At 46.7% G+C, this 72,089-nt stretch overlaps 1 protein-coding gene across 1 annotated transcript; it reads right to left on the minus strand.

The window, feature by feature from the left end:
- Window positions 1-44,002: 44,002 nt before the first annotated feature.
- Window positions 44,003-49,510, minus strand: LOC8052929 (uncharacterized protein K02A2.6-like). Its single transcript, XM_040221714.1, has 3 exons — window positions 49,340-49,510; window positions 48,196-49,233; window positions 44,003-44,497 (listed from the first exon to the last, which is right to left on the minus strand). Exons 1-3 carry the CDS (start codon window positions 49,508-49,510, stop codon window positions 44,084-44,086), a joined length of 1,623 nt encoding a protein of 540 aa, XP_040077648.1. The 3' UTR covers window positions 44,003-44,083.
- Window positions 49,511-72,089: the final 22,579 nt, after the last annotated feature.

The following is a 72,089-nucleotide window of genomic DNA, read 5'->3' on the forward strand; positions in this document are numbered from 1 at the left end:
GTAAAAATGGAGCGTGAGGGCAAACTTGCGCACATCATCTGTACATGCGTTTTTGTTGCGCCTGACTCTTTTTAAGACGAGGTTGCGCATTGTGTTGGTGAATGCATTGTCAAGTATGTCAACTGCTGGCTTAGGAAGTCGTTTCCTCAGTTCACGGAGCAGCGTGTTCAGCTTCCTAATCCTGGCCGTCTTCCGATTGATCTTCTTCTTTGCCTGTTTCAACAGTTTCCTCGCCTTCTGCAGCTTTTGCCTACTCGTGGCCAGGACCCTGTGCAGTCGTGGTGACACAGCTGCGTACGAGTGGTCACCGAAGGAAGTGTTGCGTCGCTTGAACACAGCTTCAGGGGGAGTCTCTGACGTCGTAGCCTGAGAGGGGGAAGTAACCAGCTTTACATTGCTTCCAGAACCAGCAGCAGCTTGGGCCTCTCCTGGGGTTGGCTGATCAGTCGTCGATCCAGGCTGCCTCGCTGGAGGGTGAGACCTGTCAGCAGAACAACGAGCGGTGACATTCAAGACTGCCTGTATTCCACAAGACTGTGTGCCAGGGCATGCATTCTTGGCAGGTTATACTGTGCAGTGTGATATGTGACCACACCTTTTATGCGTTGGCCAGAACTGGCACTGACCCACAAAAAGGGGGTGCTGGGAGTTCTGGCTTATGAATAGGGTTCCATGTTTTGGGTGTTTTTTAATTTGTGAGTATTACCTGGCTCAGTGAGCAAAAGAAGAGCCGTGATCAAAGGGTGCAGCCAAAAGCTGTAACCAAAAGTTGCGTCCAAATGCCGTGACCAATGCGACGCAATCTAAGGAAAAAGAAAATAAGAGAAAAACAAACAGCTGTGCTCACGTTATCATTTTCGTCATGTGACTTAATTAGTAATCACGTGATCGAACAAAAAATAAACCTAGAAATAAATTATCCCCTGCCCGGTTTCGAACCTAGGCTCTCATGATCGCAAAACTAGTGTGCTATTCATTGGGTCAACCTTGCTCATTGACGTCAATATAACTCTGCCAAAGGTAATGCTCACGCATTCTCACATCATAAAAGAAAGCTGAGGTGCTCTCGTAGTTTTATTTTTTTTTAAAATGGGGGTGATTTTTTGGTGCTTATTTGTTCTCTCGAATTTTGAGCTTATCAGTGTCTTTTTTTGATATCGACTAAAACTCGGAGTGTCACGGTACTTATGTGGTAAAAGCAAATGCATATCTGTGGCGTTTCTAGGAGACACAACATGATATGCACTACTCATTGCTAAATGGAGCACATAAAAACAATTTCCAAAGAAAAAGAGCAGCCTCGCAGACAGTTCAGTGCGGTCGGTGTTGTGGTTCAACAAAAGTACAGACGTTTATCAAGGTTCCCTGCCGTGGAAAGTGCAATTTCTCTTCAAAGCAAGCTCAATTCGGGTTCTTTCGGTTTTTGCAGATTTCAAGAAAAATCGTTTGGAGGTCATATTTTTATGTATATCAGTGTATACTGAAAACACGTAACCCACTTATGATTGAATGATTGTAAAAAGCATGCAGCATGCCATGGAGTTATTATAATGGTGGTGGTTGAAAGTGTTGCAAAGAACCTGAATGTTTTACTCGAACCTATCAACTTGATCCCAAAGATGCCACTTTTCTAGTGATTCGTTGACCACCACTTTCAGATACAAGAGACACACCTTTGCAAGTTGTGCAACTAGTCGCCCGAAGTATCTGAAAACTGGAGCTTGTTACTTCCCCCTCTCAGGCTACGACGTCAGAGACTCCCCCTGAAGCTGTGTTCAAGCGACGACACTTCCTTCGGTGACCACTCGTACGCAGCTGTGTCACCACGACTGCACAGGGTCCTGGCCACGAGTAGGCAAAAGCTGCAGAAGGCGAGGAAACTGTTGAAACAGGCAAAGAAGAAGATCAATCGGAAGACGGCCAGGATTAGGAAGCTGAACACGCTGCTCCGTGAACTGAGGAAACGACTTCCTAAGCCAGCAGTTGACATACTTGACAATGCATTCACCAACACAATGCGCAACCTCGTCTTAAAAAGAGTCAGGCGCAACAAAAACGCATGTACAGATGATGTGCGCAAGTTTGCCCTCACGCTCCATTTTTACTCGGCAAAGGCATACAGCTTTCTGCGAAAGCACGTCAAGCTACCACACCCAAGCACTCAGCGGAAATGGGCAGCGGTGGTTGATGCAGGACCAGGATGCACGACCAGCGACGCCGGGGCTACAGCGGCTCGGCAACTCGCTGGACCTGCGGGAGTTACGTGAGCAAAGGCGACACGACCTGCAAATGGGTGCACAAGAGCATCCCGAAGCTTGCTTCCAGAGAGGGTGCGACGTCGTCAAGGAAGTGACTAGCTGGGGAACTACCTGCGCAAGAAGGATGGAATTTTGCTTTCTGGCACTCCTCGACGGCCCCCAGGGACCGACAAGACTGCCAGTGCGACCACATCTCTAGGAATCGGGGTGCGACACCGGTCTCCTTGGAGTGCACATGTGCGTCAGAAGAGCTTGGAGCTCTGCTCAGCCTCGTCTTGCGTGCACCAAGGAGGCTGCTAGCTTTGCGTCCCTCCAGTACGCTGCTGGACGACCGACGTGAGCCGCCTCTTGTATGTACCGAGCGACGCCAGGGCTGCAGTGGCTCGGCAACTCACTGAACCTGCGGGAGTAACGTGAGGAAAGGCGACACGACCTGCGAATGGGTGCACAAGGGCGGAGGGGTCCCGCAAAGCTTGCTTTATGAAAGAGTGAAACATAGTCTTCAAGTGCATGCCTAGCTCAGGAACTACCTGCGCAACGGGAATGGAATTCCACTCTCCGAGTGTAATAAAGTGACTTGCGCACTGAACGTGACCCTATTCACTACTATTATCAGGCGCTGTGTCTAAAGATAGGTCTGACGTACCTAGGATGCAAAATCTAAAGATACGTCAGACGTACCCAGGACGCGGAGTCTGCGTCGGGTGTCCTAGCGTGGGCAGTCGGACTGCGGCCGGACGCTCCCGCTGGTGTATTTACAGCAGTCCGAAAGCGTTCCACGCTTGCGTCTTATCGACCTTGCATAAGTGGCTGGCAGCCGCTTGGCCTGGCTGCCGTGTGATACACGGGCGTGTGCCTGTCGTGTGTAAGAACGCGTGGAGTGCCAAGAAAATCAAACATTGTGTCTAACAAACTACTGATTTCAAATTCCCCGACTTTTTCAAGTTTTTCCCTGACTATTTTGATCAAATTCCTTGAGTTTTTGAGTCGAAGGATGACATTTCGGCAATGTCATTTAGCATGGCCGTGCCGACGAGCAACCGCCATGCCGCTTTCACTAGTCGTCTTCCCTTATTTAGCCCACTTTTTGAATGATTCCCCGACTTTCCCAGATGATCCGAAATTCCCTGGGAATTCAAGGCTTTCCAGGTTGGCAGACACCTTTTGAAATTTAGGCACACGTTTGCGGGGTTTAGTGATCGGGAAGCTGCTCGAGAACAACATAACTATAAGAGAAGCTGGTACAGTACTGCTTACACGACTGTGGCCCCTTCACAGAAGGCACCCGGCAGGCGGCCGGGAGCCGCCGTCCGCCCGGAGTGACCGCCGTCGGTCTTTTTCACGTCACTACGGATCACATAGTGAAGTGGTCCGTAGTTAGCTCAGCACTGAGCAGTTCGGAGATTTTAACACTTCACTCGCTGCTTCAAATGCGAATCTTGACGGTCGAGCTAAGAAAATTGCCCGGGCACGTCCGCCGTACCGTTAGAACTCCGCGTTCTGGTTACGTCCTACATACCTTTAGACTCCGCGTTCCGGATGGGTTCGACGTATCCTTCGACTCGGCGATTATGGAGGAGCTCCCGTGGTTAACGATTGCGGATATTTTAATTAAACTCGAACGACCGAGCGATGTCCGAGGTGGTGATCCGAGCCCGTACGAGAAGCACGGGACCGAATCTGGCTTACTCTGAATTAAGTAAAAAAGAAAAGCCTCATTCCCTCGTACTTCACGTTATTCCTACGCGGGAGAGCACACAAAACCCTCAACACTGAATTCCGCTCACGAAATCCACACACTCCGATCAACGCCCACAACGCTTCCGACACGCACTGGGCGCTGCCATCTTATCGTTGACGCCAGAGATTTGGTCTGGTTACGTCATAGATTTGGCCTGGTCACGTGTCTAGTGGTCAAAATTGTAAACATGGCGGCGGCCAATCGGGGGTCACTTTTGCCTGATGAACGGTATACTAGTTTATCACTCTAAGGCCCTCTACCTCGTTGAGTTATTTATTTTTTTATTTAAGGAAAGTTCCTAGTTGAAGAGGATAATTTGTTTTAATATTTGCTCAAAAATAATAAAACTTTAGCTATATATCAAATTGGGCCTGGCTTCTGTCGTTTTGTGTTCAAAGGCAAAAGGAGCTGTATAGCAAGTGTTTATTGTGTCGACACCTAGGTACATTCATTTTTTTGTAACGAGCATAATGCAGTAGTTCATTGCTCTCCCGATGAAGTCCAGAGTGCCAACATCTAGCCAAAAGGCTGTAAAAATTTTTTTAAATTCATTAAAAAAAACGTCGAAAAGCGTTATTTTTAGAGTTCCTTTAAAAGTTAACAATTATTTTTTTTTAAATGTAACCAAGATACTGCATTTTCAGAAAATAGATATCGAAACTCAACGTTTCCTCAAGACGTTTCATAAAAAAATGTCATTACGATCGTAAGCTTCTAAATACCAAAAGTTGATTGCAGAAACTGTGCAAACAATCCAAACTTGCAGAGCGGAAAAAGTGCATCTGAGAGTTTAGGCGATGTACTCTCTACAAATATCGTCCTCAATTTCATAAAATGCGGTCAGAACATAAATAGAGCGTTCAGAAGTCATTCAGAGAGTCAATAAACCCGTCTCACACTGTAAGCTGTGACTTTTTTGGTATCGTCCGCAGTTACATGACACCCGGTCAGAACGTAAGTAGAATGTTCAGGAAACATTCAGAGTCGATAAAATCGTCTCACGTTGTATGTTGTGAGTTTTCTGGCCCCTCTTGCATTATGTGCCGTCGTCCATCACCTATTATTAGCTGTTCCTCCCACGTCGGCATTTCGGTCTTCGTTAGATTGTGGTTGGCAGTTTTTTAGGCAGCGGCATAAACTTCTCTTGCAAGTGAAGGTATTGTGGTGAATTGGTGCTATCAGGCTGATAATCGCGCAGAAGCGCAGAAGTTGACGGCATTCAAGTTGACGGCAAAACTCGCGCGAGCTCTTGCTGTCGTCGCTTAGCTTTGCGCTCGTACTTCTCCATCTGTTTCGGCAACGTTTCGAAGAAAACTTCAAAAGAAAGATCCTCCTCGGGGCGGCACTGGCTCTTCTCAGTGTGTTTTGAGGTAGGATAAAAATATCTTACGTTTCTCAGCCGGGGCCCGGACTCGTATAGTAACATGTATTTGAGACAAAGCGGGAGAGATATCGCACAGCTCGCAAGTATCATCAGCGCACCGATGACGCACATCACCGAACTCGCACAGCCATAGTCCCGTGTTATGTACTTGTTTTCGAAGGACGCGATTTTCCCCGTATACGCGAACAAACGTGAAGGAAGCATCGATTGCGTCGGAACAGTCGATCGTGGTTTGGCTTAGCTGGCCGCGGTAAAGGTTCCTCCGCCGGGGTTCCCTGACTGTGTTTGCGCCGTTTAAAACGTGCACTTACTTTATTAGTTCAAAACGCGAAAATTGTGCTTTTACAGCGGAGCTGTTAAGGGCCAGGTTCCCCAGGATCGTGTCCGGTATGTCGACACAAACCTGCCTAGACAGCTACCGCCATCTATAAGCGACGGCGGCAAGCACACGACCAGTATGGTTTCCGCCGTCGCTCGTAGATGGCGCCAACCTTTCCAGCTACAATAGAAGAATGGATAGTTGGGCGCATCTGTGGGAATTCATCGTAGGAAGCAGCGCGAAAAATAGACGACTACGAAGAAGCACACAGTGTATCGAGTACAGCTCCGCTGGTCTTCCTTCTTCACGAGAGTGCAAAGGCTGAACGATTTTTTAGAGGTGTCTATAGCCAATGAAATCAAATATAAGTAGAAAGTGCTGCTGCCTTGAGCGACAGCCTCTCGAAGATGGCGGATATATTCGCGTTAGCTTACGATTTTTCGACCACCGCGAGTCAGTAAAGTAAGTATTTTCACCCTAACTTTGTCTGCAAATATTGTTTTGATTTGTTTACTCGTAAGAGTAGAATGTCTGACGATAATAAATATTTTTTTTAAAAATTAACAATTTCCAGAATAAACTTGATTTTTTCGACCCGCATATTCCAGCGCGGTCAAAGCCTAAAAAACAAACAACCGCGTTCACACCGATTAAAAGTGTAAAGTCAGGGCGTACCCTCTGCGCTTGCCTGCATCAGCCTGTGGATGAGCACGCATAGAAAGACAGCGAACGACGTGACGTTGATATTTGGGCTCGTATTGATTGATACCGTGAACTCGTAGTGTTGGCTGAGGCCTGACTTGCGATGAAACGAAGTCCTCGTCCCCCTGACGCTTTCAGTGTTCTTATGAGGCTTTCCGGCACGCAGTAAGCGAGCACACAAAGCATGCATGTCGCGCAGCCAGGCTAGCACGCGCCACACACACTGACAGTTCATCTAACGCCGGAGTTTCGAATGCAGCTACCTCGCATAAACCTTTCCAGAAACATATGTGGCACCCCCCACCGTCTGCTTGACGCACTGTGGTGTTCCGATGCGCGGTACGTGAGGTTATCCAGGATTCGAAAAGGAAGGTAACGTTGGTTTCACTTTTTATGTGTTTGTGTGTGATTTTTGACGCAGAGACGCAGAGAAGACAGAAGGGAAGCAATACAAATAATGTGATAAACTCATTTTCTGTTTTCGTTGTAGTTTTCGTGGGCTCTGAGCTCCTAAGAATAAGAAAATATAAGCCGTGTCGCTTCCAGGATATACGAAGCGTCCCAGTTGGCGCGAGCGCACATCAGACACACTCCCACAATTTCCCTCGGCGCGAGGTCTCCTGCAGGGAGCGTCCGGAAAAGCTGACGCCTACTCAGCGACGGGCGCCTAGAGTGCTGAGAACTCAGGTGTGCCTATGCCACTCTTACGACGCTTCAATGTGGGTAAGGGGGGCGGAGGGCGGGGAAGGTGGAGGAAGGGGGCGGTCAGCGCTCAAGGAAAAGGGGGGTAGAGGGTGTTTACTACAAGAGCGCTCTCTTTGAGGAGTTCGATCTGGTGCCGCGCGCACTGAATAGCCTTCTCTGTGCGGGCCCGAGTATCGCCGGACTCTTGGATCCCCCTTTCCCTCTCTCCAATTAACCTACTTCGTGCTCAAACAGATCGGTCTCTGACGGGGACTAAGTTGGAAAGTCTCCGGCTTTGTGAACAGATTAAGGGTTCGCGCGATCGAGAGTCCTCGTTAAATTCGAAACCCAAGGTTAATTCCGGTTTGTACTCGGGTTAGCGAAGAGGTCAGTTTGGGTGGGCCAATGAATGGGCTTTGGTTTGGGGTGGTTTGTTTGATGAAGTCAATGGTTGACATTGTGTTTGTGTGTCTGTGTGGTTTATATGTACATCCGCCGGCAATATGAAGGTGAACACCTTACTTGGTTTCTTTCCTGTTGTACGGCTTCCTATAACTATATTTACTCTCAACGTCTCAAATGGTACGTGGCTTGGGGTCTAAACTTCGCGCTCTAGCCCTCTTGTGGAACAGAGCTTGTTGCCAAACTTGCGGGAGCGTCAAAAACAAGAAGAGGGCTGTTCACCTTCATATCGCTCACGGGTGTAGAAAGCAAAAGCGAAGCAAACTGAACGTTGGGAGTGTTTATACAGCGAGAGATTTTACTATACCTTGAAGCTTTCGCGGTGCTAATTCTAGGGCTGAGCAATTTAGCCAGCACAGTATGATTTATAACCTGAGGTCTTTAATGCGCATTACGAAGCAAGCATCACACGTCCTCCTACGAGTAGTGTGTACCCTCTCTAAAAGCCGACAGTGCGGGGACTGAGGCATCCTTCTCCGAGTCCTTCAGTTCGAAACTTTAATTCTGTATTGTAGATGAAAGATAACGCTAGGTTGGAAATGAATTTATAAAAACAACAAAATCTAACCTTTTATGCAACAAAAAAAAAAACGAACAGACAGCCTTCTGAATTTTAGTGCCATCTAGCGACTCAAACACCAGCTTAAACTTAGACGCGCGAATGACGGTAAAAAAAAAGATAAAATAATAAGTATGTCGTTGGGAAATGTGACTTTCTTACATCAACGGCGAACGGAAATCTGTTCCTTTGTGCAATGTTTTCAATTGTTTTTAGTATCGAACGCAAGGAGAAAACTATACCGGTCTGTACGATGGCCCAGGCCGATTACGGTTCTCGATCATATTCACCCCACTGTGGACCGATTGTATGAAAATGACCTGGTTGATTGGACGCGAGTACAAAATGAGCCCTTATACGCAGCGCTTGTACTCATTTACTGCATGCGTTGCATCGTGCTAACTATGCGCCGAGAAAGAGAGGGACGTCAGAACGTCGAGCTCCGATTGGAAGGATTAGGGGGAGACCTAAAGCTAGCTGCCTTTGTCTGCACGCGTGCTCCTTCGGCGCTCACGAAGCGCCGAAGAGTTACCGAAGGGGAAGCTCGCGTTGAACAAGGGAAACTACTTTCTGCCGTTTCCATTCTGTCAGAATGAAAATAACATAGACATGCTTCGCGTAGCCTGCCTTGGTGCATGTTCTCGATTTCTTACATCATCGGTCAACAGAAGACCGCCATTAGTATGTCAAAAAATGAAAGCCGTTTACAACTTCCTGTAACGCCGAATTGGAGCGCAGCTCTTGAGGAGGAGGAGGGAAGGGTACTGAGGGGGAGGGTATACCCGTCCTCCCTCCTCCTCCCTCGGGTCTTGTCGACGGCGCCGTATAGCTTCAGCTTCGGCAGCATACACCGCAGGATCTTGGCGCCGGCGGCACTGAGCCTCTGCTCGGGCAGTGCGTTTAGCAGGGCTCTGGTTCGAAGCCGGCCGAGGGTTGTTATAAATCCTTTCCGTTCAAGTGGACTATAAAACGCGTTATAAAACCAGGACTGTACTTGTTTTGCGTGTAGGTTATGTTGATGTTACCGTTGTGACTGGCTGGTTACTCAGATGCGTTACGACGTTTGAAAGTTAGGTGCAAGCATTGGTGAGAAGAGAGTCAAAAGCTGCTTCGCGTGCTCTCGGAGCCCGTCAAGCTGCTATGAGCAGCTTTTTGTTCGAGCGACCCTTCCAGCGTACATCTGGAAAGATACGCATTTTAACTTGGTGTTGAGAAAAATTGTTTTTTCGAGACTTTTTGAAGAATTACATTGTTGTGTTTTTACATATGATAACATCCCCACCATACACGAACACTCACTACATGTGAGATGGAATGTGGGTAGGTTCCTTCGTTTTATGTTTTCGTGTTTTACAAAATGAGGGGTTACATTTTTTTTTTAATTCCTATAGGGGGCATTCACTGGACGCCATATTTGAGGGCGATGTTTAGGGCGCATGCTCAGAACGAGCTTACATTAATAGCCTGCTAAGAGCGGCAATCTTGATGGTGCGAAATGCGCGTTGCAAAAGAACTGTGGAAGCTCGCCGTCAGCACGCGCTCAGCAACCACGCACACAGATATGGCCGCCAGTGAATGTTCCCTATACAAGGAACTGACGTTACGTTTCCGTGTCAACCCCAGAATTCTGATTTTTTTCTGTGTCTGTTGTGTGTTCCAATTTTATCGAGTAAAGTCCACAAACGGTTAAAATAGAACCTTTTGAAATACAATACATGTGACTCAATCCGAGTATCCACCGAACTCTGACATGGCCTTCGTGTCCAAGTGGCCTAGCACAACTCGTCTTTTATGTCTACACATATATTTGGTGTATACGAAGAAAAGCAGTCTACCCGTTGCCAAATGCTCCCACTAAATAATACTAATTGTTGTAGCGCAGCGTCACTAGCTGATACCCGATCAGCCTTGTCATCGTCAGCCTTGTCATCGGCACAGCAGCTGCGCCGCTAGGGCATACTGTATATAAGGGCTCACGGTGCGTGCAATAAAGGTTGTTGAACTCGCTACTTGCGTACGAGCCACATGGTGTCAGAAGCGCTTTATCGCCCGAGCGCCGCGGATCAATGAAGCAGCCACCGAGCGACGGAAAGTAGGCGACAGCCACACCACCCGGACGATGGCGTCTCCGCAGCAGGCCATCGTGCTGCCCTGTACAACGCTGCTGCAGCCCCCAAAACCCCTGGACACGACGGGAGACCTGTGGCGGAACTGGACAACTTGGAAATGTGAGTTTCAACTGTTTTCTACGGCCACCCTGCTCAGCCATCAACCGAAAGAAGTCCAGGCGGCGACCTTGTTAATGATAATCGGGGAAGATGCAAGGAAATCGTTCAGTATATTTACGTTTGTAAACCAAGAGGAAAGGCAAGACGTGACGACTATCATTGAGAAGTTTGATAGCTTCTACAAGCCGGCTACAAACCTAACTTACAACGAGTTTGTGTTTGGTACGAGGGACCAGAAAGAAGGGGAGCCTTTCAATGAATGGTTGACTGACATTCGTATTTTGGCAAACAACTGCGAGTTTGGGGATATTGAAGAACGTCTACTTAGTAGTAGAATCATTCTGGGCATTCGGGACAAGAAACTTCAGCAAAAGCTCATATCCGACAACCCGTCCTACACCAAAGCGGTGGAAAGATGCAGAGCCTGGGAACAGGGCGAAGAACGATGCAATACAATACAAAGCGGAGCAAAGGAACGCGAAAAAGAAGTCAACTTAGTTCAAGAAATCGGATCATCGTGCCAAAACTGTGGGTTTACGAAGCACAGAACTAAGGTTTGCCCCGCAGCAGGAAAGAAATGCAACAAGTGCGGAAGCCTTAATCACTTCGCTAAAGTTTGCAAGTGAGGGCGGAAAAGGGCCCCCGTACAGCAAGTACATGAGGTTGTGGCTAGCGATGACGAGACATACTTCTTGGAAGCGCTAACTGTCGGTGCTGTATCTCGCGAGGATTTATGGACGGCTACGGTGACACTAGAAGGCGTTCCCGTTCATTGCAAAATAGATACCGGAGCCAATGGACCTTTTCCATATACCGACGGCACCAGGCGGTGGCTGCGCGAACTAAAAAATCGAGGAAGTGACCTGCGCTACCAATCAATAATGGGAGCTACGTTACCAGTTGCTTCGCTCTCTGAGCAGCGTCGCGTGCCCAATGCAACGAGGTAGGCCTAGCGCGACTTTAAAGAAGGAAATCCGTAGCGTCCACCCAAACGTCGTGTTTTTCTTTCCGTCCACTTTCTTTTTTTTGTGTAACGCAATTATATATATGCTGCAATTACGTATTCTACTCGTTGATTTACAGCCTCATTTTGAATTTCCTCGATTTTTTCGTGCCGACTTCCACCGCTTGGCATCGGGCGCTCGCGCGTGCGCAGAACGCTTCTCGGAAAAGGTCCATTGTTGTGTCATCTCCAGGGCCGCACTAGGCCAAGTTACGACGAAGCCAACAGTAAAGTGCGACGTCACCCTAAACACGTTCTTCGGTCATGCAGAAAAGGCACCAGAAAGAATTTGCCTCGATATACGCAATCAAGACAAAAAATGTCACGCTGGGTTTTTTGTTGTACGCCAAGAGGTTCCAGTCACCTTGAGTGGCAGTGTAGCAGAACGCCTCGGACTGATTACTCGCGTTGCAGGTGTGAGCACCGCAGAGCTATACGGTGCAGCACGACCTTTTGAAGCAGTTTTTCAAGGGCTCGGCCAGCTGAGGGGTGTGGTCTACGATATGAAGCTACAACCAGGATCCAAGGGCACCGTCAAGGCAGCAAGACGAATACCTGTGGCTCTCCAGGATAGAGTCAAGGCAGAATTGGACCGCATGGAAGCGGATCAAGTCGTCACGAAGGTAAACGAACCAACAGAATGGTCGAGTCACATGGTGGTCGTCGTAAAGAAAGATAAGGTCAGAATTTGCTTAGACCCATCTGATCTTAACAAACGTCTATTACGCGAACATTATCCCATGCCGACGCTAGAAGATGTAGCTCCACATCTGCACGGCGCCAAGTTTTTTTCGACATTGGATGCGTCATCGGGCTTTTGGCAAATAAAGTTGTCTGAGGCAAGTTCGCACATTTGTACCATGAGCACCCCTTATGGCAGATACAGGTTTCTGCGCATGCCGTTCGGAATTTCCACAGCCCCAGAAGTATTCCAGCGCGCAATGCACGGTGTCCTAGAAGGCCTAAAGAACGTAGCAGTCGTCATGGACGACATTTTAGTTTGGGGAACCACGATACAAGAACATGACGCGAACCTAAAAAACTTACTGGAACGCTGCGAGAGACACGATCTCAAGTTGAACCTAAAAAAGTGTCATTTTCTGCAGGACCAAGTACGGTACCTAGGTCACATTTTGACGACTGAAGGTCTGAGCCTAGACCCAGAACGAGTCGAGGACATTGTTGCTGTTCCGGAGCCCAGAGACCGTAAGGAATTACAAATATTTCTTGGCATGACGAACTTTGTCGCAAGATTCATACCAAATATGTCTGCCCTCTCAGCACCATTACGCGAGCTGTTGAAAAAAGATATCGCTTGGGTTTGGACTGAGCGCCAACAAAGCAGTTTTAAAACGCTCAGAGAGTCGCTTATCAAGGCGCCGGTACTTGCGTATTTTGAGCAAGGTAAACCAGTCACGTTGTCAGTGGACGCAAGCCAAACCGGCGTCGGGGCGGTGATTATTCAGAACGGACATCCTATCGCCTACTCATCACGCTCCCTCACCGAGACTCAGCAAAAATACGCATAGATTGAAAAAGAGGCACTCGCTATAGTACACGGATGCAGCAAGTTTAAAGATTATATTTTAGGGCACTCATCTGTGACTGTAGAGTCGGATCATAAGCCACTGGAAGCAATATTCAGGAAACCCCTCTGTGACTGCCCGCTCCGCCTACAAAGGATGAGGCTAGTGCTTCAGCGATACCCCATTACCGTGCAGTACAAGCCAGGGAAGGAACTTTTTCTAGCGGACGCGTTGTCAAGGTTCCCAACCAAAACTATGCTAAAAGACGAAAGCGGCCAGTTTCAAGTCAACATTGTTTCTACGCTATCAGTTTCAGATGCACGGCTCCACGACATCCTCCAGGCGACAGAAAACGACGCGGCATTGATCCAGCTCCGAGAGTATGCATCAGCATCCTGGCCAGCTGAGAAACGAGACGTCCCGGAGGAACTTCGAACGTACTGGAACTACAGAGACGAGATGCACGTGGAAGATGGGCTGGTCTTCAGGAGTAACAAAGTGGTAATTCCAAAAGCCAAGAGGACGGAGATTTTGAAACTTTTGCATGCCGCACACGGGGGTGAAGCAAAAATGAAGATGCGCGCCAGAGAAGTGATGTATTGGCCGACCATGTCATGCGACATTGAAGCTCTTGCAAAGTCATGTGGGGTCTGCACGAAGCATAAGCCCAGAAACGCAAGATTACCATTACTGAGCCATGAACTACCCAACCTACCATGGCAGCTGGTGGGGCTAGACTTGTTCTACCACAACAATCGGACTTTTTTGATAATTGTGTACTTCTACTCTTTCTTTTTCGAGATCAAGGAACTGCGACAGTCCACGGCATCTTCAGTGGTCTCCGCCTGTGCAGAAGTCTTCGCTACTCATGGGATACCAGCCAAGTTGTGCAGTGACAATAGGCCCCCTTTCAATAGTTACAACTTCAAGGACTTTGTAAAGTAAGTTTCGAATCATTCACGTCACGTCAAGCTTTCACCACCCTCGCTCCAACGGAATGGCTGAGCGAGCCGTACAAGAGGCAAAGAAACTGCTAACGAGGTGCTCCTACAATACCCTCGACTTCTGCAGCGCCCTCCTGGAATGGCGCAACAGCCCAAGGGATAACCTGCTCAAGTCACCAGTACAGAGGCTAATGGGTCGTCAGACACGCACACTGCTTCCGGTTCCCGACTGCTGCCTGGAACCAGCCATCGTACCGCCCAAAGAGGTGCACAAACGACTACAAGAGATCCGCAGCAAGCAGCGGACCTTCTACAACAGAACAAAGGCCCTTCCGGAACTACAAGATGGTCAGCAAGTGTCTGCATTTGACACCATTTCACACACGTGGTCTCCGGCAGTCGTCATGAGGCTTGTGGGGCCTCCGCGCTCCTTTGTGATCGAAACTGATGACGGACGTGTGCTACGCAGAACGAGAGAGCACCTGCGCGTGTTGCCGCCTCGGCAACAGCAACTTGTCACCACTGCGGCTGCTGAATCCACTGGCCGCCAGGTGAGGGAAGAACCCTCAACGGGAGCCCCACCATCACAAGACCCTTGGACCCAGGAGCTCAGGAGGAGTTCAAGACAACGGCGGAGCCCCGTCAGATACCCAAGACCAGAACTTTAAGCGTGATACTGCAAGCGTACTATTTTCTATTCCTTAATTTTTTGTATATTGTTTTTCTCTTGGTTAATTTTGTTTTGTTTGAAAGAGGGAAGATGTAGCGCAGCGTCACTAGCTGATACCAGATCAGCCTTGTCATCGTCAGCCTTGTCATCGGCACAGCAGCTGCGCCGCTAGGGCATACTGTATATAAGGGCTCATGGTGCGTGCAATAAACGTTGTTGAACTCGCTACTTGCGTACGAGCCACAATTGTGAGTGTGTGTGTGTTTTGTGTGTATGGCTATACAACCCGAGGTTTATCTGCCTCATGCCTGGCAACTTGTTTCTCAACTGTAGATGAGCAATTTAGCCGGTGCAATACAATCGCTACCCTGGGAGTCTTTAAAGGGATGCTGAACCGATATTTGAAATCTCATAATTATTGCCCGAGCGGGCTTCACGGGATGGTACTCTACCTAAAAACGATATTCAATCAGACGGATGGTGCCAGGATTATTGTATTTCTTTGAATTAAGAGCGAATCCTCGGCCGGAAGCCGCCGGCGCGAGCGAGTCCTTCTGAGAGCAGGCGTAGCGGAACTGACGTGCGCATCCTCGGCGCCCCCAGCGCCCCTGGTGCCTCCGCGCATTCTCCTCGTTCGTTGGTGCTCGCCTTGATTCTTCGCTCCGCGGCTGTTCTCAAAGCGGCTGGTACTAGTACAACGCGGGCAGAGCCCGCGTGGTACTAACAATAACAAACACCACCCGGCTTAGCGCCTGGCTTGGCTTGGCTCCGTCTGTCTTTTGAGGCGAATGAGAATGCGCACGTCACGAAGCGAGCTTTCCACGACGCTCACCAGGGGGTCGCGTAAAATTGTATTTTTCGTGTTAGTTCAATTTTATACATCTTCTCGCTCAAAACAACGCCATTTAGAGGTAAAGGACATGCTATGTATGCCATTGCGACCAAAATTTTCCACCCAAAATTTCGGTTCAGCATACCTTTAACGTGCATCACGCAGTAGGGTCGAAACGGGCATGGGTGTGGATTTAAATAATACTATTCACACAGATAAGAGTTCCTGTGCTGTCACATCCCCACCCCCTCCTTTCCAGCCCTTTCCACCTGCTTACTCAGTTTTTCAATATTTCGGAGATAGAGACTTCCATATCCCACCTGGCGCAAGCAGGTCCCCAGAGTGAGCAAGTTTCCACATACTGTAAAAGTCGCGTCCGTCGACAGCGCCAAAGTCCGCGTCAAACAAAGATGGATAGCCTACCTGTCTTTCGTCTCAGCAGCAGAACTCTTTTTCTTTTTGTTACCGGATACCACAAAGAGCAAGGAGTCTTTACGCTGTCGCGGTCTTCGCTTATATCCCAAGGATGAAAAAGCTGCGTCCTTTCATTTTTCTTTTTTTCTTTTTTTATTTACAGGCAAGGTCTTTTTCGATCCTGTCAGATACAGGATTGGCAACATGCATGACATGCTCAGGGGTATCAAAAGCTGTCGCGGATGTCAAGGGAGAGCGCAAAAGCTCAAAACCTACCCGCCGCAACGGTCTCCTCCCGGTACTTTCCAGCGTTCGTCGATCTTAGTCAGTGTTCTCCAAAGTTTTGCGGCAGCGTTTTGTGCTTGTTGAAAAAAATAGTTTCATAGGCAGTGACGTGCTTGCGATCGACAGGTAGGTACAGTCACACACCTATCGTGTTCAGTCTTCTTCACGACGAATTGGCAGACACTGAAATCTCGCAACGCAATTTTCTCGATTTTTTTTTTTTCGTGCGTAACCGCATATAGCAAAACACGTTTATTTATTTATTTTATATACCCTCAGTGCCAAAGGCATTCAAAATGGGAGCGGGTACAATGTCTTTAGTATAGGTAAACAAATACAGCGATTATTAGTACAGCAAAAAGGGTCACTGTTATACATTAATAGCTACAGCGTTCATGAACTGCTGGAGACCCTCGATTTTTGCTGTTGGGGTGGGAAGGCCATTCCACTCCACTGGTGTGCGATGAACGAATTACTGAAAAAGCATTAGTTCAACGCAATAAAATCCCGGCTTTATGAACATGATATAATCGAGATGAGATGTATTGGGGGGGGGGGGGGGTAAAATAAGTGGGGCGCGCCAGAAAGGATAAAGAAACAGTTTGTGAAATGGGCAGAGACGAGAAGTTTTGCGACGAGATGCTGGAGATGGCAGAACAAGGTTAGCTTTCATTGTACTCATGCTTGCAGTTCTATTATAGTTAGACAATACAAAACGAACAGAAGTATAGAAGAGTAGTAAGCTGGGCGAGTTGGTAAACGTGTCTTCACTTAAAATACCAGAGTTGTGAGTGCGCGCCTGTCTGTGTTCTGTGTTTCTTCCTCGTTTGTCCTCGTCTCTTTGTGCACGATTTTGAACCATGTTTGAACAGAATTATTTTGAACTATTTCAAGGGAGTGTACCAAGCTTTCATTGCTGGGATCCCAAACTGAAACAGCATATTCGAGTTTAGAGCGAATTAGGACCTTGTATAGCAGGAGCTTTAGGGATGAAGGTCCTTTTGCAAAGTTACGTCGAAGATATCCCAACGTGCGGTTAGCATTAATAATAACGTACGAGGTGCGAACGCTCCAAGTAAGGTCAGATAAAATGTGAACACCAAAGTATTTATAAGAAGATACGCCGTCTAAAGGCACATTATTATAAAAATTTGCTATTTTTTTTTTTTAATGAAAGGTGTTTACATCACCCTGTAGCGCCGAATTAGAGCGCAGCTCTTAAGGAGGAGGAGGGAAGGGTTCTGAAGGGAGGGCATAGACCTTTCCAGCGGCAGTCTCGAACGAAGCGATTTACAGCGCGCGTCCCTGGTTTTGAGAGGGTACGTCAGTGTTGCCCGACTGCGCTGGGCTGTGGGTCTTCTAGTCAGTGGGCTGCGACAGCCTGCGTAGGCGCGCTCCGGACGTTGGTGGAGGCTACATTGCCGCGTTCTATTTTTTTTTTATTTTGTGTTCTATGGCGAATAGAATTTCTCGGGGTTTTTAAGAAAGCATTGCACTATTTTTGGGAACAAAAACAAAGAAATTAAAGCTGTTTTGGTGAGTCTGTACGCCACAGAATAAATACAACTGGAATGTTGGTTTCATATTATGTTGATCTTTTTACGGCACCACACACTCAGCCGTGACAATCTTCAAAGGCCTTACGTCGAAAATATTTGACTACACAGGATATCCGAACTGCATGAATATTCTCCGCTCACAGCATGAAATTCAACGAGTCTCATCAATCGAACAACATATATTGTACGTACCCCATGTTGCCGCGTTATCCGACCAGGATTTGAGAAAGGTCTCAAATAACACAGCATATCCTATATACTGTGTCGACGATAGTCGGTTCACGACGATCGGGCGGAATCCGGCCTGTTTTGGGGCACTTTTTGACGAGTGCTGCTTTTTTGCACAGCTTCGAAGCAAATGAACGAATGTGTTTATTCCGTCCCCGCACCCCCGACTTGACCCTAACAGCTATTTTTCGCGAAGACCCGTGTCATAGCCGGGAAGGCATTTTGGAGATCATTTCAAAGGAAATAATCCTCGAAGAACGCTGAACTGGCTGCGTCGCGTGCTCCTTTACGTTCGCTTTCTTCGTTCGTTTCCTGCGAAGGCCGTTCTGGTATTCCCTGGTTCCCAGAGTGGAAGATAACACACAAAGGGTGAGCATCCTAAACAGGAAAATAAAGTAAAAACTTCCAAGAAAAGTCGGCGAACTCCGAATGCGCAATGCAGGTGGGGAGTCACGCTGACCGGGTTTCTCGGACGGGTGGCAGATAGGAGTCGCTCGATTCGCAAAATGGCGGCGGCCGGAGAGCTCATTTTGGAAAGGTCTATACCCCTCCTCCCTCCTAATCCTGCCTGCTACTCCTCCTCCCCTCCTCCTCTCTCCTCCTCCTCCCCACCTCCTCCTCCTTTCATTCTTTAACCTCCTCCCCTCGTCTCCTCTTCTTCCTCCCTTCGTTTCCTCCTCCTTCTTCCTCCTACTACCCTTCTCCTCGCAGCTCAAGCCGGAAACGGCCGCTAAGAGCTGTGCTCAAAAATATAGAATCAGAACAAATATTTTGGCAGGTTGACATTTTATTGATTGGGGAAAAACCGTGGTGTATATAGGAAACTGCGTTGCATATCCATCCAAGCTTTACGCCAATAACCTACACGTGACCCCCGTGAGGTCACATGACCCTCGTGAAGTCACGTGACCTGTGGAAAAAGAAGGAGGGGGGACGTGAGGTCACGTGACGACACGGTTACGCCGACGGCGACGCCGACGCCGACGCCGCTCAAGCCGGAAACGGGCGCCGGAGAGCTGCGCTCTAAAGGGCACGCATAAGTTTACATTTGCCAATGTTTAGTTCCATGCACCACGTTTTGCACCATACATAGATGGCGTTAAAATCAGATTGAAGAGTTGTTATATCGTTATCAGATAAAATTTCCCGGAAACCTACACAGTCGTCTGCAAACAAATGAATATGGAAAGAAACAGAAGGAGAGAGGTCATTAATATACAAGGTGAAACAAGGAGACGGCAGGCTCTTTAAATCGACCGCGAAATTCGGGTTCTTAACCTATCACGCTACGACTTTGTGCAGCGTTGCCCACAGATGGTGCTTTTTTCTTTTTTTCCGTAAAATTTGCAAAGAGCGAACTTACCTGAGGAAAAAGTAAAGAAAGAAAAAGGCTTAGCTCCTATGGAAACACAGCGACGCCACCGGTCTGCAAACAACACAGCGCCGTTTCGCGCGAGAGACAGGAGATGGCGCAACGAACGCCGCCAACGAATAGGGAGGCTCAAGTGAGGGTGGGTGCAACTGCTAGGGCGGCGATCACGGGACATGGACGCCATTTAATTGCTAAATTTTGCTGGGAGTCTATGGGGCAAAGGGTCGTTTTCTTTCCTAACTCGGGTCATAAAAGCGTTTTCTTTCCTAACTCGGTGAATATAGACGTATGTCCTAGGGGGTCGTCCCGAGTGCTTCAATCCGACGCCGTCTACGAGTGAGCATGTCTGCACCGCTTATTGAACAACAAAGAATTTCCTGTGAACAGATGTCAAATGACCCGGGTCTTCACGTTTTACTTATGACATTTTATTATCTTTTTTTTTTCTTGTTTTGTGTGTTTGAATTAGTTTCGCACATTTGAGCTACTCGTTTATTACTTCTCAGTACAATCCAAAATTCTACAATAAAAAGGAGAGCTGGTAAACCTGTTAAACTTAGGCTATACGCATCTAATAACTTTTTACAAAAAAAAAAACAGCTACAGAAAACAAAATGCAAGGGTCAATATTTTGAACGTAGGGCGCGCTGTTTTTCAGACGAGTCTACCTACGGTCAAACCTACAGCTTCAGATTAAAATAAAAAGGGGTTTAATAGAGAGATTTATGCTTTTATTTTAACTCACGGCACTGTTTACCTAGCGAAAGCCGGGAAATTGGAAAATGCAGACAGCCGGTTTTGCTCTCGACTATCGTATAACAAGATATAAATGTGCTTCCTAAAGCGCAGCCCAGAGGTATCACCCAACCCGCAAGGAGCAGGAAAACAAGCAGTGTTGCTCGTAAAAATACAGCCCGATTTTATCTGATATTTTTTTTCTTCTTTTTTTAGCGTAGTAGCAAACAGACAACGAAAGAAAAGTGCTGCATTTACTTGTTAAGAATAGTAACGACGAGAATAAAAACAAAGAAAGCCTTGAGAAAGCTATCTTTGGACATCCGGCGAAAGGTCTTGATCTGTGGCAGAAAGCACCTGGTCAGCGTTTCCCAGGTCAGCCTATCTAATATTGTGCCAAAACAAACCAGAACCTTTTTTTTTTTCTCTCTCCCTCTCTTCGCCCCCGCAATGCCAATCTATCTTTTTTTTTTTTCTTTTTTTTTTCTTTCAAAACCTGGGTTGTTGAGAGTTTTTGTGTAGATTTGGGTTTCTTTGCCTAGCTCATATTTTCTTTTACCTTTTTCCGTTATCTAGGTGAACTTCTTTGGCTTTTTATTTTTTTTCTGTCGTCACTCGGTTTTCTTCTTTTCATATTGAAATATATGTGTTTATTTCCTCGTTAAAGCGCAACTCTCAGGCGCTCGTTCCAGTGTTTCGCGGCGTCGGCGTCGCCGCCGATGTCGGCGTAACAGCGCGCTTTCCATTATGGGACGTCACAGACTTATACACCAATTCAATTCCCCGCTAAATTTAGCGAAGAGACTCAATTGGTGTGGAGGTCTGTAACGTCCCATAATGCAACACTCCGTATTCAGTTTCCCCGCTAAATTTAGCAGTAAAACCAACGTTACTAAAACACTCAGTTGGGAAACTCGCCGTCGAAACCTGAGCCGCTGGCGTCCACCGAGACCTAGCTAAATGCGACTACAGCGCCACTCTTTATCGTTTGTCTGTACTGTGGTCACCTCGAGCTTTTTGAAAGCCTGTTTTTGCGTAAAAACAAACGAAAAAGACTCTTTTTGTATGAAATTTATTGGAGTTTAGTACAAAATGATAGGCGCGTGATGTTTTAAAAATCTTTAGTTTGTAGGGTTTTGCGGCACAATTAATATTGTTTTTATATAACCGTGCCTCAGCGGGCCTTTCAGGTAGCACGTCCCGCCCTAGGTGCATTTTAACTTCGATAGCTCAACGCGGCGCCTCCGCCGGGGCTACGGGGGTGGCACCCCTGTAACCTCTTCCGCTGTATCTGTTCTAAAAGCCGAAATAGAATTATTAGCGGAAAACAAACAGCGCAAGGACAAGGACAGAGTAGAAGGCGGTAGACACACACAGCGCTGACTTACAACTGAGCTTTATTGGCACTGACAACCTGTATAAATACACGATTTGCCCGGCCCAAAAGCCAAGAAAAAAAACACAGGAGGAGGACTACACGTGTTCCTAGAGTCATCTGCAGGCGCCGTTGCTCTCCGATCTGTGTAGAAAAATACACTCCTTTTCCGTCAAGGCAAGTGACGGGGCACTAACACAATCAGAGCCCCATTGTCCAATGGCGCGGGCTTCTATAATCTCACGTGTCAGTTTATCTTTTTGTTTACTGATGACCGTGCATCGTTCAAAAAACGGAGTACATCCGCAATCGCGGCAATGCACCCCAAGGTGCCCCGACACAACCTGAGACACATTATATCGATGCTCTGTTAAACGCTCATTAAGACAACGTCCTGTCTGCCCTATATATCTCCGGCCACAGGACAGGGGAATAGAGTAGACAACACCCGCAACGCATGTAACAAACTGGCTTTGGTGTTTCTTGGCGCACACCTGTCTCTCTATTACATGAGAGTTCACTCTTTTGCACATCATAGATAGCTTGTCTGGAGCCGAAAAGACCACGTGAACACCAGCTCGGCGTCCCACTTTTTTCAGATTATGGGATATTTTGTGTAGGTACGGTAGTACTGTGATGTTCCTGTTTTTCCTGTTAACTTGTTCAGCATTCTCAATCCGTCTTCTCTTTAGTAGAGTTTCTGCGACTGCCGTTAAGAGGCGCAACGGGTAGCCCGCGGCCGCTAAAACGCACAAAGCCAACTGTCCGCTACGCGTTATAGTATCGGAATTTGGAACGTGGCAGAAGTCGGTGGCCATGTTTTTACAAACGAAATTGAACATTTTAGTTATTGACGACCCCTTTCAGGTAAAAAAACTCGGAGCAGATAATAGACTTCCTTAAACAATGCCCTGACCAATGCCTCTCAGCATGTTCCGTAGACATTAAGGACTTATACTACTCGATTCCACACACGGAGCTTTTAATGTGCGTCGAAGAGTGTATTGACAACCACGGTTGTGTAGCGTTTCAAAATGAATGTGGTCTGGGGGTAAGAGACTTCTTGGAGCTTTTAACCTTTTATCTAAAGTCGACGTTTACAACTTGGAATGGAGAGACTTTCATTCAGAAAAACGGCGTATGCATCGGTTCCTGTTTAGCTCCCGTGTTGAGCAATATTTATCTTGCATTTTATGACAGAATTTTATCTAATAGACTTGAAGGCTCTAGGGTAAAAAAGGTTTTTAGGTTTGTAGATGACTACTTAGTGCTTGTTGACTGTGACTCAGACCACTTTGCTGGCGAAATTTCTGAGGTTTTGGCCACTTTTAGTTAAATGCTTGGAACCACTGGTTATCACGCACGAATTACCAGTAAACGGTTCCATAAGATTTTTAGACCTTAGGCTGCAGTGTCTCCCCACACACACCTGCTGGCTTTATGAACCAAGGAGTAATAAACCCCTCCTGTCGTTTTCGTCTGCCCACTCTAAACTGGTAAAAAGGGGAATCATCAACATTTGCTTTAAAAACGCCCTTAATAAATCATGCTTTCACTTAGTCAAGGATAGCTTTAAGAATCAAGTAGCGAGGCTCACGGCCGCGGGCTACCCGTTGCGCCTCTTAACGGCAGTCGCAGAAACTCTACTAAAGAGAAGACGGATTGAGAATGCTGAACAAGTTAACAGGAAAAACAGGAACGTCAAAGTACTACCGTACCTACACAAAATATCCCATAATCTGAAAAAAGTGGGACGCCGAGCTGGTGTTCACGTGGTCTTTTCGGCTCCAGACAAGCTATCTATGATGTGCAAAAGAGTGAACTCTCATGTAATAGAGAGACAGGTGTGCGCCAAGAAACACCAAAGCCAGTTTGTTACATGCGTTGCGGGTGTTGTCTACTCTATTCCCCTGTCCTGTGGCCGGAGATATATAGGGCAGACAGGACGTTGTCTTAATGAGCGTTTAAGAGAGCATCGATATAATGTGTCTCAGGTTGTGTCGGGGCACCTTGGGGTGCATTGCCGCGATTGCGGATGTACTCCGTTTTTTTTTTGAACGATGCACGGTCATCAGTAAACAAAAAGATAAACTGACACGTGAGATTATAGAAGCCCGCGCCATTGGACAATGGGGCTCTGAGTGTGTTAGTGCCCCGTCACTTGCCTTGACGGAAAAGGAGTGTATTTTTCTACACAGATCGGAGAGCAACGGCGCCTGCAGATGACTCTAGGAACACGTGTAGTCCTCCTCCTGTGTTTTTTTTCTTGGCTTTTGGGCCGGGCAAATCGTGTATTTATACAGGTTGTCAGTGCCAATAAAGCTCAGTTGTAAGTCAGCGCTGTGTGTGTCTACCGCCTTCTACTCTGTCCTTGTCCTTGCGCTGTTTGTTTTCCGCTAATATGAATGACCAACTAGCCCAATCGTCAACACTACCAAAATAGAAGTCGCGTGCAGTTCCTCGAGTGGCCGCTGCGGGAGAAATGGTGCCATTGTGTTCGTCATTAGCTCGATGCTCGGAGACAGTTTGGGGCCACTTTTTGAAAGCTGTCTTTATGGGAGTTTCCCAACTGAGTGTTTTAGTAACGTTGAGTAAAACTGACGTCTCGTGACCTCAGCACCAATCCAGTTTCCCTGCTAAATTTAGCGGGGAATATAATTGGTGTTGAGGTCACGCTACGTCAATTTTTCTGCTAAATTTAGCGGAGAAGCTTAATTTGTTCGTAGGTGACGTGACCCGAAGTCATTGATGTCATTTTCCCGCTAAATTTAGCTGAGAAACTATGGGAGGAGGGCAGGGTATGGACAAGAAGGAGGGAGGAGGAGGACAAGGGGAGGGTCCTCCGTTCCCCCCTTACCTCCTTATATAAATATTATTGTAATAAATAATAAATTTATATATATAGAAAGAGAGAGAGAACAAACGTAGCGCAAGATGCCGGAAAGTCTAAACGGCACAACAACGTACTTGGGACGGTTGTTTGGAGTTTTATAACATATTATTTGGAAAGTCAGTCGACGTTTCGGCCTGAGACAGGCCTTTTTCAAGACTGGTTACAGTTTTGAAAAAGGTCTGTCTCAGACCGAAACGTCGACTCACTTTGCCCATTGTTCTTGCATAGGGGCTCTGTTCAAAATCATCGTATATCAACGAAGGCCATGCGACCTTGCTTTAGGAAAAAAGGCGCCTCGGCCTTCTTGGAACCATCCAATGTCGGATTGTTCCAACTCACTCCCAAGAACAATAGCACAAGCCGCTCTCGTAGCTCTCTCTCTCTCTCTCTCTATTCGTAAGATGCAATCTAGACCATCGATGCAGACCCGAGTCCCATCCTTTGCCTCCCAAACAGACGTCGCTAGACTTCGTTTCCCCTCTCGAACGACATGCGCGGGACGCTGTGAGCTATCCAAGTGAATAGACCCTTTCCATGGCAAAGGCCACCAGGCGGTGCTCCATTCTTTGACGCCCCAGAGAACTTCCGGTTTACAAAAAGAATGAACAAAGGCCACCTTAACACCGCTGCTTGAAATCTACATAGATGAAACGTGTAACCACCGATTCTCCAGGTGAACGCCAAAAGAAGGAAGGAATGCAAGATCTGTTAAAATGTTCCGAGTAATCTTGTAAACCAACTTGCCTCCTCCAAGACGTAATATGGCCCTCGTTAAATGTCCAACTTTGTTGTCCGTGTAGCATTTATGCTTTCTAGCACTGGTGACATAAGCAGGCTCGACAGGCTTGCGAAGACGTGTGACCGGAAGTCGCTTGGAACGCAAGCGACAATTTATGCAAAACGGTCTGTACCCTGCCGTGCGGGTGTCACAGTTGACCTTCGCGAGGGAGCGGCGGCGACATGCCGGGTACCTCGTCACGGGACAATTTCGCAGGTCTAGATTGACTGTGATGATTCGATTAGGTTCCGCTGAGGTTTCACCGTAGGGTGAAACGGCGCATTCATTCCGCTCACCTCTAAGCTGAAAGTGTGCTGGAAGCTATGGCTGCTCGTTGGACCTCTACCTTTTACCACGCGATCGCGCTTTCGCCCATACATTCACGCTCAGAGAGAGCGAGATCGGGTGGTCAGTTTGTTGGTACGGCAAGTTCGTATAGCTCGCAACGCACTGTCAGTTTAGGGAGAGAGGGGAAAAGGGAGTCAGTGTGCAACGAGCGACTGGGTCGATCCCAACCCTCCCTTTCTCCCTTTAATACAAGCCCTCTGTTCCACTTTCGTTCTCTCCAGCTTAGTCTCTCTCTGTCTCTCTCGCCCCGAGTCTCCTTTCAACGGTGCACCGACGTTTCACGAGTGCTCTGATATGGAGCTCCAGAGTGTAATAATAATCTGGAGGTGGTTCCCTCCCGCTTCGCCCGACCGCTTCCGAAGGGTAGGCCCATAATTTTATTTAACGTCTTCTTTTGTTTTATTTATTTATTTATTTATTTAGATTTTTCGGTAGAGTGCGCTGAAGCGTGCGGCGACGAGTTAAGTTCTGTAGTGGCGGTGATTTTGGATGTCGCGCATCACTCCCCCTTATTCGAGGTTCTGATTTATATATATATATATTTTTTTTTGTCTGTGTGTCTGTGTGTGTGGGGGGGGGGGGGGGGGGAGGGGTATACAGACCTATTTGTCTATGTAAACTCCACAAGCGAAAATATCGTGCCGTTATCGTCTGCCTGTGTTCGGCGTGTGACGTCACGACATATAGCTCGACGACAACTGCGTACGTTGAGCGTCATTACCACGTTGTGTTCCCCAGAGTGTATATTGGGGAGATTTAGTAGACCGTTTTCGCAGCCCGCTAAGCACTCGCATAGCGCTTCGTAATCTGACACAAGACCTTGAACTATGCAGACAAGGCTGGCGGCGCGCATGCGCAGCTGCGGCGTTTATTTTTTTATGGATACTGTAGCCGAGGAAAAAAAGTCTACAATCTACAAAGCAAAAAAAAAAAAAGAATCTACAATCTATAAATCAAACAATACAAACTCCCTATTATTGGCCAGCGCAGTAAACGGGGCCTGATTTTTATTTATTTATTTATTTATTTACAATTACCCTCAAGGCCCCAAAGGGGCATTAAAGAGGGGAGTGGTTGGTTAGTACAGTTCTAAATTTCGGTGATGGTGACGATGTCATCGGGAAGGCCATTCCAGTCCACAATAGCTTCTGGTATGAGCGAATGTTGATGGGCTGCTGAAGTGGTCTTGGGACGGGCGATCTTGCATGAATGATCCACTCTTGCAGAAATATAGCTGGGCGGGCTGAGGAGAGACTGTCGTAATGGTTCAGAGTAGTAAATTTTATGAAGAAGGCAAAGACGGGAAATTCTGCGACGAACGGAAAGGTCAGGAAGGGTTAATTGAGATTTCATTGCAGTGACACTAGAAAAGCGAGAGTAATCAGAAAGAATAAATCGAGCAGCACGATTTTGAACAGATTCGATTGCGTTGGTTAGGAAAGCCTGATGGGGATGCCAGATAGCTGAAGCATACTCTAGTTTAGGGCGAGCAAGCGTGACGTAAAGAAGACGTTTGAGGTTAGAAGGAGCAGACTTGAAATGGCGACGGATATAGCCAAGTGAACGGTTTGCAGAGGATATTGTCTTGTCTACATGAACATTCCAGGACATATTAGTGGTTAGATGGACGCCAAGATACTTGTACTGTGCAGCAGTCTGAAGGGTAATGCCGTTGAGTGTTAAAGAGTTTAAGGGCTGGGAGGAGGAACGTGTGAAGCAGAGGTGCATGCATTTGTTAATATTAAGAGACATTTGCCATGTGCGGCACCATTCAGCAATTTTGTTAATGTCGTTCTGGAGTGCAATATGGTCGTTTGGGTCTTTTATTAGTCTATAAACAACGCAGTCATCAGCGAAAAGACGAACAGAGGACGATAGGTGAAGGGGGAGATCATTAATGTAGATTAAGAAGAGTAAGGGGCCAAGCACAGTTCCCTGTGGAGCACCGGAAGAAACGGGAGAGAAAGAGGAGGACGTGTTGTTAGCGAAAACGAATTGAGAGCGATGAGTAAGGAATGATTCAATCCATTGAAGAACAGGAGGGTCCAGTTTCAGAGAACTAAGCTTAAAGAGAAGGTGGTTGTGTGGAACTTTATCAAAAGCTTTGGCGAAATCAAGAAAAACAGCGTTAGTTTGATAGCCAGTGTCAAGATTTTTAAACAGGTCGTTAGTGAGAAAAAGTAGCTGGGTCTCACAAGACAGGTGTTTCCGGAAGCCATGCTGCGCGTTGGTGAAGAAGTTGCAGGAATCCAGGAAGTTAATCAGGTGCTTGTAGATGACGTGCTCGAGGATCTTGCAGGAGATGGAGGTGAGTGACATTGGCCGATAATTTAGTGGAGATGTTTTACTTCCGGACTTGTGGACCGGAATGACCTTACCAATTTTCCAGTCGGAAGGTAACACACCTGTATCAAGGGACTGCTGAAATATTTTTGTGAGGTAAAGGCCGGATGCAAATTTAGCGTTACTTAGAACCTTCGCATTAATACCGTCTATGCCACATGATGAAGACATTTTGAGGGATTCTATAATGCTGATTACACCTTGAAAGTCTATAATAACAGGATCCATTGGAAAATAATTTTTTGTAACAGGAGGAATTCCAGTAATGGGTGTAGAAACGGTAAATGCATCAGAAAATACCCTGTTTAGAATATTTGCACATTCACTATCCAATATGTTATCACCAGAGCTATTGACTAGATTGATTTCTGAGTGTGGTTTTTCATTAACAGAGCTCCAAAATATTTTAGGGTTGTTTAGTAACATATTAGGTAGCGTGTGTTGTAAGAATGTGCGTTTACACTCTCTCAACATACTTTTATATTCAGAAGAGCAAGTGGCATGCTTAGACCAAGCTTCTGGTGTATTTGCTTTTTTAGCGTTCCTGAAAAATCTTTTCTTTTTGTTAGATAGACGACGAAGGGAATTATTGTACCATGGTTTAGACGCGGTAGTTCGAATTGTTCCGCACGGTATGTATTTTTCAATAAGTTCAAACGATTTCGTCTTAAAAGCTTGCCAATTTTCATCAGCGTTATGGCAGTCGAAGTTTTCATTAAAAGAAACAAAATAGTCGGAGAGCTCGGAGTTCATCATGTCATAGTTCCCCTTGTGGTACAAACGTATCTTTTTAGAAATGCACGTCGACTTTGACGGTTTGATATCAAGAAAACAATGAAGAGCCTCGTGGTCGCTAATGCCATCTAGTGGAGATAAATCCTTAACTAGAAGAGGATCAGTGACAAGTGCCAAATCCAGAATAATTGAACTATTTTCAATGATCCTTGTAGGGAAGGAAACCAACTGGGTGAGGTTAAAAGAAAAACACAAGTCTATAAAATCGCGGTCCACACTAGATCCCCCGAAACAACTCGTAGTCTGAGTATTCCAGTCTATACAAGGAAAATTAAAATCACCAAAAAGAAAAATAGGTTTGTTGGTGTGACTCAGTGACAACATAGACAGTTCATCACGAAGCAAGTTACTAAATTGGGGGAAGCGTCGGGAGGACGGTAACATGCGCCAATCAAAAAGGACCCAAAACAACAAGTTAAAGAAACCCAAACAATCTCGAGAGCACTGTGAGACAAAACCTTTTGACTTGTGATTCTTCTGTCTACAGCGATAAGGACTCCGCCACCTCGACGGTTTGCTCTGTCATGTCGATAAATATTGAAATGGGGATGGTCTGGCATTATTTCGCCATCATGGACGTCAGAGTGAAGCCACGTTTCTGATAGCAAAACAACGTTAGCATCACATGAGGTAATAACAGACGACAGATCATCACGTTTGGGTATGACGCTACGTGCGTTAGCATACAAAACACTGATTAAACTTTCGGAACCCGCGATATCAGTAGCACTCCCCGCGTCCCCTTATCTCAACATTTCTATTACGGTTTCTGTCTGGGCATCATATATGAATGTCTTAGTGCCAATGTGAAGCTTATCTAGTCGAAGCTTGAAAGGTAAAGACTGACGTTTGGCAAAAATAACAAGGTTTTGGCGCGCGATCCGTGTATTTTTACAAAAGTCTTCTGAAATTGAAAATAAGCTGCCCTTCAGGTGAGAGCCATTCTGTAGTAACTGACTTTTAGTTTTGAAAGACGAAAAACACGTTATTATGGGTCGGTTTCTCCCTTCTTGAAATGTGCCAATCCTATGCGCACGCTCAATGTCAGAAGTTTGTAAAGTAATACCATGGTTCTCTTCGGCGAATTTGAGTACTTTTTGTTCAGATATCGCCCATGACTCTCCTCGGACGTCGGTTATGCCGCGAAAAAGCAAATTGCAGCGGCGGGATCGGTTTTCCAAGTCGTTACTCCGAGATAGCAATGACGCTGTAGCCGTGGCTTGATCAGCGAGTGTACTCCGAATGCTAGTTAGCTCGTCTCTAGTCTCGGAAAGGGTTTCAAGCTCAGCCTCAATTGCTGCAATTTTCGTTTTAATGGCAAAAAGTGAGCCCTCCAAACGGGCCTGCTTCTCAAGAAGGGTTTTGACATCGCACCTAATCGAGTTCTGACCTTCTTCAAGTTTAGAAGAATTGGCCTCAATTTTTTTTACAATGGCAAGAATTTCGTCCAGTTGGGGTTGTTTCTTAGTATCTGGGCCTGGATTGGATTCAACATCGCCAGAGAGCTGTAACAGTGCACGAATCAAGCTCAAGGAGTCACATATTATACAGCAAAGCACACTTTTGCACGGGAGCACTAGGAGGCACAGGTTGCTAGATTTTTTAGAATACAAGGAATAGCGTTTACACACCTGCAACAAGTGGAACATAGTGGGGTCAGGCGTGGCATTCGCAAAAAATCTCCCGTGCCCACTGACGCGACGACGGCCGGCGCTCAGTATTTGTAGGCAGGCCACTGCGCAGCCCGATGACGACACATCCGCTTCAGGGGTAGTGACGGTGCGGAAATGCAGATGGCTTGTGCACAGCAGCGGCGGTGGAAACAGCTCCCGTGGATAACTGGGTGGCGTAACGATGACAGGGCCAAGATCCGCGGTGTTGCTGACGGCAGTCGAAGGAAGGATGCAGCCGAAGATCACGCATGCGAGCGGGAGCTGCAACAAGTGGAACATAATGGGGTCAGGCGTGGCATTCGCAAAAAATCTCCCGTGCCCATTCTTTCGTCACCTAGAGCACAGCTCGTCGTTTGACCTCTTCAGGCACGTATCACCACATGGTGTCAGAAGTAGGCAGTGGTCAACTATCTCACTGATGCCGCGGAGGGCAGCCTTTCTAGGAGATGGAAAACCAGCCCGCAACGGTAATCTCGGCACTGCAAAACAACAGTCACCACTTGACTTTGACAAAACGTCAGAGTGGCCTGCGTGGATCGACCACTTCGATGACTACCGCTTCGCCACAGATCTCAACGAACGCTCGTGAGGAGCGGCCCAGATACGCACGGTACTCTACACACTGCGACGCAAATGCCGCGAAGTCTTTGCTACATTTCGGCTGACCGACGAAGAAGCAAAAGAGTTATGATGTCGTCAAGCAGACGTTCAACAGTCATTTCGTCCAAGAGCAGAACCTCGTTTTTGAAATTGCCTGTTTTCACAGACGCCAGCAACGGCCAGAAGAACCGGTAGATCAGTTCACAACTGCACTTAATGTTCTGGCAGACTGCTGCGACTTAGGTGTTATGAAGAAACGGTTTATCCGGGATACGTTTCTCGTCGGGCCCCATGACGCGAAACTATCCGAGAACCCTGCAAATGGATCTGCAGCTGACATTGGCTACGGCGCTGGCCAAGTGTCCCCTCAAAGAAACCGTGCGACAGCAGCAGCAGAGCCTCCGACCGGAAGGTGTCCACTCTGGAACTTCGCCGGAACTTCAGGACCAGGGCGCAAGCGTTGGACGCCGTGGACCACCAGAAACGCCCACAGCACACCAGGGGTCGGTGCCTCTGGTGCGACGGCGATGACGCCCACCCTGAGTCGGCATGCCCGGCCAAAGCCTCCAAGTGCAACAACTGTGGCAACAAAGGACTGTTTACGAAATCACGCATCAAGAAAGTTGTGTCAGCGTAAAGAAAGTTACGCGTCTCGGCTGTCCAACACGGCACCGGGGAAGCTTTCCTTGACGCGATTGACGCGGACGGGAAGGTGTGCTATGTGCAGGTTCTGTTAATTCGGTGCCTATCCTCGCTAAGGTTGATTCGGGCGCGGAAGTGTTGGTTTTACCGTCTACTTTTCCAGGATTGCCCACCCACCTTGATAAGGCAGACGAACTATGTACTACATGGGAGCTGGTGGCAACAAGCTCAGTGTACTAGGCAAATTCGTCGCCGAGAATCCGTGGAAAGCTAAAACTGCCCACCAAACGTGCTGCGTCGTTAGACCTCTTCGCGACGTACTTCTCGGGCTGCCAGCCTTGGGGGCGTTGGGTGCCGTTAAATTTGCCGATTCACTTATTGCAGACAAAGAGCGGTATGAGGTACTTTTTTCCCACACGGGTCGTAGCCTAGGAACTATTCCAGGAGAATGCGCCATCGGGCCACAACCAGGCGCCATTTCAGATGCCATAACCGTTCCGCAGCGACTGTCGATTCCACCCAGGCAAAGGCTAAAGCACGAAATGAGAGACTCGTGAGCGTGAGAATAATTAGAAAAGTAGACGGGCTCACGGAATGGTGAGCAAGAATCGTGCTGGTCACGAAACAGTCGGGGGGAACTCATACCCGTGCCACACGGGCAGCTCGAATGCCATTTACAACGAATGACATTCGTGTGATCGACGAATCGTCTCGCGATTTGTCGCGCGTGGAACGCCCCACGCTCGGAGTGTCGCGCGCTGATTGGCCGACAGTTCAAACGTCATTCGTTGTCAATGGCATTCGAGTTGCCCGTGTGGCACGGGCATAAGAGTATGCGTAGGCCTTGCAAAGATAAATAAGTGCGTTGTTCGTGAGCGATTTACGCTACCTAGGGTCGTTCAAGCTTTGAGCTCTCTGGCAGGCGCGAAATGATTTTCGAGGCTTGACGTTTTCTCGGAGTTCCACCAAGTTTGTTTTGGTAAGGACTCTGAAGAGCGAACTACGTTTTTGACTCCATTCGGAAGGTACTGTTTTATCACAGTGCCGTTCGGAATTACGTTCGCTCCTGAGTATTTCCAGAAAAGAATGTCCGAAATCCTACTTGGCCTGCCAGGTGTTTTCAACGTCATGGATGACGTTTCAGTTTTTGTCGAAACAAACGCCCAGCATGATGAACGTCTAGCTGATGTTATGTCGCGCAGAGCTGTCTCAAACTTGACTCCAAAAAAAAAAAGTGCTTGTTTGGTCTTCATCAAGTGCAGTTTTTGGGCCATATTTTGAATGAGAATGACATTGAATCTGATCCAGCGAAAGTCAGCGCGATTAAGAATCTAAACACACCGGAAAATGTGACTGAACTAAGAAGCTTGCTCGGCATGGCCAATCATCTAGGTCGCTTTTTTCCTCATTTGGCGCAAACTATGGCCCCCGTGCGTGCTATTCTGCAATAAGATAGCGAATTGGTCTGGGGGTGTGATCAACTAAAGTACTGAACAAGCTGAAAAGGCTCATTTGTTCTGCGCAGTGTACGTCCATGTAGTACGATGGAACGCTTCCAGCAGTTCTTTCAGCTGACGCATCTTCTTTCGGACTGGGAGATGTCTCTTTTCAAATGCAGAAAGGCGGGCACTATAGGCCGATAGCTTTCGCGCCTCGATCCCTCACGAACAAAGAGCGACGATACTCCCAGATAGAAAGAAAAGCGCTGGTACTGACTTGGGCAGCTGAAAGATTTGACGAGTACGTATGTGGCCTAAATGATATGTCTGAAACGGATCACAAGCTTTTAGTGCCTTTGCTGGGCCTCAAATTCAGAGGTTCCGGCTACGCCTAATGCGCTATCATTTCTGTGTCCAACACGTTCCCGGCAAGTCACAGCCGACGCTCCTTCGCAGTTCCCTGTGACATGCAACGATTTCGAAAAAGGCTCGAGTGTGTCGGATGTCACAGTGTACTCTAAGGCGTGTTTGCTTGGCTTGGAAATGGGGGACAATTTTTTGTCTAGAGTGAGAGAATGTCAAACTAATTATCACAATTGTAAACACCTGCGCAGTCTATAAAACTAATTGGCAAGGAAAACGAATTTACCTACTTTTCTTGCGCCATACTGGCACGATAGAGCACGCCTTGGCGTGGTTGATGGTTTCTTGTTGAAAAGAATAAGGCTTGTACTCCCGCAGCCTCTAAGAGCAGAAGTGCTCCGCCAACTGCACAATGCGCACCAGTACATTGTGTGCTGTCGGAGTGTTGCTAAAGGTTCTCTGGTGGTCAGGGTTAAACACTGAACTAGCACAGTTTGTGAATCAGTGCACTGTTTGCGCACAACATGCTCCGCAACAAGCCGAGCCCCTTGATAGCAACCGCAACACCATCGTTTCCTTGGGCGAGAGTGGGAGTAGATCTGTGTGCAATCAACGGCCAGACATGCCTTGTCGCGGTTGATGACCTTTCACGTTACCCTGGGGTTGTCAATCTGCCTTTCACAAAGTCGGGAACGGTGATTGAAATAGTGAAAAGTGTTTTTGAGAGGCATGGGAATCCCTGAGTGCGTGGTGACCAATAATGGTCCTCAGTTTGTGGGTGCTGAGCTTTCACAGTTCGCTGTATCATACGGGTTCCGCCTGGTCACCGTGAGTTCGAGGCACCCGCAGGGCTATGGGGAGTAGAGCGAATGGTTCAGACGGTTAAGCACCTCGTTCCAAAGTCCAGAGAGCCTTACCCGGCACTGTTGGCTTACAGGGCAACGCCCGGCATTTCTGGAGTCGACCCTGCTGAAATATTTAAGGGGAGGCGGCTGAGGACAAGAGTCGCAATGCTGTCAACGTCATCGAAATCCAGGAGAAAGCAGCTCGAAAGAAGTAGTGGCCAGCGTCCAGAAGGTCAGGAAGCGGCAGTGCCACTACTACAACCAACGCCATCGTGCCACACGGCTTCCCAAGCTGGAAGTAGGGTGACCTCGTCTGGGTTACAGACATGCAGTCCAAGGCCACGGTCCTCGCACTTGCGCAGAAACTGCGGTCATATGTGGTGCGGACATACGACAGCAATGTCCTCCGCCGAAACAGGAGAGTGCTTAACCGTCTCCCAAAAGAAACGGCAAACACGGAAATTTGCAAGTTTCCAGCCGATGAAGAGCAGCCGAGCACTGCACAATTGGCTGATAGCACAGATGACTCGATTGCAACAGATTCAGTGCCACCAACTCGCGCTGTGGCCAATACTGACCCAACTTGCACTGTAACGCGGTTTGGGAGAGCGGTGTAGAATTCCATAAGGCTGGGCATTGATGAGTTGTGGTTTGAGGCATTTTGTTTTGATTTTCTAGTACAACATATATTCTTTGCTTCGTATATGTGTGACTGTTTTTGTGCTCGAAAAAGTGGGATGCACTGCTATTGCCTGTCTGTGTTCGGCGTGTAACGTCACGACAGATAGCTGGGCGACGACTGCGTACGCCGAGCGTAACTACCACGTGATGTTCTCCAAGTTGTATATTAACGGCCAGCACAATAAACGGGGCCTTATTTTTTCGTCACCTAGAGCACAGCGCATCGTCTGACTTCTTCCTGCAAGCATCCGCTTCGCGCTTGTATGCGGTGTCGCCAGAAATATTTCTTACTTTTTTATTAAAGTGAATTAACTGAAGTGTTTCAAAGTCTGTTTATGCAAATGTCCGCGGGTTTCCTTTTTTTTTCATTTTAACTTATGGAAAAGGGGGTGATGTGGAGGCCCTTTGCAAAAAGCGATACAGTCTTAGTATGCTAATCTTGCAGACATAGGAAACAAACAAAACATTCGAGTGCATTTACGACATCGCGTAACGCGTGTCACGGCGACGGCAGCTTGGCGCGTTTGAAATAAGCTCTGTTCAGGCAATTTCAACGGTTGGGCCTAGCCGAGAATCCTCGAAGTGCAATGGAAATCCCGCTGAACAAGCTACGTTTCGCTGTGGCGCTGGTGACCTTGATCTTCCTGATGACTACAGGTCCCTCGACCCATACTACCGGCAAGTGATTCGACCGAATGCACGTTATTCCTGCACGGAGACATAGGAAAGAGACCATACCGCAGTGAAAAGTTGAGAGACCAATTGCACCAGCTACGAGTACTCAGGGAGGTGGCCAGCATAGGAGTCTTCCAAATAGGACACGTCTGAACCGCTCGAGTAACGTCCACCACGGTCAAGGATCAATTGATGCAATCAGGCAAGTTCCAGGTAAAAGGAAGCTGGCGTGTCCCGGACGATTCTCATCTACAAGAGGTACGCCTCAAGCTCGCGTTAAGTGCCTTTTGATGTACCGAACGAGAGGCTAAAAAAATCTGAAAGGCTTCGGTACAGTGAGGGAGATGACTCGTGAGCAGTGGCGCATCGATGGTTTTTAAAACGTCGAATCTTCAACAAGGGTGGTACGTGCCTTCTGCTAAACGACGGCATAACATTAGAACGTTTGCCTCATCGACCTTGGGTCTTCGGCAATGATGTGCTTGTTATCGTGCGCGGACGTGCACCGCTATGCTTTCGGTGTTGACGATCTGGGCACATCCGACGAGTGTGCAGAGTGCCTCGCTCCAGCCAGGGCCGAAGATGAACTCATGAACGTCAGTATTGTTTTCGATCCTACGCCCTTGCCGTCAGGGGCTGTGGTAATGAAGAAGAAACAAACGACCGCTTGATGAACGAAGATGAGATGGAACGTGAGGCGGACCCGAGCCAACGCCACCTGGAATGATCGAAGCCTGTGCGCTAGAAATTTGACTTCATCACGGTGAGATCTAGCGAATACACTGATTGGGTACGAGTGCTGCGTCAGCGCTCGTCTGGGCCTCGCGTCCAATCAACGCGTCGAAGGGCGCTCGGCATCGGGCTCGGGTCCAATAGCTGAGTTGGCGACGCTCGAGTGCGTTGACGTTATAAACGAAGAGTGGGGCGTTCGGAGGCCTTCATTATTTTAAATGGTTTTGACCCAGCGTGCCGGTACCTCTAAAGAAGACAACGGAGGTGGCCGCATCTTTGAAGGGGATTGAGAATCCCCGAGAGGCGCTTCGGATGTCAGCAGGTCGACGCAAAGAGGTCTTCCCATGCTCCTGAATCTACCAACGAACCGACAACTGAGGCATCGACATTCGCCAAGCCTTCCGCCGATCAGGGAAAGGGTGAGAAAGCAGGTGGCATCGAGGTCGACGGAGCAGTTGGGTCGTGGCAAGACCAACGAAACGATGCCGGTCAAACACGCCGATGCCACGTTGGGCAATGCAAGTAGCTCAAAACGAAGGCTGGAAGACGCGAAAGCGGCCACTGGAGAACAGGCACTCCGGCGCCTAAAACTTCATGGAAATCCGATGGGAAAAAAAACGATCGCTACACATCATCCAGTACCCACTAGGAACGGCAGCCATAATAGAGACAAAATCCAGTCAACTGACTGAACTGTAACCGCTAACTATTAATGTAAGATCGTATAAGCGTTTTTTTCTTTTTTTAAGAATATGCCATTGTCAGCCGGCGGATATAGCTTCGTAACTTAAATGTGAGAGTAAACCACCCCTGTAAGGGAACTGGAAATCTAAATGGCATGTACAAACTCTCACAAACCATATTTTCTTTTCTTATTAAGACACGTTGCATCAGTTTCACAATACAAATTCGATGCACAAAGTGATGATTTTGGATGATTCCTTTACAAAATGCAGTTCCATTTATTTGTTTTGTTTGGCTTCCTAGTTCCCAAGGCACCCCCAGCAAGCCTGAATAGTACAACACAAGGCAATGCCCACAGTACTGAAACATCCCCAGAACATACTGCTGCAGCAACCGCAGCTGCCCCGTTAATTTGGCAGTCCGATATTGTTTCGTGGTCGACCAAGGCACCCTACCACTAGTGCCATCCTTGTCCATTTTAGGAGTGTCTGTCCTGCTGAGGACCCCCAGCAAGGTCCAAGCGGAACTTTTCCCTCTGGACAATCTGCCGCAGTGACCGCAGCTGTTGGTGAGCTTGGCAGTACGATACTCTTTCCAGGTGAACTGAGGCTCACCTACGATTAGTGCCGTCTTTGTCGATTCTAGGTCAGTGTGCCTCCTGAGGCCCTCCAGCAAGTTCCAAGCGGTGCTGTACAGAACCTAACTTTCACAGCTTCCCCAAAGCAGCCTGGTTCGGCAACTCTCCCAGCTGCTGGTGAGTTTAGCTCAATGATACTGTGTCCAGGTCGACCGTTGCACACCTACGACGACTGTCGTCTGTGTTCATTTATTCATTCTAGAAGTGTGTGACGTCCCATGGCTGCCCGAACAAGGTCTGAGCCCAGCCCTACAGGTGCTTGCTTCTCCAGCTTGTCCTAGACAGATTGCCGCAGCAACAGCTGATGAGTTTTTATTTTCGACTGTTGTTTATTTCCTGGAGAGTGCAGACAGTTACACACTGTTACTTACCTCCAATCTTATTGTCTCACTGTTAGCCACTTAACAAGACTAAATAATATTCTTTTTTTTTTTCTTTTTCAGGCACACTGTTTCCAATTGGCATCAGGCATAATCATCAAGATGCCAGTCTTTCTGGTGTACTGATGAATAACAAAAAGCTACAAAGACAACTATATTCAATGCAGATAAAACTGATATGGGCGCAACAACAGGAGCTTCAGTTGCAACGTAAAGAGAACAATTTAAAATTTGGACTTAAGCGCTTTCTCGTTGCAGATCAACTTAAGTGTCTCAAAGAGTCCACTATGAAGGTTACTGCATGGAGTAAAGGCATCCACAAAAAAAGTTTTTAGGATTCATCTTTCTTGTGGTTCCCTTTTTGGATGGTAAACAAAACTAGAAAACCACAGAAAACACCTTTATAGTAATATTTTATATTTGCAGCGACCAAAGCATGAAAACGAGTGTTTTCAATCATACTAAAGATTTCGGTGGAAAAATATCGGTTTGTTTAGAAACTGTCTTTGGTACAATAAGAAATACAATTTAGTAAAGATCCCTTAATTTTTTATGTTATTTTTTCTTATTTAATCTTTTGAATCTCAATTTTTGTCGACATTTTAAGGGTTTATGAGGTAATATTTTAATGATCCCTTCGGGTAACTCCTTGAATAATTTTCACGCGTAATATTTTTGTCGCCTCTCATTAATTTTTGTTTGTAAAAGGTTTAAAGTGCTTTCTATTAGGTCCAAATACTCTTTCTTTGATAACTCCAGTTTCATATTCGATTTTAAAAAATTCCTTTTGATTATGTTACAGTTGGTTTGATCTCTAAAAAGGAGCATTCCAAATTGTTTGCGCGTACATTCTGCATTACCACTTTGTCCACTCTTGTAGCCAATATTTCTTATTATACTTTTCTTAATAAATTCTATTTTTTTGCTGCAGATATTGGGCACAGTCTAAAAATTGTCATATCATATTGTAGAGTTGATTTTTCCAGTGAGTCCTCTGTCATTCTAAGTGGTGAACGCGTAATGAAGTCTTAAATATGATTCACCTGGTGCCATCACTATTCTTAGTGTTTTTACAAACCTGTTCGATATGAACATTCCGTTTGAGATAATTGTCAATTTGCAATTATAGATATTCAACGTTATCTACGTATGGTAATTTCGTGCATGAGGGTTTGTTGTAATATTGTTCGTGCCTTTGCACCAAAAATATAACCGTATTTCTTTAGTGTGTGTGTGTGGGGGGGGGGGGGGGGGGGTTAAAGCATATGATGTGCGTTTTCTGAGCGTTTATTATTATTTTATTATTTCGGTACCAATTTACAAGTACGTAAAGGTCTTCCTGTATTGCTGTTCCTGCCAGTGCGTAATTGTTGTCCGCTTATGCTATTACCGCGTCATCTGCAGAAAAAAGGGTTACTTTTTAGCTTTACTTGAATGACTTCATAAACGTATAAATTAAAGAGCAGTGGGCCAAGCGCTGTACCCTGAGTACTGATTGTTTAACTTCGATTCTTTTGCTGTATTTGGAGCCCAATCGTACCACGTAATTTTTATTTGTTAGGTAATTTTGAAACGAGTCATAGCTTATTACGTTTGTTTATTTGTTTTGGACACAATATCTCCAGTCAACAAGGCAGAAGGCAGATACACTTTGCCTGACGAGGCCCGGTCACCCTAACACATTGTGTCAGCTAGCACTGGAAAACACAATACAAGCAGTAAGTATCAAGAAACAAAACATTGGCAGAAGCCACTAGCACAATAGCACAAGATTATTATTAGTGTAACATTCACGAAGAAAGAAAACTACATGTCATATTTATACAGTGGCTACAAGAAATTTGAGAGCACTAAACATACATTTACAATACTAAACACAATTTCCATGTGGAAATAAAAGTGGCAAACTACAGCGTGATACAAGGAGACGCCATGCTCTTTAAATCGACCGGAAAATTCGGTTTCTTAACCTATCGCGCTACGACTTTGTGCAGCGTTGCCCACAAATGGCGCTTTTTTTTTTTTTTTACAATTTTTTAGGAGCGAACTTACCTGAGGAAAAAGTAAAGAAAGAAAAAGGCTTACCTCCTATGGAAACGCAGCGACGCCACCGGCCTTCAAACAACACGGCGCCGTTTCGCACGGGAGACAAGAGATGGCGGAAAGAACGCCGCCAACGAACGAGCATACGGGCGCCAAGAGCCGGCCTCTTTAGCAGACAATATTTTCGACTCAAAAGCGGCGCGCGTTCCGCAGGCGGCGACAGTCGCAGAAACAAAAACAGGCGCGGTAACGACAAGGAACTGCAGTTCCTTGTCTGCTAAATACGCCGGCTCTCGGCATCGTCTGCTCGTTCGTTGGCGACAGTTGTCGTCGCGACCGCTTGCGCCATCTCTTGTCTCCCGTGCGAAACGGCGCCGTGTTGTTTGAAGACCGTCTCCTTGTATCACCCTGTATAGTCGGAGAAGTCAGAATATATACTTTTACATCGCTTTTGAAGGTATAATGAAAAACACACTTTTTTGTAATATTCCCATAGTAGCTGTATGATTGTTTAAGAAATTAGGTATTAAATATTCTAATTTAGGATTCTTCTAGGTTGTCCTCAATCGTGGTACTTTATAGGGATCATGTCTCGAAATATATTCAATATTACCCCGACAGTATATCTAAAAAAAGGCTGTCTGATTCCCAATTGTGTTATTTTGTATATAAATTGAAAAACTTCAGATGAAACAATTGTTTAATGTTAAATAAATCGTGTTTTAGAGAATAAAGGGCTGTATGTCCTACGCGATTAGAATTTTCGATGCAACGTACTGCCTTTTTTTGCATGATCGAAAGCATTTCTAAACATGTCTTAGTTTTAGAACCCCAAAGTAGCAATCAGTAGTGAAGATGAGCATGCAATAAAGAGTAATCTAACTGAAGCATTAGCCAGCTTATTGGTGATCTAACTTTGTATAAGGTGGCAATAAATGGAGAACAACTGAAACTTTATGAATAGAGACCTGATAATTTATGCAACTTCAGAATTTAAAAGAAATATCGCTGTCATCGAATTTGTTTTGTCACTTAAATACTACATATTTAATTTTGTGAACTTTAAACCTGATCTGATTTGAATAGAGCCAGACCAATAACTCACCAACCATAAGTTAGCCGCAGCTTCAAGATCATGCAAATTATTACCAGAAAAGAGCGGGCTTTTATCGTCCGCGTAAAAAATAATATGAGGAGCTTGAGGGATATTTACAATTTCATTATTATAGATGATAAAAAACGATGGTTTCAAATTTTATTCTTGCGGATCCCTTATATGTAAATATTTTACGCTTGAACCGATAGCCATTTAGACAGAAGTATTGCATCCGATTTGATAAATTGCTACGAATGAAGTCTAGAGCAGCGCCTCAAATTCTATAGAATAGGAGCTTAGAAAACAAAATTTTGTGTTCTATGGTTTCTAAGGCCTTTTCAAAATCTAAAAACAATTTAGCAGTGAACTGTTGGTTTTATAAATTGTTGAAGAATTTTCCTTTAATGTCTACCAGCGCCATTTTCGTAAATTTGTTTCTCTAAAATCCGCGCTGTTCCTTAACAAACACTTGTTTCTCATTAAAAAAAGAAAATTACTTCGCCACGTTTTTATTACATGTTCAAGCACTTTAGATAAGAGTGGAAGGACAGGTGCGAGCCTGTAATTGTTAATGTTATCAAGAGTGTCTTCTTTGTGTAAAACAACTACCCTAGCTACCTTCATGCTTCCTGTAATACTTCCTGTAGATAAAGGAATATTGCAGATGGGCCGCGTTGGGGCACACTAGTCTGCGATAACTTTGACTTTAACATCATCATCCGCAGCTGCAGCATTATTTGATTAGGAATTAAAAATCCGCACTCAATATGTATAGCCCATTTAGTAAGATGTCGTAACTCGATGTTTCAAAAGCTCCTGTGAAATCTATAAATAAAGCGAGCATATATGTTTTTCTTTACGTTTTCATTAACCTATTCAAAAACATTTTCTAAAAGAACATCTAGGTTCCTAAATTTGTTTCTGAATCTATGTTACGTGGGAGTCACTATGTCTCTCTTTGTAAAAAGAAAAAAACTTTCGAGTGTTTTGTTCAAGTATTTTTCCATTATATAGTTTATACTGAGATTAAGCATACTGGCCAATAATTAGGAAAATTGTTTTTCTTGCCTTCGTTGTATATTCGCCTAACGAGCAATGCTTTTAGCATTTCAGGAATGACACCAGTAGAGAATACGTGATTGTATAGCTGCGGTAATACAGGTTTTAATACTGCGGGGAACTGAAAAAGAGAATAAAGATGGCTCGCAGGGGGGAGGGGGGGGGGGGGGGGGCGCGAGGTGCGTGTGGCCCGTGGTGGGGGTTCTAAGTTGAGCACCGTCGGAGTCGGTAGTCGTATTTGAACTCTCCACAATACCTAAATATTACGTGCAATATCTCTAGCTCTTATTTGTTTCAACCCCATTACCTTCTAATCTTGAGATTCCTCATAATTTCATTCAAATCGTTCTCGCTTATAGATCAGGTAAATAAAATATCGAGTCACTGCTTGTTATTTGATCATTTTGTCTCTAGGGTGGTCAGCTGCAAGGTGTTTTAATGACCGATCTCGCTAAGCGTTCCACGCATCCGTAACGCCGCCATAACCGTAGTTCATAGCCGATTGCACAACGAGGCATCTGGCCGCCGCCATGTTCCCGCTTGTGTGAGCAAGCACGTGCAACTTCAAGCCTAACAAAGCTACGATCACGCGCACGCTGCACGTGCTTGCACGCGCGGGGCACACGTTGGGAGGGACACCATGTTCGCAAACGTCTTATCCTGTTCCATGGCCTCCTCTATACTCACAAAGCCTGGCAGTTCGATGATCTGCGACCGTAGAGTGCCCGGTCGCAGATTTGGAGCGCGAGGATCTGGTAGCACAGAGCATCAAAGAGCCATTTCTCGGGTGAACCTAGGTGAACCTGGACGTCAGCGCACAGCTTTTGCGGCGGCGAAGTCCTGAAACACACTTGTTCGCTCGGGAGAAGTGTGTTTCGGCGTCTCGCCGCAGCGAGGCGCAAGTCACGTGGATATTTTCTCATCCGTTGTCTGCCGCTCCACTCTTCCCATTTCGGCGGCCGCTTCTCTTGGCGATCAGCCAGGCGTTGTCAGTATAGAGAAGGCTATGCCTGTTCATGAGACAGGTTGTGCAGCTTCGTGCTACTCTCGCACAGACACTCAGTGGCGTTGTCGCTCGTGCAGAAAGGCCGTGAGAAAGGCTAACGTCCCTCGATGCACGGCGGCGGCGGCGGTGGCGTAATGAAACTGGCTGTGATAACGGTCCATTGATTGTATAAATTAGCTACTGAAAACATTTGCCAGTGCTTCAAAGTCATGATTCGAACTAAAATATGTCTGTATTGTGTCTTCGATTGAGCTTCTTTTTCATCCTAATAGTTCTTTTACTAACGACGAGCACTCTGCAGTATCTTTTGTCACTCAAAATTTTTTCAATAGTAGTTTCTCTTTACGCTCCCTATAAAGGTTGTCACTTAGTTCCTGATTGACCGATGATATTTTAATACTTTTCATTATTGAGATAAATCTTGAGCAGTTGCGAAGCTTTTTTTTTCGACTTTATTTGAGTCACCAATTTTCTTAGTTATTCATCTCTTCTGTTCCTTGCAGATATTTATAGCACATATTTTAGTTGTTTTCCCGTAAATATGTTTGAACAGATTAATACTGATCTCGTACATTTTTTTTTCTGGGTTTCGTTCATAGCAGTTTCCTTCCAGTCTATTTCTTGGTTATTTTTATCTACTTTCTTGTTATTATTAAATGAATATCACAATTTTTTCTTGCAATTGAATTTATAAAAATTCGTAACTGTTAAAGCCACAAAAAAATGGTCGGTATACTTTTGTAATACTTTTGTAGTAATGACCTGTCACTCGGATTTTCCTTCCCTACTATTTCGTGGGTGGATATTATTTATGCACGATCGCGTAATTTTCCCCTCCAGCTCCTTCTTCTCCTATAAACCTATGCAATTCTCCGGGAAGGTTCCCACTAAAAGCTGTCGCTGTAGAACTCTCTTTAGACATGTTTGAACGACAGGCATGTATGAAGTAAACATGCTTCGAACATGCGTGACGCGTGTCCGCGGATAATTATGTCATGATGTCTGCGGAGAAACTCCGCGTCTCTTGTATGCTGTATGAGCAACCTAATGGCGGCTTTAAGAACGGGTGAAACCATGGCCTCATTGCTCCTCTAGGTGTCCGGGAATTCAAGGTCGAACAGAATCTGCTGAATCCTGATCTTGGCCAGGGCTTTCTTCTGGGCGCCGAGGTTCTTGATGTTGTCCCTCAGGCAGAGGAGGAACATGACGTCGCAGTCGTTGGTGTCCAGATGCTCCCGCTCGCACTTGGCGCTCTGGATCTTCTGCGTGGCACTGGCGAGGAACTCGTAGAGGATGCCGATTTCGTTGTCCTCCTTCTTCTTCTTGGCGCCCGCTGCCTGCTCCTGGGAACGCTTTCTCTTCTCCGGAGCGTCGTGGTCCACCAGTCTGTCGATCCGCTTCTTGCGGTCCTCCATCTCGACGAGTTCCTCGAGGACCTGCGCCGTGACCAGGGTGTTTGTGGAGTTGTCCTGCAACCCAACGGCCAGGTGAGTGTTCCACAGCAACTGAAACGACAGCAACGACAGAGTCACCTGGACTATTGGGACCCGCGTGCCTCCTGGCTACCGGCTCAACGAAGTGCGTGGGCGAGGCTACGTCGCTTGCGGACTGACCAATCAGCGGTCTGTACTCGATGTCAGGTTAAGAACTCGGTTCAAGTTCCGACTCGAGAGTAAGCTTCCTGTCTCTGATAACACTTCCTCGCCCGACGGAGGGAAAAGAGAGCGTCCCGGAGGCAGAGTATCTATACTGGGCTCTTAACCTGTCGCCGGAAAGATGAAAGCACACAACTGCTTCCATCATCGGTTGCTCTTGCTGCATGGCGTACGGTAGTCCCGGTAACTCGTCGTGACTGCCGCTTTAGTTGTGTTCAACGTAACTGGCAAACAGGTGGTTACATGAATCAGCCTTCATTGTGACATCGCATTTGGGCCCTAGTCAATTTCCTAAAGAAACAAAACCTTGCACATATACACTTTAAGCTGTTACTGCTCCACTTTCTCGCGGATCACGTGGACTGCACACAGCAGTAGGCTACGGTGTACTCTGAAAAATGCCTGCGGGTCCACTTACCTGCCAAACACTCAAAGAGCCAATCTCTGTGATTTACGAAATCAGCTCAGCGAGTGATGAGGCATCCATTTAGATCTAAAAATGGAGTCTTCTCTGTGGCATTACGCAATGCAAGGCGTCATGCTTGCTTTGCGTAATGCCACAGCGCAGACTTAATTTTGAGTTCTAAACAGATGTTCCGCCTCATCATTCACTGAGCTAATTTCGTGGATTGCAGAGATTGGTTCTTCTAGTGTTTGGCGGGTAAGTAGACGCGCAGGCATTTCTTAGAGTGTAGATTCCGAAAATACAAGTTCTTGAAACATACAAAGTGCAAAAGAGGCTACTGCCCCAAATTCCCTAAAAGAAATCTCTTCACTTCGTCACCCGTTCAAAACACACCCGTTCGTTGATGAAACAGGATGCTAGAAGTGATCAAACGGGACGTTTTCCTAAATTGACTCCCGTGAAAGAAAAGCTCTTTCTAATGTCGAATGCGCCTTGGCGTATTGGGCGTTGGGCAGAATTTGTGTTTTGTATGTAAAGCCTTTTCTACAGTTTTGTTGTTTATGTTGCAACATACTATAGGTCTAAACGTCAAGCAAATTAGACTCCAGACACTTAAACAACGTGGGGTCGGTCTGTTATAAAACTTATAACAGGGGGACTCCCTATTAATTCTGGCTTGATACTACCAGGCCCGGGTCCATCACACGCCGCTACGATGCTCATATAGATCAAAACTGGCAAGAGTGGGGATTAGACCCATTATTCACCTCTGGGTTCTCGTGCACTCGTTTTCGCTCCACGTATTCTAGGCTGCGTGAAAATAAAAAAAAAAGGCATATATTCCTGCGGTGCTCTGCTGCAAACTACGAAAAAATGCGATAGTATTGATTGTTGTCTACGAAGGTCATATTAGGCTGATTAAATAAATTAAGACGAGCGCTACAGTGTTTACCTAAGCATCAAATGTCCGTTCATTGGGATTCAATAAAGATGGCCATACTCAGAACGTCAAAGTACCTCATCGTCTGGTCGCTCTTTTGCCTTGGGGGACATTGTGAAGAAGTGAGACATATGGCCGGAGTTTTCAGCAGCGATCCAAGAAACCGGTCCTCCCTTTCTGCAGCAACCACCCTAAATCGGTAAGGCTTCGAATTATTCAAACCCTGTTTTCCTCTTCTCGTTTAAAATCCTGTCCCCACCTCTCATCAGCAAGCGTCCGACGTCATCATGACCGACTTCTCCAAGCCGGGTATTTAGCATACCTTCTCTGTACTACCCTTCAACGTCTCATCACAGAACCCAACCGTCCTTCATCTAACAAAGGACGCAGCTACACACGCCCGGCTTGCATTCCATACGCGCATAATACGTCGCACCGCCTGAAGAGTCAGCGCCCGGTTCGACACGAAGGTGGTTTTCACATCTAGGATGAAGCTCAAACAAACGTGCCAAAGACTGAATAACGAAAGTTGTTCACCAGAATGCACCATCAAGCACTCCAACAAATACGTTAAATGCCAAGAGAAGCCAATGTATTCTATTCCGCTCCGTTGTGGTAGCCAATACACCGACCAGACGGGACGATGGCTGAACGTTCGCCTTGGGAAACACTTTCTCGAAGTGAACAAGGCGTCCATCCGACTCTTACCATCCAATTGTTGTCCACGCCCGCACCGGCCAAGATTGCACCCCTATAGCTATGAAAACACTACCGTGATTGGCTCACACAAGGAGAACTATGGGCGAGAAATGATTGAAGCATCTAAGATCAGGACTGCCGCAGACAATGTTTAAGAGCCCTCGTTGTCGTTATCTACACCAGAGCTGGAATTTCTAGAGCCAGAGTTGTCACAGAAAAAGTCTTCGCCGATATTCTTCTTCTTCTTCCTTTCTAATAAATAAAATTCAGCTATCTTCTTTTTCTTTTTCTAGTATCTTTTTCTAGTAGTTTCGTCTTCCCTTAATTTTCTCTGTGACCAATTTTTTTTTCAAAGTGTGATGGGCATCATTTAAATGGCGTAGCCCATTCAAAGAACTTTGTGTGTCTGTCCCTCGTATATTTTTAGTGTTTTTATTCTTTCCGTGTGAACTGTATTCCACCCAACGCGCTCTACTACGGGTGCATACTTTTTAACTTCCAAGGAAATTGTAAACTCTGCCTTGATAACACCGGTACTCTGGAGGCTGAGCCCGACACTGGCGGTTCAATCAACACCACCGAGAATAATCAAAACCCGCGAACACAAGGACTTCGACGTCATCCTAGTGAGATCCAGCGTAGACTCAAATTGGACACGAGCGCCGTGTGAGCGTTTGGCTGGGCGTTGTGTTCAGCCGGTGTATCCAAGGACACTCAGTATCAGGCTTGTGCCCAATTGCTAAGTTAGATCAATCCTATAGTGGTGGCTTACCATAGAGATAAGGGAGCTGCTCACAAAATTTGAAATTTTTAGGTGTTGTTGGCACTTTCAATCCTCAGCGGCGATGCTTTTCGACGACCACGCTTGCTCGCTGTACTCGCAGCTTAGTGACACGCGAACTTGACAAGAGGATCGTCGTACCAGGCCAACAGACTACAAACACGTCGAACACAGCTTGTCGACCGCCGCGACTACGCTCAAGTGTCATGAACTTGTCACAAGATAACTTGCTTGTAAACACGCAGTACTACAAAATGTTTTCGGGTTACTAAAAGGCTATCTTCATATGTCGCCGGGCAAATAGCTTTTTGTGTGTAAGTGTGTTTTGCAAGTTGGGACAAGTCTACCAACAAAAGGCTTGTAATTTTCAAATGCGTTAGAATTTATTGCCTTGGTGCATGCAGCCGTCTTTCGTTTGGACGGTCCTGGTTTGGTTTGAACTAGTTTGGACTGGACTGGAGTTAACTAGAGAGTGAGCTCGAGTGGACTGGAGTGGACTCGAGTGGACTAGTTTCGTGAGACCGCGGCGGGGTACGCGGTTCACGCCGTACTCTTTCGCTTCGTTCGTTCCCTCGTTGCATCCACTGTCCCTCTTATAAGAGGGAAAGAGGCTCCTGGTACGGAGTGCTGAAGGCTAGGTACTTGTGGGTGCGCTCCAACACTTGCATTTGCCAAAATCCTCTCTTGAGGTCTAGCAAAGTGAACCTCATGGATCCTCTGACATGCGCAACAATTTCTTCCAGAGTCTTGAGAGGATAGTTTCGTCTTATGATAACTTTGTTCAGTTCCACTGGATCGATGCAGATCCTGACCGTCCCTCGCTGCTTCACAACAACCATTTCACTACATAATGGAGTTGGTTTTGTGATTTTTTCGACGATTCCTTTCTGTTTCATGCTTGTGAGCTCTTGCTTGACTTCATCCATGAATGCATATGGAACTCTTCTTGGTGGCTTGTTTTCCAACTTCTTGCTTGCTTCCTCTTTGACATCGGCGTCATAGACAAAGTTCTTGATGCAATCGATGACCTGAAATATTTCGTCGTCATCTCGCGTTTCTTGGACTGTGTGCACTCTCTTCACGGAGTTGAGGAGCTCGCATGCGTTCTGACCCAGAACCAGTGTCACGTCGGAGTTCACGACGAGAAATTTCAGCTTCGCCGGCTGGTCACGGACAGTGCATGTTTCTCTCACCTCACCGATCACTTGGATCTTGTGATTGCTATATGTTCCAGTTCTCTTGACTGGCGAAGGAAACACATGTAGTCTCATGGCTTGGACGTTCTTCTTTGGCAGGACGTTGCATTGCGCTCCTGTGTCCAGTTTCATGACAACTTTAGTTCCACACTTGAACTGGATGTCCTCTTGCCACACAGTCTTGCTTGTCTTGGTTCTCAGCTCTGACACATACATTTCTTCTTCAGGGTCTTCGCGGTTGTCGATGGCATGGCCCTTGTTTTGCACCATACTTCTGCATGATCGGCACACTGCAGCGAAGTGCCCTTTCTTTTGGCACTTGTTACACGTCTTGCCGTACGCTGGACATTCTTTTGGTCTGTGAAATCCTCCACAGAAGCTGCATGCTTTTCTTGTCCTTCCTGAATTAGTCGGCGCTTGCTGTTTTGTCTCCGCGACAGTCTTCTTTCTTGGTAGCTGCTTTGTCTTCTTAGTGACAGCGTCGACAGTCTTCGTTTCTTTGTTTGCGATTTCTTCGAGCTGCTGTGACGCCTGTTCGCTCGCCTTGCAGAGGTTCACGGCTTTCTGCAGGTCGACAGTCGGGTCGCTTAGCAGTCTTTCTCTGACGTCGTCGTTGGTGATGCCAACGATAAGGCGATCGTGTAGTAGTTCATCAGTCAGCCCACCGAACTTGGAGTCTTGCGACCGTCAGAAACTCGTTGAAAGTCTCGCACTCTTTCTGCTTCATTTTATTAAACCGGTACCTATCGTGGGCATGGTTCACTTTCGGGTGGAAGTGCTTTTTGAACCGTTTCTTTACGATGTCCAGGTTCTTCTTATCGTCTTCGCTCAGTGGGAGCATTCAGAACACCTTCTGCGTGTCTGGGCCAATGACAGTCATGAAGCTCGCTACTTGACCTTCGGGAGGTTTCTTCTGTATAACTGGATCGGTGTTGCGTACCATTCGTAGCTCTGAAGCCAGTCGTCTCAGGCGTCTGGTGACTGCGACGACAGATCAAGAGGCCTCGGCGTCTTTGGACCACCTTCCATAGTTGTGGAATCGGCGCTCACGTGCGTCGGCTTGTTTGTCTTGTTTTAACGGCGTCTTCTTCGCTCCGTCGCTTGAATCCGTGGCTGTATCGTTTCTGCTGAGGTTCTTCTTTCTTCTTCTTGTTAGATCCCGCTTCTGTCACCATGTCAGAAAATGATGTTTATTGATTCGACTAGGGAGTGGCTTACATGATGCTACGCCATGGCAGGATCTCGGCGTCTGTGGCTTTTGCTTGGCTTGGCTTTCTTGACATCTGTGGTTTTTGCTTGGCTTGGCTTCCTTGACATGTGTGTGTGTGTGTGTGTTTTCGTGAAGCATGCTGTCTCGTTCTTTTTCTCTCCCTTTGTTTTAATTAAATCATCTTCAATTGTCATTTCACTGTCTTTCTCATCTTCCACTCAGGCATATTCGAGACGGGTGGTTTGTGACAGTGTTGTACACGTTCCTCAAAAAAAGGAACGAAAGCTCGTTCCTCGTTCCTTCTGATTTTTGGAACGCGTTCCCGTTACAAGTTCCATTTGTGAAAAAGGAACTCGTTACCGTTACAGTTAAAAAAATGGAACGCATCGTTACATATACGTTACATTTGTATTTTTTGCTAATTACCATATTTAGTTAAATCAAGCAGAGTTTTTTTTTTCTATCTATCCCATTAATAGTCAACATACGAGTTTTTATGTCGTGATGGAAGGGCACCAGGAGTAGAAAACACGCGGAAGTAGGATTTCATTTGTTGATATATTCATGTTATAAATCTCAGCTATTAACCATGTCCATGTTTGTAGTGGACAATTCAGACGAGCCAAATGTACTTTTACCCAAGATTGCACGAGCGTTTTTCAATAACCTCACACGCTTCGATTTAACGGAGTCCTGTGTTAGAACTTAACAACAGTTGCTTCTCGATGTTGCTGTCCGCAAAACGAGCAAGTGAAGGAGAGGGTAGGGCTTTTGGAAAGTCAGTCTTGAAAGCTACAAATACTTCGTTGTGAAGGTTGGATTTGCTGTTCAGTTTGAAGGTAGGGGACAAGAGAAGAAATAAAGGTGTTGTTTTTTTTGTTTTGTTTTTGTGTATCTTTTAAGTGAATAATGTTCGGGATACAAGGATGAGTCCGATATCTGGCAATTTGTGATCTTGTTGTAATTGTAGGTCTCGTTATTGAAGTTCGAAAATGGCTGTAGTCGGGAATAAGATTTATAGGTGTATGAGGATTTGTGGAACCAAAGAAAGGTAGCTGAGTTTGAAACAACCGTCTTTCTTTGTCTTTTCCTACGACTAAAAATTTTGCTTTTTGTACCGCAGTTCCGGGCACTCAAAAAAGTATCATTGCCCACCAGCTCTCCTGCACCCGAAACTGTTAGCAAGCGAGGACCACACAAAATAATCCATAATATTAGTAGCCAAAAAGTTAAAGAGATCCAGCACGTCATAAAGATATTGTTTTTGTACTTTGTGGGAGCGAGGTCCGGCCACCACCACCAGAGGCCGCTACTGACCACCCAGAGTGAAGAACATCTGGGCCGCGCAAACGTCCGGCCGCGCAAGTGTATAAAAGAGGGGGACACGCCCACAGGGAAGGAAGACGGACCGTGGCCACGGAGGCGTGCAGTTCGAACGCTCCGGCAATGTTTTACGTTGATACTAACAATCCATTCCTGTTACTTTAATAAATGCAGTTTCTCGTTTGAGAAACCCCGGCTTCGTGTTGTTCCTCCCGGATGGGCATGCAGCAAGGCAACCCTACCACAACTTTCATACTTTCTCTGTGAGAAATAAAATAAAAATTACCCCACTGGACGAAAAAAGGAACGCCGCTACTTCTTCCATTCCAGTAAAAATGTAACGCGTTCCCGTTCCAGTTCCAGCGATGCAAAATGGAACGGCGGCGTTCCTTCGTTCCTCCTAAAAGGAACGCGTTCCAGGAACGCCGTTCCTTGGAACGCCGTTCCGTACAACACTGGTTTGTGAGTACGGTACTGCGTGCTAGGGTTGTCACTGTGCATGTTGAATGTTTGAATTTGATATAAGTACTGTACTTTGCTACTATTTTTGGGGCGTCAATGTGACCACCTAATTTGCATAGAATGGTACGTGCGATAAAACGTCAAAATCGCAATAAAAAGTGAAGCATGTGTTTCGCTACACTTCACTTTATTACCTTAAAGACCCCCCATCAGGGGGTATTACATAAGTGGTGGGTACACATGGATCAGTTCTTGGCTGCCATAAATATTCAGAGGGAGATATGAGATGCTACATTGTCCATGAACGTTAATGGGCAGGTGACGGCAGCGATGTTGTGGGAAAGGCCGTTCCAGTCGTTTTTCTTTTTTAGCACTTTCGAATGCAAAAGACGCTGAGTCAAACGCACTGCTTTCTTTTTTTTTTTTTTTCTTTAGGCACGGGAAATGTTATGTGTTTTTTTTTTTGTTTTTTTTTTATTGGTGCGGAAAATGCACTGGTATACTCCGTTTTAATCCTACGATGGACTAAAGCGCAATGCTATAGGCCGCTGGGTTCAATCAAGAATCTTTTAGAAATCAAGCGGTATGTTTGCTGCGTCGTACGTATCAGTGCGCTAAGGCACATCATGCGGAAGCCGTCTGTTTATCGAGTCCTCGCGGCGGCTCCGTCTGCTTGTCTGCTAGTGAAGGGACTAAATACCGCCTAGGCGCGATGTGGAGAAGAGAACCCGGGATCAGGACCAAAGGCCATTAAGAAACCGAGATGAGTGGGATCGATTGTTCAACACGGGAGCGTAGGTACTGTGCGGAAGGGAGATGCGGGTCCCGGTACGTATACACAGAGATTGGATCGGGTTGTTATGGCTAAGGCGAAACGACGTTATGTCAGTGTTGCCTGCGCGCCCTAAAACTTCTCCAAACAGTTAGCTGGTTTACGAAATATGGCATAATTTTTATGAAACTAAATGAACATAGCACTAACACGCGCTTAGCGCAAAGAAAGGCCTCGAGATTCAGATTGAAGTTGGTGAAGCGTGCTTTTGGTTACCCATGGTTTTGTATAAAGCACGGGGTGATTTTTTTTTTGTCCAAATGCGGGTGGAGACTACGGTGTAAGATACACTCATTAGGTGAGGACACGGTGGAGCTGAAGGCGCTGCTCGAAGAATCCGATAGCGTTCGTTCGACGGACATCCGAAAGGCTGCATCATTCCGTGGCCACCGTGCCCGCGGCTGACAGTGTCGCCGGCGGCTAAACGGCGAAACTGTGTGAGAGCGAAAAAAATTATCTCGTTGCCATGACACCCCGGTACACCGCGGTCTTTCTGCACGTGCGTCAACGTCGCTGGAGCTCTGCGCGTGGGGAGCATGAGGCGGCATGAGCCGTATTGTCCACTGCTGCCTGCCTCCTGCGTCTTACACCGTGCCCACTAAAGCCCCTTGATAAAGGCGTTTTTTACAAGTACCGCCAACCATTGTTGTGGAAACGCGCGAGACACGTGCCACGAGCGGGTGCTCCGCCGCCATTCGCTTCCAAGGCCCGCTCATTTCAGTGCTGCGCCGCCATTTGCTTCCAAGGGCCGCTCGAGACACGGGCCTCGTGCACCCGCGCACTTGACGCTACTTGCAAGACAAACGCAAATACATCGAGGGGCTTTAGTGCCCATAGAGTGCCTTCATACACACGCGCGCTTTTGCTTGAGTGGTGACATCTCAGCCATTTTTCCGCCCAATCGTTTTTTATGCATTTTGAAGCGCGCGCAATCTGATGTCACTCAGCTCGAGCGCGTAGCTTTGGTTAATGCATAGACGCCATTTTACCGACCTAGTCACGCACCAACGTTACTAAAACACTCAGTTGTGAAACTCGCCGTCGAAACCTGGGCCGCTGGCGTCCACCGAGACCGAGCTAAATGCGACAACAGCGCCACTCTTTATCGTTTGTCTGCACTGTGGTCACCGTGAGCTTTTTGAAAGCCTGTTTTTGCGTAAAAACAAACGGAAAAGACTCTTTTTGTATGAAATTTATTGGAGTTTAGTACCAAATGATGGGCGCGTGATGTTTTTATCATCTTTAGTTTGCAAGGTGTTGCGGAACAATTAATATTGTTTTCATACAACCATGCCTCAGCGGGCCTTTCAGGTAGCACGTCCTGACCTAGGTGCATTTTAACGTCAGTAGTTGAACGCGGCGCGTCCGTCGGGGAGACGGGGGTGGCACCCCTGTAACCTCTACCGCTGTATCTGTTCTGAAGCCAAAATAGAAGTCACGTGCAGTTCTTCGAGAGGCCGCTGCGGGAGAAATGGTGGCGTTGTGTTCGTCATTAGCTCGGTGCTTGGAGACAGATTGGGGCCATTTTTTCAAAGCTGTCTCTATGGGAGTTTCCCAACTGAGTGTTTTAGTAACGTTGTCACGCACCGAGTGCACGAGAGCGTCACGCGCTGGCAGATTCAGGGCAACAATGGATGTCTTCACCCTTAGACAGACAGACATGTAGGCACCCTAAGTGCCCACGGGTCAACGAGTCATCTGCCGGCGCCGCTTGAAACCATAGCGAGAGAAAGAGAGAGAGAGTGAAAAGCGAATTTTATCGGCACGTCGCGAGGAGCGCGCTGTCCTCATCTAAAGTATACACCGTGCTGGAGACACAGCATTACCACTAACGACACAGAGCACGGACAAGGGTATAGAGCACGAGCTCTTAGCAGTTCATTATAGTGCGCGAGTGCTGCATTCGTTTTGCTCCAAGTAAGCGTAGAACAAAGCGTAGTCTTGCTATTCATCGTGTGAGCCGTGCCGATCGAATCTCAAGGTGACTAGCGCTGTGATGCATGTGTGAATAGGCCTTTGAGAGCTCGATTCGCGATTTGTGGAACCGGTAAACCGAACCGATATTTCGGATGTTCGACTGAACCGGAGCCTAACCTGAACAATTTGCGAATCTACTAAACTTGAAAATCCGAACTGAACCGGAATAATGACCGGTTCGGCACTCAATTTTGTTAACGCTTTGGTTCCTACTGTTGACGGTCGTAAAAAAACCTTGTGGCGTCTTACGAGCTGGAGCCGGGCCATACGGTACTGCAACGTGGCCGATGCTGCCCTCCAGTCCTGCAACCAGAGTCTGCTATAAGCAGAAAGTCTATAAATCGGCGCGTACAAAATAAAGAAAAACTGCAGTCTTTATTATAAATCGGCATGTGGGGCTTCGTTCTATTGCTGTCGCGACGGCGCGTTTTCAGGCGTCAAACCTTCCGCCGAGCAGACGTAGATGTACACTTTTGTGGAATTGTGCCACCCGGGATATGAAATTTTTGTATTATCAGTGGACAGATGGCGCCGGTCACCGCCCGATGTAAAGAGCTTAACCGCATGCTTTCATCCATCCATTCAATCATTATCTAGGGAATGATGCAAGTATGCACAGAAGGTGGCATTTTTTTTTCTTTTCTTTTTTTATCTTCCGCGTTTACACACACATACACACACACGCGCACACACCAAACACCTTAGCAAGCGGGTATTGTTCATGACGCTGCGACCTGTATTTGGGTACGCTGCGCACAGCCAGCAACAAGTTTGACAGGTACTCTGTAAAAAATAACTGAAGCAAAAAGCTCATCGGGTCTCTTGTCGGACTTACCTGGTTTAGCATGTTATCTGTTTCCTTAGTTTTTGTAAAAAAAAAAAAAGTAATAATACTATATTCGGATCTTGTCTTTTCTGTGAAATGACTGAATTTCTGTAGTCCAGTCTTGCAACAGAAGAGTTTTTGTTCTTAGAAGTAGCAGTTTTTCTATAAGAAAGCAAGTTTACGTTCTGGAAGTTTCTGAAAAAAAAAATACTTCTTATTTAAAAAAAAAAAACAAAAAAACAGAGATTTTGTAAACAAAGAGATGGGTTTCTAAGTTCTGCAAGTTTGTGAAAAAAACAGTGTTCGTTTATGCCAGGTTTCGAGAAAAGATCTACAACGAACTGTGCAAGTGGTATTTACCTCGCCATTCAAGCTCTAAATACACAAGAAAAGCGGAAAAATACAATGAACTCACGCATACCAACTGAACACACAAATAACAGCAACACAACAACCAAACCGATCACGCACCCTCTTCTACACATGCCACGTTAACGTTGTCGCTATATATGGCAGCCTTATTTTTGAATTTATGTTGGCCGGTGACGACATTTGTCGCATACACACGAAGAGGCTGATCAGCTATCACTCCTACTTGATATTGCTTTATAATTTTCACAATGAATAGTTTATAGCTCTTAATCCAACACCTTCAGAAAAGCCACAGTGATTTAATAACTAAAAACCTTTGATTAACTTTTAATATTACTTTATTGAATCGAGTTAAAAATGCAGCATTAATGTTGATTTTTATTACAGGCTGTATGAATTATCAGATTTAGTTAATTATTCAATTAGCGCGACGATTAATGCCAATTCTAACGTGCTTCGAGCCCCAAAACACACAGGGAAGATACGGCATTCATGTAACCGCCATACCCTCTTTTTACACAAATGTGTTCGATTTCAAATCAAACTACCCGACTTCGCCGTGACCTGTCTCAGCTATCGCCTTAACTGTACTGTCGATGAACACAGGGCCGCTCACTTTTTATGTATACTTAGTGTCACCTTAAGTCCAGACGCAAACGACGCTACGAGCTGGAGGGATCATTCACTCAGCGTCAAAGGCGCCCCATCGTGGTGTTCTTTTTGATTCTGTACGTGTCAAATCATCGTTGAACGCCTGGTAAACAGAAGAGGTCAAGATGTAAAAATTAAATAGCGCAAAGGTTACACAAAGGACAAAGGATAGAACATGTAGACAGGACAAGCGTAGACAGGTTAGCGCTTGTCCTGTCTACATGTTCTGTCCTTTGTCCTTTGTGTAACCTTTGCGCTATTTAATTTTTACATCATGCATATCCAACTAGCCCACCTCAATATCTTAGTAGAAGAGGTCAAGTGACACGAGCCTTGACTCCGCTAGATTGAACCCCTTAGCTCGTAGCGTCCGCTAACGAAGTATTGTATTATCGGGTTCGAAGGAAATGCGAACAGCGAAGCGCGTGGCCGTTGCCTGGAGGCTTTTGGAAACTGCTAAAACTGCAGGTCGGAGAGTAGGGCGCTGCGAGGTTGTACGGCCTACTCCGATGTGTTTGATCCTCGAACAGCACAACCCCAAGCTTCGACGCTGCGCCGATGGTGCGCTGGAAGTTCTTACATAGCCACTTTATTTGGCTCTGCATGAGCGATGCTAGGAAGCTCGCCGCTCGCAGGCAGGAACAATTGCTGCATGCGCGCGCGTCCATGTAGCATGACCGCAGCGTCATATACTCCCTCCTAACTTGCGCCGTTTCTTTCTTTCACTTTTTTTGTTACCCGTTTTTTTTGTGTGTGTGTGTGTGTGTAAACAGTATAGTTGGGATTGTGCGACGTTCTAAGCAGAATAAGAGGGGACCCACTGATCTCTATGTCTATTTGCTGGATCGCGTTTGACCAGTTCATCCTATGGACCGGAATGCGGTCACTGGCGGCCATCTTTAGGAGAGTTATATCATCTCTAGCCATCATAGTAATATGGCGGACAGCGCAATGGCGGCCGGGTGCCATAAAATAGCCGTGGATCTAGTACACTGTACCGTGGGAGATAATTCGTGCTTGATTCAAGTTGTTCGACGACACAGACTCTTGAAACCCGGCGTGAACGGTAGCCTCATCTTTGAGGACCCGGAGAAAGTTCTACGAAAGCGCAGCACCGGGGGAAAGCAGCGCAGCTCGCATCAAAAGCAGACTCCGTACCGGCGTCTGCTTTTGATGCTACTTTTGATACGACTTTCGATGCGAGCTGTGCTGCTTTTCCCCGGTGCTGCGATTTCGTAAAACTTTCACCGGGTCCTCAAAGATCGCTCTACCGTTTACGCTGGGTTTCAAAAACATGTTTCGTCAAACAATTTTAATCAAGCACGAAATATCATCCACCCTATTTTGACGGCAGCCTGCCACCACACCTGCCAAAACGCTGTGTGCCATGGATGGATGACAGTGGCTGCAGGAGCTGTACCTTGGCTAGAGGTAATATAACTGTACCTAAAGATGGCCGCCAGTGACCGCATTCGCAGAGCGGGAAAACGCGATCCAGCAATTGTCATTGAGATCAGTGAGGGGACCCAAGACGGCTGCAGAATCCTAAGTGAAGTGAGGGTCTTCGGCAGACCTTGATATATTATCTTCCGGCACTCGCCCTGTGTCGGAGCCGTGTATAGAGAGAGTTTGGTAAATGGGAGGAGCGGGTAAAGCCAGGGCGTGCACGAGACACCGATAGAAGGCGTGACGTGCCATCTTGGTCAACCAGAAGCCGAAAAAAAAATCTCCTAGCGGTGATAGCAAGAAACAATTTTAATAAGTGCGCAAGGGTTAAATGGAGTAACTCCTCACTGTTGAAAATATAGTGCACGTGATGTTTCGATTCTGATCATGCAAAAAGATGTAAGAATCGAATGTGCCCCTCGAACTCTCTTTCGCTCGGTCGGAGTCTGACTTCTTGGACGACATTTTCCCGACCCTGGCCGCCTGGCGTACCACACAGATCACGTCGATCGTTCTTCTAGAATTTGATTTTGCATGACAGTGATCGAGAAATCACGTGAACCCTATTTTCAGTCCCCGAGAGTTACTCTGACGCACTTAAAAATTTCGGGTTCTCGCGACTACCGTCAGGGCATTATTCGCGGTTTCCGGCTGGCCGCATTCGAATCTGTGAAGACGCCCTGGAACACGCCCAGCCCGCTCTAGGCGAATGGCGCCGTCCTCATTTGCCTCCTATACTTCCCAATAAATGGCCAAACTCTCCCGATAAACGGCTCTGCCCTGTGTCACCTCTAAGTTCGCGTCTCGTGTGTGGCGCTGGGAAAATTCAGGTTCACCAGGTCCTGCATTGTTCAAAACGTTTAACGAAACGCAGTAACTTTATCATTGGAGACTTTTAGCAAACCGTTACCGGAGCATTTGAGGCATGCTTTTAAGCTTGTGACCCGTGGTCACGGTTTCACTCGGGCGTGCGCTCGAAAGCATGCTTCAAAGACTTCGGTAGTGCGGTGAGTGGAACGCGGTAACGGTTTGCTAAAAGTCCCCGTTGACTAGCTACATTTTGCGGGCAGCAAGGAGCTTGTTCAGCTCGTCCATTAAATAACAGAAGCCAGAAATAGAAGTTAAACATGTCGTTTAGTCGTTTAACACCTAAAACTGCGATGCAAAAAAAAAAATTAATCAAAGGAAATGACACAAAAAGAAAAAGGTTGAGACGTTTCCTTCTGTGTCTGTTCCTTCGACTAAAAGTATTTTTTTCCTTTTCTGCGGCACAGTTCCAGGTATTAAACGACATGATTAGCTACCACCAGCTCACCTGCGCGCTTACCGCTTTTTCACTAGAATTTAAAGCCGTTCTTTCGTACACGAAAGAACTGAGGAGCTTGATTGACGTCAGTTATCAGAACCATGCGGATGTCCTCGTGAGGAACCGATGTAGCCCATGGCTTCTACAAAATAGTGCGCATTGAAAAATGCGGAATAAAAAGTGCATATATAAGAAAAAAAACTGCGCAAGTTAGGAGGAAGCACGCTCCACGCACGCGCGCGCAAGGACGCAGCTTGCTCCTGCTGCGCCAGCGGCGAGCTTCGTCGGGTGACTTGCCTCGAGCGAACGGAATTGGCTGTGACGGAATAACCTCCAGCGCACTACCGGCGCAGCGTCGTAGCTTGGGTCGTGCTGAGCGAGGGTCAAACACATCCGAGTAGGACTACAACCTCCTAGATAGGAAAACCTAAGTGTTGAATTTTCCTGCGTCACTAAAGTAGGCCACTATGTACGATCTGTGGCCTGCGATGGCCTCCTTATAGTGACGCAGGAAAACTCGACGTTTACGCTTTCTTATCTGGGAGGTGTTGATAGGACCCTCGCAGCGCTCTACTCTCCAATCCGCAATTTTTGTTCGTTGCCAGAGGCCTCCAGGAGGCGCATTTCATGCGAACCCAATTGTACTCTACCTTGTATAGGAAGTATTCCCTGGCGGCCATAGCTGTGTGCACGACTGCTGAGCACGTGCTGATGGCGAGCTTCCACAGTTCTTTTGTAACGTGCATTCCGCGCCCTCAAGATTGCCGGTCTTAGCAGCCTATTAATGTGGGCTCGTTCTGAGCATGCGCTCTAGACAGCACCCACAAATACGGCGCCCAGTGAATACTCCTTGTTACGAGGAAACGTTGCTTCGTAAAATAATTAATTTTAGCTATGACTTTGTTGACTGATCTAATGATCATGTGGTTTGCAGTAATGAGGAATTTGTTTTTTTTTTGTTTTTTTACAGTAATCTGGCTTTGTTTACCCTGTTTATTTTTCAAACATGTTTGGGATGGGGAATTAACAGCTCTGTTTCCTTATAGATAACGGGACGTTTTGTAAAATTTTTATTTAAGAAAGAACGACCTGTGTAATAAGTCTTTTTTTACCGATAATGCAAGTATCTTCAGGCTGTTTATTTGCCAAAAACGTGTGTTGGTTACGGATAACATAAGCCCTGTTTTTTAACCTCTATGCTTGTTCGTATTTTAATGTAACAAAACTGTCTCCTTATTTTGACGAAAACTTTCCAAAATCTTCCTGTTATATTTAAAAAAAAAAAATTAGAATGCAGCATGAACGGGTGGACTTACCGACATATTCGGGTTTTCTTGGGCCCCCGGGGGCGTGCCGGACGTCGATGAACTCCCGCCTGGCTCCGACTCCGTCATGAAAAACTGCGGATCGTGCTTGCCAAACGAGCTGTACGGGACAGAACATGTGAAAAAAAAAAATAATGCATTTTTAAAATCTTTTGCCGGCATTTTTAATGTATATAAATTAAGCTACTGTATCTGCAAGTAATTGATTTCATATAAGCACAAAAAAAAGTGATTTATTATTTTATTTCTTATCATAGCTATAGTCACTTACAACGTAAGAAACGGGAGTCATGTTCCCGATTCTTGCTTTGCTCGGTATAGCGTTTGTCTATAAAAAAACGCACTCCTGAGACAGTCCGAAATGGATATCGTTATTCTAAATGAAATATAAAAATTAATAAATTACACGATGCATGGCTGAACAAAAGGCACAGAGAGACATAGAAGTCGGTGTCAGGTCGAAACCTAGGTATTTGAGAAACGATAAAAAAAAAAATACAATGTTGTCGCAAACAAGTAGACACTCTTTTTTTTTTTTTTTTTTCATTGGCGCGTTTAAATCTCTCTTTAGAGACGGAACAAAAAACCTTCTTTACTTAATTCCTAAAACTAACGAGACTATTTATTAGAAAAAAAGAGTTCGAAGTCTTTTGGTAAACAATGACTATGGGCTTTGACACCTGGGATGAATTCATTATAAGATCCGCGGCCTTCTTTAGATAAATGTAACAGACGATAACGATCAATTAAACTAAACTGTATCTCAATAGCGCTGCGGTTGCCACTTGTGGGTGACCATAGCCAGGGCAGTAGAAACGCCGACGAGCTTCTCGACGGCAAGAAGAAACACCGCTGGCAACTTGGGCCAGTTGGCAGTTTGTTCCGAAAAACTACAAACAGCCCAACGACATGAACAGAGTAAAGGAGGACCGATAAACAACAGCGATGTTGCCCGTGTCTTCGTTTACCTTCTCCACGTCTTAAGGAGGAGGAACAACCGGATGCATACTCAACGTCAAGGCACACCTACCCTTAGCGTCGAGAAGACGGTCCCGCCGTTGCTTCCCCGCTTTCGACACTGAATACTCCGGGGTAGGTGTAGGCGTCTATGTAGGGAGCGTATCGGGTCCCGTAACGGTGAGGCCTATTCAATCATCTCCCCTCCAACGTTTACGTATGTCCACCACCCGAATTATACAAGGACGAATTACATCCGTCTCACGTGCAGAGCCGCCCGTCGCGTTCAGTTCTCCCCAAAAGCGTTCAGAACGGTAACCTTTCCACTTACCTATTGCCCGAGAAGACGAACGTCCAATCATCGGCACCACATTTTATTTGCCCGGCGCCTGGTGTGGGCAAAAACTGGTACTTTCTTTTTCTTTCTTTTTTTGTGTGTGTGTCGCTATAAGTACTTATCGATTTTGAACAAAGGAGCTTTTTCCAGACGTGTGGATGGTGTTGTTGTTCGGGCGATATGGCTCCCTGACGATGTCTCCCTACAATGAACGGGATGCTGGAGGGAGAAAGAAAAAAAAAAAGCATTGGTTCGTTGTTCTTTTTCCAATTTCGCTGAGCTAGCAGAATGTCCGTCGGCGTCATCGTTTGGGTGAGAGGATTCATCAAGCGGGCAGGAGGGGTTCGTTAAGCTCCTTATTGTCCATGACCCCATAGTTCTGTCAGAAACTGCTGCTTGTCCCCGAGCGCGTCTCGAAATCTCTTTTGCGATGATCATGACAGGTCGTGGTCTTGCACCCGGTCACATTATTTTCTAAATAGAAAGAGATAAGGGAACAGCCTGGGGAAATGTGAGGACGTTTCATATATAAGACTTTCTCACATTTCCCTTATCTCTTGTGCGAAACACTCTATAGAGTGTTTCGCACGCACGCATTTACAGAACAAGTTGGGTGCATTTTATTCCAATAACGTATGCAAAGCTCCACGAAAAACTAACAGCTTGCATGCTCGTGTTCGCTTCGCCCATCTTTGTCGCTAGGCACTGTACTTGCGGCTAGGAGCCGCTCATGGCAACACATCCTTGATAACGAACTCTTATACGTCATCTCAGAAGTTCCGTGCAGAAGTCTCGAAGCTGCGGGGTGCACGCAGCCTAAGGGGAGCGCAGCACAGTTCTGTGGTGCGTGACGCGTTTTCCTTCCATACCCCTCGATAGATTAAAAAGGCGCATGTTTTTAAACTGCTTTTACCTTGCCCTATTGTAAATGCCTTCCTTTGTCATTTTGTTTTCGCTCGATGTACTGTCACGCAGGAAAGAGATTCTGCGAACGGTCACACACAGAAATCAAATTGGATGTATTTTTAGTGATTTATACAGCGTAAGGTTGGTCTGCCAGTAGGGGCGACAATGGTTTACTCTGTAGATGAGCAATTTTGCCAGTGCAGTATGACTGCTAACCTTGGGTCTTTAACGTGCTGCTCACGCAGTAGTGATATACGACCGCACGCCGGTACGATGCTCATCCAGATCGAAACGGGCAGGGGTGGGGCTCGAGCCCAGGATCCCTGGGTTCTGCAGCGCGAGCTTTCGTTCCACGCGCGTCGAGCTGGGTGTGCGCTTCAGCCCACTCGGCCACCGATCCCCCCAGACCATTCAGAGAGGTTAAGCGAAAAGATGATTTTTTTTTCCTCAAAAGAGTAGTCTGTTATGTCACGGAAGGTGTCTGAATATATGTTCTAATGAAGATATTTGCTTTAGGTTTTGATTCAGACGAAGTGGACGTAAGTTTTCAGGGCGTGCATCGGTTCCCCCAAAAATGTGAGCTGCCGAGACACCTGTGCGGTACCGCACTACAACTTTATTTTATTCCGAAGAAGCCAAGCAAGTCGCTTGGGGTGTTTTAGGATAAACACGGCGTATCGGGCAGCCTGAGGACCGTCTTAAAAAAAAAACGACGAGGTATAGACGCTTTACACACGCGCCAAATTACAGCCGCCATTACTGACCTTCTCTTGTCTTACCGAGATGCCGAGCAACTGAAACGGTAATTGACGATCCTCTACAAAGGCCGATGCTTTAGAAAAGGACACAGTTGAGTCCAATATGGCAATAACCTGGCCTGCTATGGTAATGATGAAGTGAAATAAACGAAATAAGAGGAAACAAAAACTGAAGGTCAGTTATGGCGGCGTCCATGCACAGCTGCTGCAAAGCGTCTATAGAAACGGCTGCAGTCAAATTTGAACGCGAGTCACCATAACAATAGCCTCCTATATGCTGATAGAGTGAACTAGAAACGGCAGAGTGGAGCGAGCTACAGGCTCGGCTCATGCTTTCAGATTCACCTCCGGACACGACGAGAGAAGATGGGCAGGAGGAACTCCCCTCTTCCCGAGAATCCCTTTTGTGTGGCCCAGAAGTCGCTATTGTCCCTCTACAAAATTATAGAAGATTGACCCGTCACTCAAATTTCGTGCAAAAGCAGCCGCTTCGGTGGCTGGAACGACTAGGCCATCCTTTCAACGTCAGCCTCGCCGCAGCTTTGCTCGTCCCGAGACAAACTACGTCACGATTGCGTTGGATCTCACGTGGTCTCCGCTGCCTGTTCTCCGAGCGCTTGCCAGAGCGGGCCGTTTATAACAAAAAATACAGCCACCAGGCTCAAAATACAAACGTGCGATTGTCATTTACTGATATCGTGGATCATATACGACCTATTTCTGAATACGATGGAGACATTTCAAATTTCGTTGAAGTATCCCTTTAAGGTTATGATTAAGATGCAACTGAGGCAAAGATGCAAGCGAGCGGGACAAAAACGGCAAAAGTAATCCCAAGAGAAGGGGAACAAAGGAGACAAAGGACAAACACAAATCTCCAAACGCACCAGTCACCTTTGGCTGTGTTTGGAGATTTGTGTTTGTGCTTTGTCCCCTTTGTTCCCTTTCTCGAGGGATTACTATTACCATTTTTGTCCAGCTCGCTTGCACCTTCGCATTAATTGCATCTTAAACATAACCTCAAAAAAATGCAGGCCGTTCACCCTTGTTGGTGTTAGACTGTTGGCAGCTGATAAAACCCGATTGCTCTACCGATGTCTAACCCCTGGTTAGCTCAGTTGGTAGAGCGCTCCACTGAAAAGGCAGAGCTCCCGGGCTCGATACCCGGACCAGGCGCATTGTTTCGTGTTTGTCCTTTGTCCCTTTTGTTCCCTTTCTCCAGGGGTCACTATTGCCATGTTCTGCAACACTGCAGTTTATTTTTCATACGTTCGTATTATGGTAGTCTTTGTAAAAATAAAATATTGTAGTGAAGAGAAAAAGCGTACGTGGACTCCGTTCACTTGTAAGCTGGCAAGGCACCGAAAGCTGCAATACCACCCACCATCCGTTAGCTTATGGCCTCCGGAATTGATCCCTGGAATTGTGCAGGCAAAGCTAGCGGTGCGCATGCTCAGTAGCAGCGTCTATCTCCGCTACGAGGTTCAGAGCTGATCAAGCGATCTACGAAAGCTCCCTTTGGACTCGGGTGTTTCGCCTGTCAGTCACAAGAAAAGAAAAACTTGGTTCTAACTTTACAATGTATAGCCAATGCAGAATGCATTTGTCCCAGCTTACCTTGATGTGTTTCCGTATATTAGAGTTTGTTGTTCTTTCTGATGACAATGTGTATGTTTTTTGGCAAGCAAAGTATGCACTGAAACCTTAGGTTTCCGTTCTCCTTAATGCCTTGAATTTTGAACATCGCATTGAGAGATGGACATGGAGACGACGGACACTCCATGACCGAAAACTCGACTTGTCAGAGAAAAAATGGCGGTTACGGGATATCGATCGTTCATCGGTTCCCCCTTTCATACCAATATTCGTGGAGGCCAGGAGGGGAGGGAATAGAGAGCGAGAGAAGCGGTGGCCATCAGTCTCACAAAACATCAGAGGATCACACCATTTTTACGCGTTCTTTCTCTCTCTCTCTCTGTCTGTCAGCCCTCCTTAGATGGCCTACCCCCCTTCCCTCTTTTATGTTGACAGTTGACTGTAAAGTGAGGAGTGGACTCGACCACCGTGCCTAGACAAGTAAACCAAGAGAAGTACCCTCGAAGACGATGTTCTTAGCCTCGTTCCGGGCGCTTTTCAGCGGTGCCTCTACAGCGTGCTAGAATAAAGCAGCGCACATCAAAGACAAAGAGAATTCAACCCCCTCGAGCGAGGCTACATCGTCTGTTACGCGAGTTGTGAACCCGCGTTTGATGTCTGTGCAGGTGGCAGTAGACGTCGAAGAAGTTGGAAAGGGTGAAACGGTGTAAACGATGAAAGCAAATAAATACGAAGAGCTTTCTCCTGCCCGGGAGACGAAAAACTCGATGGAAGGCGACGGAGAGCCTACTCAGCGTAGTCTTACTTGAACTTTGTCTTTCGCATATTTGAACATGCCCTGTCCGTTTTTTTTATTGGTTCTAGTGACCGGTCATACAAAAATCGTGTTTTCTTTTCGGCTATTCTCCCCTTCCTGATGTTTCCTATTTTGTTGAACATGCTCTCGTTACGCTGCTGAATGTTCTGCTCGTATTGTTCCAGTTACTGTATTATTCTCTTTTTTTTAAATTAACGAGTAATAAATGCAATTCGTTGCCGATATCTTGTAACGAAATTGAATTACAAATTACTTCTGAAAAAAGGTAACCTGGCAATTACAAAATTACTTTAAAAATTAATGGATTATAAGTAATTCGTTGCTTGTAACGAATTACTTCCCAAGTCGGGTAAATACAGATACAACGGTTAGCGTAAGGTTGGAACACGGCCACAAAATGGGGAAACCAAAGGCTTATGCGGGTGAACAAATAAGAGGATTAGAGAGAAGAAAATCCGCTACCTCCGCAAACGCTAAACACCACGACCCAGACGCACTGTACACGGACACGGCCTCGTACACCTCTCCCTCGGGCTATCGCTGCGTCGCAGTGTGTGACTCGGACGGCTGCAACGGAACCGTCGCCTCGCTCCGTGGCTCCCCCACCTGCGCGCAGGCTGAGGAGACCGCAATAGCACTGGCTATATATCGACCACACACGACAACCCAAACTTTGATCCGGACCCGATTACGGTCACCATCCTGACCGACTCACAGGCCGCGTGCAGAGCCTGGGCTGGAGGTCTGCTCCCCCCTGGAGCAAACAAATTCTTTCCCCATTAGACCACAACAAACTACCGCTGGTCCGCATTGTATGGACCCCCGGCCACGCTTCCCTTCCAGGCAACGAGGCGGCAAACGTCTTAGCCCGAGATGCGACTCTCAGGGCATTGCCTCAGGAGGGACGGCATGACCGGCCTCTTGACGACCATGCGAGGGACTCGACAATATGAGCTGAAACAGCGCTCCGGCCTCTGCACGGTACTACCTGCGCCGCCTGTCGCATCGCTCTGCAAACACGGCGCACCCTGAGGCCGAGATAAATTCTCACTTGCGCTCACTGCGCTGCTGCGCTTTTCCGGCCGTCTGCTTGCGAAAATATTGGCCGATGGAACCACCATCACGACGCGTGTGCTGTGCCCAGTCCACTGTTCACGTTTCCAGCTAACATGCATTTCAGCGCATTTCAAGAAAGCGCCGAAGTGGAAAATGCGTTGTCACGCTCGTATCTCCTCGAGGGGCGCTGCCCGACGAAGCCGCTTTGGCCCCCAAAAGGAGCCTATCTCAATATCATCGGACACGTTTGGAGGCGCATCAAGGTAGCCATGTCACGGCGTCCCCCCAACCGCGCCACTTCCTACAATTTGTGGAAAGCAATGGGAGTGGCTTCGAGGCTGAGCCAGACTTCGTGGCCGCGCTCTATGATCCCTTACGAGACAGGATCACAGCTGTGGTCGCGGGTCAGGGGCGAATGACGCGGAATGAAATTATTTTGTAAGTTTTACTGCGCCTCAGAAACCCCTGAACCGGACTTCTGCCGATTGGATCAAAGCTTGATGTTACGGTTGCCGCACACTGTTTGACGCCGTTAACCACGCATACTTTTGTGGGGTGCCTGCTTGATACCGATCTTCTGGTATGTTGCAGTTGAACTTTCACGTTGACTATTAATCTTTTGTGTCTGATATTGTCCTCTGTGAATATTTTTTTCGATTAGGTTTCAACCTCCTTTTCCTGGCAGATATATGACTGTTTGTCCCACTTTATTAAGACTAGGAATTTGTAAACAAAAAAAAAAAAAAAAAAAAAAAAAACTGGTGTCTTGTCAGCACCTTGTTTTGTTTGAAACAAATACGCAAGAAATACTATATTTAAACCTTTTCATACCCAATCAAGGTTACAAAACCTTCTCCGTAACATGTATGCTTGCCGTTGTTTTGATTTTTTAAGCAGCTGTGATCAATGAAAAGAAAGAAAAAAAGTAATTACCCAATTGGAGCCTGACTAAATCCGGTATACAGATTTTGGCCTATATTTTCCGATGTCCTACTTTGTGCGTGCATTTAGCCGAACAAAAACTACCTGCAACGTCTTTTGACGTGACTTTCAAAAACGATATCGCAGCTGCAGTATAGGATACTTCAACATTTTTTCTTCACCAGCCATCGTTTTCTGCGTGACTCTACGCGATAGAGTAAAGTAAATCGGTTTCAAAAGAGGGACGACTATACTTTGTCTCATCTTGCGATGGACTTAAGGCCAAAGCTACGGGCCGCCAGGTTCAATCACGTTCCACGCTAAACTATGACATGCCTAGCATTGAAACCAAAAACGCTGCATCATTTCCATAACGTTGACACTGCAAGCAGCCTGTACGTCGTGGCATTTTTGCAGTGTAAAATTGTCGAGTCACTCACTGCTATTCGATTCAAACCACTGACCGGACAACCCCATTAGTGATCCGAGACGCGGGCACTGATTCGTGCATCAAAGCGCAACACCAGGCGATTTAAAAGTGGCTTGTGATTGGATCTGGCGGTCCGTAGCTTTTGCCTTCAGTCCATCGTAAGGTGAGACGAAGTATAGTGTAATCTTTTGTTCCCCCTGCCGCCCTACCGCAGACATGCCCGCTGTCGCACCCGCCGTCTCGCTAGCAGACGGCCGGAAGAGCGCAGCGGCGCTGTGAGCGCAAGTGAGAATTTATTTCGGCCTCAGGGTGCGCCGCGTGTGCGGAGCAAAACGACAGGCGGCGCAGGTGCGCCGGCCGGAGCGCTGTTTCAGCTCATATTGTCCGCGATAGTACACCCAGGTTACTGAGTACTACCGCATGTCACGTAGAACATACCCCCCTCCCCACAAATCCCTCACCCGACAAGACGCGACAGGCTGGAGGAAACTCCAAATCCTCTCCTTTCCTAACCTTCTCCACCTCCGCCGCTTCTTCCCCGACAGATACCGGTGCGAATCCCCTTGCTGTCACTCTCCCGAACCCACCCTTTACCACTGCACCTGGGCCTGCCCCACTCCGGTCGGAGTGGGGATCCTACACATTCCCATTCCAACCCAATCCTCTTGGGAGGCCGCTCTGCTCGCCTCACTGCCCGATCTGTTGCTTGCGCTGGTCGATCGAGCTAGGCGAGTGGCTCAGACCTGCGCGGCCCTAGACTACGGGACCCGACCACGAGGCTCAATAACGCACACGCCATCTAAATAAAGTTTGTCCAACCAGCGAACCAAGAGAAGAAAATAGAGAGCCCAGAAAGCTTCATTTCATGTAACTTGAACCCGTATTTCGGGACCACAACTTCGAAGTACACAAGTTTGCGTCTGCGGTGTCGTTCACTTTATGGAGAAGCATAACACGCGTTATACAATGAGACCACAGACTAAGAAGACTGCCTTGTTCGGCGAACAGCTGCTATGCCCGACGGCAGGCATTTCGGCCGCTTCTTTCACTAGGGAGCAAGGGCAAGTGCGTCAACAAGAGACTCGATGCAAACATCTGCTGCGGGCTTGCAGAATGGGAGCATGGAACTCGCCTTGCGCAACCGCAGCCCATTGAGCTCTCCACAAGCTGGAAGTAAACAATAGCACTCAAGTAGTCCGGCAACAGAGCCACCACACTATAGACGTGCATGAGAACTCATGCCATTACGCGTTACTCTGGAACTCGGGCCAGAATGCAAACGAGAACCCCCGGTGAAGCAAGAATTTTGCCTTTTAGGAGGATTTAGGGGGAAAAAAGGGGGGGGGGGGGGGGGGGGGGGCGACTGCGTTAAAAGGGTACTCCGGCGTTTCCTTGAGGTATATGCCAAACTAACTGCGTTTTATGAATCCCAGGCTTCTACCCTTCTCGGCGTGATATTTAGTACTGCAAACTTTATAACGGTTATTGTGAAATCGGCAAATGAACGCGATGTGAAAACGAACATTCAAAACTACGCGCTCTTTTCAGTGCTGTGGCGTCACTAAAAGGCAGGCTGACCTGGTAGTCTATATTGGAAACAGTAAATATATGCCACGCGTTTGTTTCCTGCTGCTGCGCCGGTGCAGGAGCGAGCTTGCACACCGAGCATTCGTTTCGCACCATGAAACTTCTTGTAATTAGTTGGGAACGAATTCTACTGCCCCAGACGTTAACTCCCTGTCTGCCGCTAGTGGCACTTTTTTTCCCATTGTTGCTGGTAGAGATTTCATTTCAGAAAAGAAGACGGCGAGAACCTGGAAATTCAGTCACTTCACGAAACAAAACGTATTGCGGCCTGTTATTTGGGTTACCATAGCTCAGCTACGATAGTTGGTGTCTACGCTCAATTGCGATGTAAATCGGAGGACCACGAAGAAGGCCAGCGGAGTGCCACATTAATGCACCTCGAGACCTGGAGCCAGCGATCGGAAAGCGAGCGTGACGTCGGCAAGTGAAACGTAATGCATATTGTTTCCTTCCTTTTTGTTTATTTTTTGTAACTACGTGCATTCTAGTTGGTCGCCTGGCCCCACATACAAGCAGAATGGTGCTTTTGTGGGCCAGCTCTTTATCTTGTATGACTTGATCTGAAAATAAAAATTGAATTCAATTGAATTGATTTGTCACATCGCAGATTTTATTTTGTGTCCGTGTAATATTAAGGTTTTCCTCCTCTTCTTTTTTTTTTTTTTTTTTGACCTGGGCTTTTTTTGTACAACGTGTCCCCAAAACACAGTGTTTTGTTTTGTTTTTTACAGCAAAAAATAAGCTAAGCATCGCCGAACGCTCATTCCCCGCCCAAATGTAGTGCTAGCGCTCCGCACCAGACGCCGACGTTTCGCAGCTATCCGTTGTCACATACAAAAAGTTAGAAGTTATTTTGTCAAAATTTTCAATGGGAAAAAAATTTGACCTGTTTTCACCCGTTTTCGGTAACTGCATGAAGTGCCGTTCTACTTCAATGCGAAAACTCAGTCGGCCTTTATTTTTCCTTCGAAAGTTTTCGAAAACTCACTCGTAACTTTTTGAATAAAATAACGGTCATAGTTCTTAAACATTTCGCCCATCTGGTTCGCGTTCCGCTTGGAACGATAATGAGCGTTCGTCGATACATAATTTATTTTTCGGTTAAAAGAAAACAAAACAAAAGAACTATTTTTTTTTATGCTTCATGCAAAACTATAGACACTTACAACTTAGACAACCCAGGGCAAGGTGCGTCACGTGCATGTCATTATGCCTCCGCAGCCAATCAGGTCGCGGCATTCGAACATCGAGAATCGTCAAGCAAGAGGTGCGAACTTAATATAAGCCACGCCATTTATTTCTTAGGTTGTCTGTTACTAAGAAATCCGTGCATTGTGTTACAGTGACGGCTGTTAGTGGGACAAGGCGCTTTCGCGCCGTCGACAACGTGCGCTCCATATCGACGCGGGACAATTTTCGGCAGTCCGCCAAGACATTCCACGGGGCGCTCACAACAAGATTACGAGCAAGCAAGATGACAGTGCTGTTTGGTTTAGCGCTATGTGGTGACTGAAGCAAGAAACATTGGGTATGCTTGGGACTAGCAGGTGCATTGATCAGACGTGAGCTATCACTCTGGTGGCGCCGCTTAGCCTAGTGCCTGAAGCAAGAAGTACTGGGTAGACCAGGAAGCCGTGATCGCGTAACATGCCAGTGCGGCGGAAGCTACGGCCCTGGCAGGGCTATTGGGAACGTGTCTACATATTACCGGAGTGCGCTTTTACTGCGAAGAAGTATCAAGTATTTCGCTGCGTCATGCTCCAACTCCAATTTGTGTGCGTTGTGCTCGTATACGTAGCGCATATCGGGGAAGCCGTCTGCGTGCAATTTCAGGATTATCGTTCACACTTTGCCAATTTATAACGAGACAGGGTATAACCGCAGGCTCCCACTCCGCTGGTCTCTCCTCGGTCCCTAATCTGGACACTTGGCGGAAAAGTCGGCGAGAAATTCGGCGGCTATGATTGGCCGGCGCCAAGGTCAAGTGTGGCGTTGGCCAATCGCGGCCGCCAAATTTCTCGCCGTCGTTTTCGCCAAGCGTCCAGCTTAGGGCCCCTGGCTGATGCCGGCTGGCATCAGCAAGACAAGACGCACGGTCAGTAAAACAGTAACCGCCGGGAAATACGGCAGTGCACCGGGATCGGTGCCCGTGTGACCCAGAATTAGCCCAAACAACGATTCTCGCAAGATATGCGCAGATAAAAGTGCCGTGGAATCATTACGACGCATTCTGTGTCGGAAAGCAAGGGGAGAAGCGAGTGCGTTAGTGCCCCGTGAATGCACCTGAGAGATACAGCGTTTTATTTTCTAAACGAATAGCCAGAA

Source organism: Ixodes scapularis, unplaced genomic scaffold (genome assembly GCF_016920785.2).
Source record: "Ixodes scapularis isolate PalLabHiFi unplaced genomic scaffold, ASM1692078v2 PGA_scaffold13__105_contigs__length_92229423, whole genome shotgun sequence".
Classification (NCBI taxonomy): domain Eukaryota; kingdom Metazoa; phylum Arthropoda; class Arachnida; order Ixodida; family Ixodidae; genus Ixodes; species Ixodes scapularis.

Excerpts from the sequence above, each read along its gene's own strand:
- LOC8052929 (XM_040221714.1), bottom strand. The coding sequence starts at position 49,510 with ATGCTCCCACTGAGCGAAGACGATAAGAAGAACCTGGACATCGTAAAG. Across the intron at positions 49,234-49,339 it reads TGACGGTCGCAAGACTCCAA|AAAGCCGTGAACCTCTGCAA; the intron begins GTTCGGTGGGCT and ends GTCGACCTGCAG. Across the intron at positions 44,498-48,195 it reads TGGAAGAAATTGTTGCGCAT|TTGCTGTGGAACACTCACCT; the intron begins GTCAGAGGATCC and ends CTGTCGTTTCAG.